The 72,089-nt window shown below is 37.4% G+C and overlaps 1 protein-coding gene and 1 pseudogene across 1 annotated transcript; one reads left to right on the top strand and one right to left on the bottom strand.

Moving 5' to 3' along the window:
* The first annotated feature begins 14,481 nt into the window (after positions 1-14,481).
* LOC147384418 (uncharacterized) lies at positions 14,482-14,934 on the top strand. Its single transcript, XM_086424933.1, has one exon. The coding sequence runs from the start codon at positions 14,482-14,484 to the stop codon at positions 14,932-14,934; it is 453 nt and encodes a 150-aa protein (XP_086281059.1).
* A 1,626-nt stretch (positions 14,935-16,560) lies between these two features.
* Positions 16,561-43,507, bottom strand: LOC147384419 (NADPH-dependent aldehyde reductase-like protein, chloroplastic pseudogene; annotated as a pseudogene).
* Between the last annotated feature and the right edge of the window lie 28,582 nt (positions 43,508-72,089).

Here is a 72,089-nt window from a genome sequence, read left to right on the forward strand (position 1 = left end):
TATATATATATATATTTCATTTGTGTTGTTCAAAATCTATATATGTTGTTCAATCTTTTGGGCGATATAATATAAAATAGCAAACAACTTGCTGAATTTCTTGTTGTCACAACGATTTTGAATTCTTGCTGAAATTTGCTTACCTTATGTTCATAGCTTACCTTATGTTCATAATGAATTTTTGTTGATGAAAGTTTGTTAATTTTTTTTCTTGGCTGAAAAATTTAGCTTTCTAAAAAAAAAAAAAAACGTTTTGCTAAGTTCTTGTTTTTCTGTTTTGTGCATCCAAGAATTCAACAAAAAAAAATATTTCAAACAAACGACTCTACCATTAACGTTGCTGTGTTCATCACCATTAACGTCGCTGTTTTTTTTTTTTTCACCATTGATGTTGTTGTGTGTTTTTCATTTGAGAACATTCTTTGCTGGTTTTTCATTTGTTTCTCATAATAAATAATGAGAAATCGTTTTGCTGTAACGATTTGTAGTTTCGTTGAACGATTTGTCATTTCTTGCTGATCCTTTTGCTTAAAATTCAGAAAAAAAAACAACAACATTCTATTGTTGACGTTGCTACTTTCATTATGTTCTGCGTGTTGTTCTTTAATGGTCTCTCAATAGAACATTCTCCAAAGAACCAACGTCTATTACTGTATTTTGCTGGTTTTTCAATGCAACACCTTTCAAGGAACAAATATCAATTGGTATCACTTGCTGATCTTTAAGTTCTTTAATGGTCTTTCATTGAATTCAGACACTTTTGGGTGATAAAATATAAAAACGACAGCAATTTGCTGATTTTTTTTTTCTTGCTGTCCATAAACGCTTTCTTGCTGAAATTCCACCACAGGACCTTAAATTTTGATTTGAGTTTGTTCTTTAAAAAAGAATTTCAATATATATATATATATATATATTTGTTGAGTTATTGTTTGCTGAATTTGTTATTTCTTCAATGTATTACACACAAAAACACTTATTGTTTTTGCTGACTTTTCTACTATAACGTGTCTATATATACATATATATATATATATTTGCTTCTCGACCTTACTTACTAAATTGAATTCTTGGTTCATTTTAAAATTGTTCTATCTTCAAAGAAAGAAAGAAAGAAACAAAGGATGGCTATTCGCTGTTTGTAATTGCTGAAAATTAATAAATTGGAGCTGTTAACTTCAAACGGCCATAACTTTTGATTCGGGTATCGAAACGACTATTAGTGCATATCAAATCGAAGCTCTTTTCGAGATCTACAAGTTAAATAGGCATAGCCTTGTTCCACACCATTTCGACCTCCAATTTCATCATTTTCATCACTTTCCAAGACTTACAAGATTGTTGTATTCTTTTGTTATTTTCGTTTATTTAAACTAACAGGGTTTCTACCATGAGTAAGGAAGGTGGAGAACCGCATGAGACCGACCTAAAATTATTCATCAAGGCCGTTCATGACCAATTTAAATTGTTGAATTCAAGGTTGGACAATATGGAATCCTCTAATGAATCTAAACCATATCGAAGACATGAGTTCGACGGAGAAGAAGATATTCATTCTGAAGCGGAGAGAGTACATTATCGACGGGATAAGAAAGTAGATTTCAAAGAAGATAACAATTTAGGTAGCATAAAGATGACGATTCCGACCTTTCACAGAAAGAATGATCCTGAGTTATATTTGGAGTGGGAAAGAAAGGTTGACCACGTTTTTTACTGTCATAATTATTCCGAAGATAAAAAAATAAAACTAGCTGCCGTGGAATTTACAAACTATGCTAGTATATGGTGGGATCAGTTGGTGATCAATAGGCGTAGAAATGGTGAGAGACCTATTCGATCATGGGATGAGATGAAGTCAGTGATGCATAAAAGATTTATTCCTAGCCATTACTATCGAGATTTGTATATCAAATTGCAAGGGTTGGTTCAAGGTTCCTTGAGTATAGAGGATTATTATAAAGAAATGGAGATTGCCATGATTAGAGCGAGCATAGAGGAAGATAGAGAAGCAACCATGGCTAGATTCATTTCCGGATTGAACAAAGAAATTGTTGATGTGGTTGAGTTGCACCATTATGTGGAGATGGAAGAGTTACTGCACAAAGCAATTAAAGTGGAAAAGCAAATCACATCTCGAAGGTTTAGATCTGGATCATCTTCTAATAATCCGTGGAGACCAAATTGGAAGGACAACAAAATTCCTTTCAAACCAAAAGAAAACACAAAGCCGAAGCCTTTGGTTTCTATTCCTAAAGATAGACCTGAAACAAAGCCTCTTATTAAGTCACGTCAGATTAAGTGTTTTAGGTGCCAAGGGTTTGGACACATTGCTTCTGAATGCCCAAACAAAAGGGTTATGGTTGTATTGTCAAACGGAGATATCGAAAGTGCTAGTTCAAGTGACAACGAGATGCCTCCATTAGAGGATTGTTCTGATGTTGAAGTAGAAGAGCCTGTGCATGGTGATTTACTCGTCACCAGGAGAGCTTTGAGTATACAGCCTAAGGATGAAGGAGATGAGGAGCAACGTGAGCATATTTTTCACACAAGATGCCACGTGAAGGATAAAGTCTGTACATTGATTATTGATAGTGGGAGTTGTACCAATGTTGCTAGTACCTTGTTGGTAGAGAAGTTGAATTTGAAATGGCAGAAACATCCTAAACCTTATAAGCTGCAATGGTTGAATGATTGTGGAGAAGTGAAGGTAAACAAGCAAGTTCAGGTTCCTTTCTCAATAGGCAAGTATGTGGATGAGGTTATTTGTGATGTGGCACCGATGTATGCTGGTCATATATTGCTCGATCGACCGTGGCAATTTGATAGGAGAGTGTCGCATGATGGGTATAAAAATTATTACTCTTTTGTAATGACCAATCGAAAAATTATATTGGCTCCTCTCAAACCTTTTCAAGCTTATGAGGACCAGGTTAAGATAGCAAGTGAGTGCAAAAAGAGAGAGAAACAAAGGTGTGAGCAAAAAGGAGAGCAAAGTGAGCAACCTGGAGAGAAGAATAAAGTACTGAGTGTACTTGCTGACAAATGTGATGTTAAAAGTGTAATGATAGCAAGGCCACAAGTTTTAGTTCTTATGTACAAAGATGTTTATTTTTCTACTGACGATCTTAACTCATCTTTGCCTAGTGTTGTTTTGTCTTTACTACAGGATTTTGATGATCTTTTTTCCGAGGAGATTCCACACGGTTTACCTCCTTTAAGAGGAATTGAGCACCAATTAGACTTCATACCTGGTTCTACTATACCAAATAGACCTACTTATAGAGCTAATCCCGAGGAAACAAAGGAGATCCAGAGGCAAGTGGATGAACTGTTGCAGAAGGGATTTGTAAGGGAAAGTCTCAGCCTATGTTCGGTTCCTGTTCTCTTAGTACCAAAGAAAGATGGAACATGGAGCATGTGTGTGGATTGTCGAGCTATTAATAAGATAACGGTAAAATATAGGCATCCTATCCCTAGGTTAGATGATATGTTTGATGAATTGCATGGTTCTCATTTGTTTTCTAAAATTGATCTAAAGAATGGGTATTATCAGATTCGCATGTAAGAGGGAGATGAATGGAAAACTGCATTTAAAACTAGATATGGGTTGTATGAATGGTTAGTAATGCCATTCGGTTTAACTAACGCACCTAGTACATTCATGAGATTAATGAACCATGTCTTGCGTGCTTTCATGGGAAAATTTGTGGTAGTCTACTTTGATGATATTTTAGTCTATAGCAAAAATGTTGATGACCATGTGAAGCATTTGCATGCTGTATTTAGTGTGTTAAGAGAACACCAATTATATGTTAATCTTAAAAAATGCCCATTTTGTATGGAATCTGTTGTGTTTCTTGGATTTGTTATTAGTTCGCAGGGAATTAGTGTTGATGAGGAAAAGGTAAGGGCAATAAAGGAGTGGCCTACACCTAAGAATGCGAACGAGGTAAGAAGTTTCCATGGTTTAACAAGTTTTTATCGAAGGTTTGTTAAGGATTTTAGTACTATTGCTGCACCTTTGAATGAACTTGTTAAAAAGAATGTTATTTTTAATTGGGTTAATGTGCATGATCAGGCTTTCCAAACTTTGAAAGATAAGTTAACTAATGCACCTATGTTGTGTTTGCCAAATTTTGATAAAGCTTTTGAAATAGAGTGTGATGCATCTGGAATTGGAGTAGGAGCTGTTTTGATGAAGGGTTCTAAGCCAATAGTTTATTTTAGTGAAAAGCTAAGTGGCGCAGCATTGAATTATCCTACTTATGAAAAAGAGCTTTATGCACTAGTGAGAACTCTTCGAATATGGCAACATTATTTATGGCCAAGGGAATTTATCATTCATTCTGATCATGAGAGCTTGAAATTCCTGAAGACCCAAGGTAAGCTTAATAAAAGACATGCTAAATGGTTGGAGTTTATAGAAACATTTCCTTATGTAATTAAATATAAACGTGGGAAGGAAAATGTTGTGGCCGATGCATTATCAAGAAGGTACGTATTACTTACTTCATTGCAAACTAAACTACTTGGTTTTGAATTAATTAAAGATTTGTATGCCAATGATTCTGATTTCAGCCAAGTATGGACTGCATGTGCTAAGTGTGCGTCTGGTGACTTTTATAGGCATGAAGGATTTCTTTTCAAGAAAGATAAATTGTGCGTGCCTAATTGTTCTATTCGTGAATTACTTGTAAGGGAAAGTCATGGGGGAGGTTTAATGGGTCATTTTGGTGTCCTAAAAACTTTAGATATCTTACGTGAGCATTTTTATTGACCCCATATAAAGCATGATGTTCAATCTATTTGTGACAAGTGCATTACATGTAAGCAAGCAAAGTCTAAAATTCGACCGCATGGCTTGTATACCCCTTTGCTTGTACCTAATCAGCCTTGGATTGATATTTCTATGGATTTTATTTTAGGATTGTCAAGGACTCAAAATGGTAAAGATAGTATATTTGTTGTTGTTGATAGGTTTAGTAAGATGGCCCATTTTATTGCATGTACTAAAACTAATGACGCAACACATATTGCTGATTTGTTCTTCAAGGAGGTAGTTCAATTGCATGGGCTACCTAAATCAATTGTTAGTGACAGAGATGTTAAGTTCCTTAGTTATTTTTGGCGTACTTTATGGAGTAAGTTAGGAACTAAGCTTCTATTTTCTACTGTTGCACATCCTCAAACGGATGGCCAAACTGAAGTAGTTAATAGGACACTCACTACCTTGTTGCGTGCTATCATTCAAAAAAATTTAAAACAATGGGAGAAGTGTTTACCACATATTGCGTTCGCATATAATAGGACTATTCATTCAACTACTTCATTTTCTCCATTTGAAATTTCTTATGGTTTTAATCCTTTAACACCTGTGGATATTTTACCTTTGCCTACTAATGAACATGCTAATCTTGATAGTAACAAAAAGGCAGATTTTGTGAAAGATTTACATGCCAAAGTTCGAGCTAACATTGACAGGAAGAATAAGCAGCATGCTAAGCAAACCAATAAGGGTCGCTTGAAAGTTATTTTCCATCCTGGAGATTGGGTTTGGGTGCACTTGCGTAAGGAGCGGTTTCCTACCCAAAGGAAATCAAAATTGCTGCCTCGAGGAGACGGTCCATTTCAAGTCTTGGAACGGATCAATGATAACGCCTACAAAGTTGATTTGCTAAGCAATTATGGTAATGTTAGTGCAACTTTTAATATTGCTGATTTATCCTTGTTTAATGTAGGTGATTCGAGGACGAATCTTTTCGAAAAGGGGGAGAATAATGGAGATCGAGTTGCTGTTTCCAAGTTTTCTCAAGAACCATTGTAAGGAATTGGCGGTCCGATGACTAGGGCAAGGACAAAACGGATGGAAGAGGCATTGCAAGGCTTGATTGTGGAAGTCCAATACAAAGAGGCCATTCTAGAAGATTCTAAGGCTAAATTCGGAGATATCAAAGTTTCATCAAGGATGGTCAACTATCTTTTTATGCAAAGGATCAATTTGGAAGATCAATTTGAATGCAAGGGTTAATTGGGAATTTTTATGTTCTAATTGTCCTTAGTTTGAATTCTTTATTTCCTAAGGACTAATTAGAATTTCTTTATTTTTCCAAGGACTAATTAGAATTAATCTTGATCTAATTTGTCTATAAAAAGACTCCTCATTTTGTAATTGGGACACAATTGATAATTTACATCTTATGAGATTTTGAAGTTTATTAAAAAAAACTTGAGTTTTGTTTCATGTTTTCTTTATGGGTTCTTTATGAGTTTTTATTCGAGTTCTTGAAGAAAAGACATGACTCTTCGACTTATCAAGGAAGTGATCAATCCTTGTGGTGTCATTAGATTGAGGTTTCAAGGACTTAGTTTCCTTGGGGTTTTAGTCCGATCAACATTTTAATTTGTTTTAAAACAATCTAGAACGTTCGAAGCCTTCGAATAAAAGGGTTTCAAAGAAAATAAAATTAATATGTACATATATCTATTTTGTGAACTGTTAAAGAGTTTACAAATACCTGAAGAGATGGTTCATCATATCATCCAGGGTGATATATTATCCTAGGATGTATGGTAGGGACAATTAAACTCATGCATGGTATGAGATACTTATGAGAATGGGATCACAAATAAAATTTAGGTTTATTACCTTTTATTTTTTTAGTGAACGTGTAATGTAAATGTGTTTGTACACAAGTGGGGATGTATAATGGGAATCACATGCATACTTGATAGGCATAGACGAAGATTGCTAGTCAATGATTACTAACAATGTATAATAGACAACATCTTGACAGTTCAAGAAGAAACCTATGTATTATGGTCCTGTCAAATGGCCAACCTGAGCTAGATAATGGTTACTCAAGTGTGGTAAGTTATAACGACTAGTCATAAAATCAGGAACTAATGATGTGATTTCACACCGATAAAGTAGTGGAATACGATGTCTCGATTGGTAGCTACCCAGTCGTAGAATCCCAACTTTCTAATTCCACTACTCTACCATTGTGTATTATGTATCTGTTGCATTATTTTGAATTATAATATGAAAATCATATTTATTATTTTAAGTTTATCAATTATAATTGTATAAAAAAGAAAATGGTATAGTATGTATATTGTTGATTGATGAATCTCTAGTTATATGTATTAGTTAATCATAAGTTATTCTGTAAAACTCTCCATGTATGTAAATAATTTAGATTGTTTACTTGTTCATGCTAGGAAAAGTTATTAGTAAGAATAGTATTACCCTTTTTTTCTTATTTTTTTAGTTTCAAATCTGGCATTTGGAAGGTGGGTGTAAAGCAAAGCTAGTGAGGATCATCTGGTAGATCAAAAAAATAACCAGAGTCCATTACCTAGTAAATATTGGGGCTATACCTTCTAGCTGCGTCAATCCATCCAGCTTATATCATAGGTTTTTGTTGAGCATTAGGATTCTATTAATAAAAAGAGACTATAAAATTTTTGTATATTATTTATTTCTTTCACACTCTGATCTATCCATGTTAGTAGATGTAGATAGATTTCTACTATTTTTCTATTTATATATATACAAGGTATTATTGATATTTTTTGTCAAGTGAAATAGGTATTTGAGTGTATTGGAATGCTAACATAAACAGAGGAAATCATACCAAAATTTTGAGGTGCCACCCAGTGCATCGGGATCTAACATGAGATCTTATGTTAGTGTTTCGGGAGTGCCACATTTCCCAATTCCTTCTCCTTATTTTCTAGTCATTTCATCTCTTTTACTTGGCATGCTCAACATAGAATTACACAAGTTTAGGATTGCTAACTTTATACTTAATTTAGCAAGTACGTATGCATAGGTTCTCCACGCATTTTGGTAATCTAGAGACCTCACAACACTAGAAAAATATAATCTTGATATTTAGAAACAATCACATTGGAATTAAAAGAAGTCGCTTGCCAAAAATTCATAGAAATTGACAAATGACGAAAATACCCCTCGTGGGTCTTATACCTTCAAAATGTCTCGAAAGTATTCAGAATGTGATTTTAAGTCTAATGATATCAAAATCGATGAAAACGAAGATGTTTACGAAGAATTATAAAAATAATCAAAATATCTCTTGACGTTCAATTTTTTAGAAATCTCGATTTCTACAAAAACGTGATTGAAAAAAAATTTCTGACAATATTCACGTATTTTGAGAAAATTTAGAGACCCCATACTTGAGAGAATCGAAAGCTACCACATTCAATGATTATCCAATTGAAATTGAAAATCAATCATAAAAGTCAAATCGACCATTAAATTAAACCATCAATTGTAAATTTTAACCAATCAATGCAACTTTTAAATCTAAGCAATCTCAATTAATCAATAAATCAAATAAAAAATTAAACTTAATTAAATCAATCAAATTGAAATTTTAATTTAATGAACAACATCTAATCAATTAATAATTGACCAATCAACAAAAAATTAAAATCATAAATGAAAAAAATTTGGCCAATCTATATTAGAGAGGTAGGTGTAATGAAATTAATGAGAAGCATGGGATCACTCCCTACTCTCTTGCATACTAAAACAATGGACCTTCCCCATAAATTCAGCCAAGAGAAAAGATAGAAAAAAAGGAGGAACAGAAAAGTAGAAAGAGAAATAAAAGGAAATAACAAAATCTACAAAAAGAGAAGGTTCTCTAACGTTGAAAAGAGGATGACATAGATAGAGATAAAAAGGGGAGACAAAGGGTTTTTAGAAGGAAAATAAAAGAAAAGAAGAGGAGGAAAGAGAGAAACACTCACATTTTTCCATCACCTTCTTCAGCCATTAGAGCTACCTCACTGCCACGTTCCTCTTCTTCCAAGAACAATAGCTCAGCATCACCACCCTCTTCTTGTTCTTAGCCTCACATTTTTCTCTTTCTTCTTCTTCTCAGCCTCATCCCCATTACCATATTTTCTTTATGTATGAGGAACCTGTGGGGGAAATTCTTAAGCATGGACACGTGGCTCAAGTGAAGGTCGGAATTAATGATTTTAAGCTCAGATAAACTACAACTTTTGCTCGATTGATTAAACTCGTCGGATGCACGGATGTTTGACTCAGAACTGAGCCACCGACTAATTAAGTAGTCCAGACAATGACAGTATAGGTCGGAAAGACGGATCTGATAGATGTGCCAGTGATGGACAGCTCTAACAACCCACATCATGTCAGATCAACTCTGATTATTCCAGAAGTGGTAGGGCTGTTGCAACAACCCCTACAGCTGACATGTCAAGGGGTGAACTAACTGCCATAGGTCACCTCAAAGGATGGCACAGAAAAATGATTAGGGGCAATACTTATAAAAAGAAGAGAACTATAGGAAAAGGGAGGTTCGAATCGTTCTTCTCTCAGAAAACTAAATTACACTAATCAATTTGTCTAACTTGATCATCGGAGTGGGTTGATTTGCAGGTTCGCCCGAGCTAGGAGAGAGGAACGGTGTAGAGTGAATTCTTGTATCTATAATTTGGCGCCGTCCGTGTGAAAATTACAGGGAAAAAAATGACCAGAATGGGAAGAGCTAGAGGCAAGACACGCGGAGAGCCATCAAATCCCCTACCAGCAGATTCACCTCCAAACGCGCAAGACCCAATGCTTGCAATGTACAACTTACTCACGGAAATGAGGGAGGAAATGCGGAGGGGGTTGGAAAAACAGAATGATGAGATAACAAACATAAGAAGGGAGAATGAGGAACTCAGACAGAGGTTGGGCGAGCATGCGGAAATCGAAGAAGGCCCAGGTGCGGGGGAACGTAGGGAGCAAACCGCCCGAACAACGCGGATGGAGGTAGATTGGGCTGAAGATTCAACGGCAATAAGAACGCAGCAAGGAAGCTCAGAAGTTAAAGAAACAATGACGAGGAAAGAAGTGGAGGAGATGTTAAGAAGGAGGGATGAGGAACTCGTACATGGGAAGGATCCCGCGCAAAAAGTACGGAACGCCATCCGGGAGCTCAAGGGGACGCCGTTCTCACCAAGGATAATGAGTTCGGAACCACCAAGAGTGTTCCATATACCAAAGTTTGAAACTTATGATGGAACGAGGGATCCTATGGACCATATTATGCATTACAAAAGCCAGATGGTGCTGTACCAGGGCGATGATTCGTTACTTTGCAAATTGTTTCCGTCAACTCTGAGGCACGGGGCCATGATGTGGTTCCAGGCTTTACCAGCTACGTCCATTATGAACTTTTCTGAGCTAGAGGAAACGTTCGTTGGACAGTTTGTACATTTGCGAAGGAAGAAGGTCGAAGTTAACACTCTGTTTAACCATTGACAGGAGATCGGGGAGAGTATCCGGTCATTCGTAACTTATTTATAAACGAAGGCATTGGATGTAGAAGGCATGGACGAGGCAATCGCTTGCGCGGCGTATATCGCTGCGGTCATCTCGGGAATATGGTTGCATGAGTCATTGATCAAGTCTGACCCAACCTGTTTGGAAGATTTGTATTTAAAGGTGGAGAAGTATATCCTCGTAGAGGAATCCGTAAAGGGCAGGAGACGAAGCGCTCAGACAGTGGCCAATAGCGAAGGGGGGACTGAAGCGACAAAGGCACCAACTCACCTCGGAGGGGAAGGGCGCAGGAAAAGACGGAGAGAACCAAGCGAGCAATCAAGGTGGAAGAGAGACCGGGTGTATACGCCGCTCAATGAAAAGTTATCTGTGATACTGAGACACATAAAAAAAGAACCCGATTTCATACAACCACCCCAGGGGTATAAGGAAAAGCCCGGGAAACCTTACTACGAGTACCATGAGGCTGAGGACCACCCCACCGAGGATTGTTACAGGTTACGTCATATCATCCAAGATATGGTCAAGGCAGGGAAGCTGAAGAAGTATGTCTTGTCGGGAAGAGAGAAAAGAAGGGAAACCCCAGAGAGAGATGAACGGAAGCGCGGACCTAGGTAGCCGACAAAGGGTGGGCGCCGAGATCCGGAAGAACGCAGGATAGTTCCTAGTATCACAGGGGTGTTGGGAGCCGATGTGCCGTCTAGACAGGTGATTCAGGAGAGAGTAAAAAGGATCCGACATATGGTTGATGTCAACCATGTAACATCTGGGGTGCGGGTAGTAGAAAATTTAGATAATGGAGCGGATTCTTGGACGATTGTTTTTACGGAGGACGACCTGAGAGGAATTGCAAAGCCCATCAAGACGCCCTCATGATCGCACTCCCAGTAGGAAACGTCGAGCTCCGAAGGATATTGGTGGACTTGGAAAGTGTAGTGGATATCCTTTTCTTAAGCGCAACAAAAAGGATGGGGATTTCTGATAGTTTGGAACCATCACTAACCCTTGTTTATGGGTTCAATGTAGCTCTGAGCAGTTCGGTGGAAGAAATCACACTCTCGATCACTGCAGGCTCAATAGTGGTAATGACAAGATTCGTGGTAATAGATGCGGATTCAGCTTACAACACGATCCTCGGGCGGAGGTGGATACACGAGATGAGGGCGGTCCCTTCAACCTATCATCAGGTTATTCGATTCCTAAGCAAAGAAGGAATGATGGAGATCAGGGGTGACCAGGAGATGGCGCAGCGGTGTTTTCACCTAATCCTGAAATAAGGACAAGGTGCCGAGGCCTTTCTTGAGAAAAAAATGAAGGAGCCACCAACCGAAGGAGAGGCATCGTAGCAATTATAAGAGGAGCCACGGCAAGAGCGGTTGGCAACAGTTGAGGAAGTTGAGGCCATGGACCTCGGTGATAGCGGAGGTCAGCTGGTTATTATTGGCACCACAATGTCGCAGGATGAAAGAGCAGCATTTGTCCAGCTTCTAAGGGCAAACAAGGACGTGTTCGCATGGTCAATGGAGGATATGCCCGGAATTGACCCCTTGGTAGCGTGCCATAGACTAAACATTAATGAAGACTTCCGACCTGTCCGACAAAAGCCTAGGAAGCTGTCTTCCCATCTGAGGCAGGGGGTAAATGAGGAGATTGAAAAGCTACTAAAGGCGAGATTTATCAGGGAAGTAGATTATCCAGAGTGGATAGCCAACATAGTCGTAGTATCGAAGAAGGACGGAAGAGTGAGAGTTTGCATTGACTGCACGAATCTCAATAAGGCATGTCCAAAAGATAGTTTCCCTTTGCCTAGGATCGATAGGTTGATCGATGCTACGGTAGGGCACGAGAGAATGTCGTTCATGGACGGGTACTCAGGGTATAACCAAATCCCTCTAGCCACGGAGGATCAAGAGAAAACGTCATTCATTATTGAGCAAGGGCTGTTCTGTTTTAATGTCATGCCCTTTGACTTGAGAAAGGCAGGGGCTACTTACCAGAGGCTTGTTACGAGAATGTTCGAAGGGTTGATCGAAAAAACTGTAGAGGTATATATCGACGACTTTTAAGTAAAAGGCAAGAAAGCAGAAGACCATTTGACAGACCTCAAGCAAACTTTTGACTGGCTGAGGAGCTTTCAAATGAAGCTGAATCCGAAGAAGTGTGTTTTCGCGGTCTCTTCTGGGAAATTCCTCGGGCACATTATCACCAGGAGAGGCATTGAGGCCAACCCAGACTAGATCCGGGCGTTGGTAGAGATGCCGAGCCCCAGTAACCAAAAACAAGTACAGAAATTAACAAGAAGAATAGTTGCGCTGAACATGTTTATTTCCAGAGTATTCGACAGATGTCGTCCACTCTTCAAGTTGTTGCAAAAAGAGAATAACTTCGCCTGGAGTGTGGAGTGTGAGGCAGCATTTAGCGACCTGAAAAAGTATTTGGGACAGTCACCGATCCTTAGCTCTCCGGAAGAAGGAGAGGAGTTTGGAATTTACATGGCGGCGAGTTCGTCATCGGTAAGTTCGGTTCTTTTCAAAGTTGACATGGGACGGGAGTACCCTATCTACTACGTCAGCAAAACACTGGGTCCATCAGAGGCGAGGTACTCGAAGACGGAGAAAATGGGATTGTCACTCGTCTACTCGGCACACAAGCCAGGCCTTATTTCCTTTTACACCGCGTCCGAGTTGTGACGGAAGCCCATTGAAAGAAATGATGCACAGGTCGGAAAAATCTCGGAGGATGGCAAGATGGGCGGTAATTCTCGGCGAATATGACTAACAGTTTGAGTCACAAACGGCACTAAAAGGGCAAGTGTTGGCAGACTTCCTCGCTGACTTCCCGGTCGAAGATCCGATCTGGGAAGAGTTGGAGAACGAAGACGAAGGGGCAGAAAAATTGGAGTTGTGAGACAAGCAAGCAGGCTGCAGGATGTTTGTCGATGGTTCGTCAAATTATTTTGGCTCGGGGGTTGGAATAGTGCTTGTAACACCGAGCAATGACAGACTGGAAAAGATTATCAAGCTCGGGTATGGGGCATCAAATAATGAGGCTGAGTACGAGGCAGTTATCCAGGGGCTGAGAATGGCGAGCGAATTAAAAGTCAGCCAAATAAAGTTATGTATTGATTCCCAACTTATTGCAAACCAGTGCAATGGGAAATTTGAAGCGAAGGATGAACGCATGTCGAAATATCTGGTCTCAGTAAAACGAGAAATTGAGAAATTCGACCAAGTGGAGATATGCCAAATACCCAGGGATGAAAACAGGCACGCAGATTCGTTGGCCTACATCACCTCAATGCTAGGGGAAGCAGAAAGACGGTCTCTACTGGTAGAATACCTGCCTAGAGCAAGCATAGAACATGGTGAAAGGGAATACGCACAGGTAGGACGAACCTCGGGATGGATAGAAGAGTTCACGTAGTATTTACACTCGAAGGTACTGCCAGCGGACAAGGCGGAAGCGAGAAAATTGCTGCGACAGGTCGGCAAATACACAATCGTTGGAGGGGAGCTCTATAGGATGTCGTTCGGGGGACCACTTCTCAAATGCCTTGCTAAGGAAGAATCCGAGCTCATAATGGCAGAAATTCATGAGGGAATCTGCGGCAATCATTCGGGGGGACGATCGCTTGCTAATAAGGTGGTCAACCAGGGCTATTTTTGGCCCAGGATGTAGGAAGATTGTAAGAAATACGTAAGGACCTGCGATCAATGCCAAAAACATGCCCCTGTGCATTTGCAGCCGGCCTGCGAGCTCTACCCTATGAAGTCACCTTGGCCGTTCTCAATATGGGGAATGGACATTGTTGAACCTCTGCCTCGAGGAAAAGGGGGTAAGCTCTTCATCCTTGTAGCAACTGATTATTTTACTAAATGGATCAAAGTTGTTCCTCTCACTCTGATTAGGGAAGAAGAAGTTATCAAATTCACTTGGAAACACATCATAACTCGGTTTGGAATCCCTTACGCATTAATCTCCGATAATGGAACACAGTTTAAGGGTAACTGCGTGGAGTCGTACTTCAGGGAGTCTGGAATCCGATCACTCCAGTCATCACCAAGGTATCCACAAGGAAACGGACAAGCTGAAGCATCCAACAAGACAATCCTCGGGAACTTAAAAAAGAAATTGGAGAAGCATAAAGGAAGATGGGTGGACGAGCTACACAGTGTCCTATGGCTTACTGGACTATAGAAAGAAAGGCAACAGGTTTCACCCCGTTCGCGCTAGCCTATGGGACCGAAGCCGTTATCCCGACTGAAATACAGGTTCGTACCACAAAAACACAAGTGGCTGAAACAAAACTGAACGATGAAAATGTTGCTCAAAATTTGGATTGGTTGGATGAGACACGAGAGAGGGTCATGGAAAGATTGGCGCGATACCAACAAGTATTAAAAAGGTCTTATGATCGGAAGGTCCGGCGTAGGGAATTCCAAGTCGGTGATATGGTGCTTCGAAAAGTGTTCTCCAACACCAAAGAAATCAATAGTGGAAAGCTTGGTTCTAACTGGGAAGGACCCTACATTGTAAGTAGAGTTGGAAAATCAGGCGCATACTACTTGAAAATATCGACGGGGGATGTAATTCAATCACCATAGAATGTATTCAACCTGAAGAAATATTATCAGTAAACAACCACCTTTGCGTCTATGCTTGCTGTCTAAGGAAAAGCCTCGGTCTCTCAACAAGAGTCGAGCCCAACTGAGGAGTTGGTACAGAATTAAAGCCTTGACCCCTCCATAGGAGCCGAGCCCAACTAAGGAGTTGGTACAGAATTAAAGTCTCGGCCCCCTCCACAGGAGCCAAGCCCAACTAAGGAGTTGGTACATAATTAAAGCCATGACCCCTCCACAAGAGCCAAGCCCAACTGAGGAGTTGGTCTAAGTTAAAGCCTTGACTCCTCCACAGGAACCGAGTCCAACTAAGGAGTTGGTACAGAATTAAAGCTTCGGTCCCTCAATAGGAGCGGAGCCTAACTGAGGAGTTGGTACAGAATTAAAGCCTTGGCCCCTCCACCGAAGCCAAGCCCAACTGAGGTGTTGATCTAAGTTAAAGCCTTGACCCCTCCACAGGAGCCGAGCCCAACTAAGGAGTTGGTACAGAATTAAAGCCTTGGCCCCACAACAGGAGTCGAGCCCAACTAAGGAGTTGGTGCAGAGTTAAAGCCTCGGCCCCTCAACAGGAGCCGAGCCCAACTGAGGAGTTGGTACAGAATTAAAGCCTTGGCCCCTTCACCGAAGCCAAGCCCAACTGAGGAGTTGGTCTAAGTTAAAGCCTTGACCCCTCCATGGGAGCCAAGCCCAACTGACGAGTTTAAAGGGTTAACCAAATAGAACAAAGGAAAAGAAACAAAGCTGAAGACATGAGAATCAAAAAAATATATACACTTTCATTAACACAAAAAGATTTACATGGATAGTTGTAAGTAGTGTATTACAACTGCTGCATTACAAGGCAAAACAAAAAAGGGGAAAAAGAAGAATTTCAGGCATCTACCCTAACTTCGGCCTTAGCATCATCGGGGGTTCGTTCCTCGATTGGTGCGGCGGGGACTTCTGGGATAGGCTCCGGAATAGCTTTAGGGATGGCTTCTGGTTTTTTCACCACTGTTTCGACTTTCCGCAGCCTCGCTTTAAGCTTGTTGTAAGCTTTCTCCCAGGCTTCCTCGGAGGAGTCGAGCTGGGCTTGAAGATAATTCAGCTGGTCTTGAAGGGCTCTCTTTTGCTCTATTTCCTTCGTCTTCACCAGTTACTCCATAGAGGAAATCTTCCCATCCGCTAGAGCAAGCTTGTCCTTATTTTGCTCCAGCTCGGAAAATGCGCTATCCAAGCTCGATTGGAGCTTTTGGGACTTGGCCGCAGCCGCATCCTTTTTAGCCTGAAGCTGAAGTATGTGACCTTCTGCAGCACGGAGTTCATGTGCAGAAGTGTCGCTGGCCTCACCAAGCTTGGCCACGGCGTGTTGGGCCTGGAAAGAAAAGAGAAAGTGTTAGCAGGATAAAAGCATATAAAAGAAATGAATCTCAGAAGGAGTGAAGAAATTTACCGCAGCTAGAGCCCGGAAAGTGTCGTTGGAGAATTTCGCCAGGTCGCTGGCGAAACTCTGACTAGTCTTCTCCACGTCCCGCGGCAATACAAACGCTTCAAAGACCGCCTTAGCAACGGTAGGATTGGACAAGGCCGAATCCTTGTCCGTGACGGGTTTCCTCCCAGCCATGGGGCGCGTCACCCATGGAGTAGGTGGGGGCAGGTTCCCCTAAGCTCGGAGCCAACCGAGGAGGCCTGGGATATCTCGGCAGGGTGGCTTCCTTTAGGGGCTGCAAGTGGAGGTGAAGGAAGGGCGGGAGTTGGGGAACGCGGCCCCGGACCCCTCCTCAACCTCTTGAGGAGGGGTTGGTAGTCTTCTTCTTCGTGGGCTGCTCCCCCCATAGTAAAAGTCCCCGTTGGTGTGCTCACTTCTAGGGCGGGATGAACCTTCGGGCCGTCATCCTCGGAGTCCGACCCCAATATCGGGGGTGGACGCTTGGACTGGAGCGCCATGTTTGAAAGACGGAGTGGAGGAGGTAAGAGCTCGGCAACGTAGTTGAAGAGCTCGGGGTTAGATAACAAATGCGTTATCACCACCGACTCTCCAGGAAATGTGTCCTTGCTCGGACCTGTGGACACAATCAAAGAGGGAGTTAGTTCCAAGGAATTAAGAGATACAGACCATAGAAAGCTAAATATAAAGGAGTAAGAGGGACTCACCGTGAGGGTTGAAGGAGTGGTGCGTCAAAGGGGGAAGCTCGTCCCCAGGAGCGCTTTCAGACAAACACAATACAAGATGGCTAAAAATGCAGCAGTTTGGCCAACATCCTATATGCCTTATACTAAAAAATTTGTGAAAACCAAAAGGAAGCGCAACAAGAAGGTGAACATGTGTGTAAAACATCCCTTGTACTCAGTCATATAATTTTTCTTATCTTTTATGTTGAATTTGTTCAACATCTTTGAGGCATTTGTTCAAAGTAATAACAAACTATCTAAACACAAGATGAGACTTACACTCTCTTAATTAAACCACCCAATGGTTCAACCCAAACAAATACTCCATACACAAAAATCTAAATAAAAAATTGTATGATACCACAACTTTGCTTTCATCTCCATGAACAATACAATAATAATATCCCAATCTTCTATTGATACAATGTTATACCAAGCACCCTTAATTAAATCACATAATTCACATATAAACAATCCCCATCACTAACTAGTTCATGAACACCAAGTAATGTAGCTAGATCAACTTGTGGTAATTCAATATCGATTAAATAAAACGTCACTTCTAATTGGAATTCAAGATTCAACTAGATAGCAATCTTACATGATTTTGAATATGAAAATTTGATAAATGGGAGATGTAAGTCTTCTTTTTAGATTTTAAACTTCACACATTAAAAGCATTCAACTGTTAATGCTTTTGAATTTTTAAACACCATATAATAATGCTCAAATATGAAAAGGTAGAAAACAGTGAACATTTGGCGTTAATCGATCTATACCTAATGATCGAAATAGAAAATCCTCAGCAGCAATAACACTTGTTGAAGAAGCAAATTTCAATTAGGTTTTGTGGAATCAAATACCCTATATATCTTGAATCAACTAAGAAAATAAAATAAAACACAAAGATAGATTTACCTTGATTTGATCGATGAAAAACCCTAGACCTCTTGTTCAAATTTGAAATTGTTGAACTGTAAAACCCCAAGTTCTCGATTTGTATCTCGAGAAAAATAAATATTAAAATTTTGAGAAAATCTTGAAAGTGGGACATAGGGGTAAAATTTTAAGATGTTTATGATCATTTTTAATGGAATCTAACCTCACCATTAGATTCAAAATGATTAAAAAAATATACTTTAACCTGTAAGCACGCTCAAATGTGAGTCCGAACACAAAAGTTGTAAAATCCTTGATTACCGAGTCAAACTAGGCTAAAATAGTGACTATTTACTAGAGTAAGAATTATTAAGATTCGATTACACCATTGGGTTCATGATGAAAAATTATTAAATATGAACTATTTATTTATCATTTTTGAAGATCAGAAAGTTGAATTATCGTCAAAAACGAAAATGACGTCAATTTTAGGGGTCACCTCAGACAAAAAAAGCAAATTTTTGTTAGAGATAGATTGTATAGAAATTGACCACACCATTAAATCCAGAACAAAAAATTAGGCGAAATAAAGTATCCATTTGTTAGTTTTGGTGTTCGAACAATCAAGTTATCATCGATCAAAACAATAGACAAAATATCGATTTTGTCCCAAGATATAAATAAATTTTTTAATTTTTCACTATTCACTTTCGTTTTAAATGACCCAAAATCAGCTAACCCATTTTTTTTTTAAATTTGTTTTTTCTTCGAACTTCCACCTCAGATCTCTCGCAAACGGCTCACCATCGACGACCGACGTAGAAGGGAGAAACGTCCGCAGCCGCGTTCTCTACAAAATCCACCCAACATCTTTCCATTTCACTTTCTCTTTCACCCCGTATTGTCAAAAATCAGCCGTATATATATACGGGGGTTTCGAAACTTCGACCTTAGATTTCGCCTGTTTCGGGGTCAAACCGTTTTCTGCCGCAGAAGGGAAAAAAAACGACGACGTTGAGATCTTTGAAACCACCAAGTTATATTCTAAAATCAGCCGTCTTGTACTTCAATTCATCTCGATTTTCGTGTCGTTTGTCTCGATTTCAGTGCATACACTTCGATCCTTTCGCATAGAGATTGTAAGGAACTCTCAATTTCTATTAGTAATCGTAGATTGTAAAAATTGGATTTAGGTTTTTATTACAAATTTGTGGTGAGTTTCCAAAAATATAGAATTTAATCGATTATTTCATAATCACATCAGAACTTGCAAATTTAATATATTTAATTGTATTTTTTAATAAATTATACGTGGGTATGATATTTCAACGGGTTATTTCTGTAAGTTGGGTTCTGTGCACCCTCGGACCCCATTTTGATTTAAGTGTTGTACCTTTCAATATTATTGATGAAAATGAATTTCATAATTGAAAAAATGATTTAATATTCAATGAATTCAATTTAGTTGATGAATATCAAAAAGTGGATATTTTATTTTAAAGATTGAAAACGATAAAAAAAAAATCGAAAAAAGGGTATGAAACAGTAAAATATCAAAGTCATACCCGAGGGATGATGTTTGCATTTTACATTGTTGTGTTGTGTGTGTAGGTTGGTGAACAGTATCCATGGATAATGTTACTGGTTTCATATTTATTTACTTTCTGTAAGCACGAGGCGCTATTTACTTTTCTATTTTGTTATTTATTTTAAGCCGATTGGCCACACTTACATGGTAGGAAACTGGATATCCATTCTCAACCTTATTTTTTTAATTTCTCTTTTATTTTCAAATGAAAATAATATACATACATATATATATATATATATATATATATTATATATATATATATATATATATATTATATATATATATATATATATATATATATATATATATATATATGTATATATATATATGTATATATATGTAGTAATTTTGTGAGCTATTAAAGAGTCTGTGAATGCCTGAAGAGATAGTGCATCATATCATTCGGAGTATTATACTATCTTAGAATGTACGGTAGATACTACCAAGCTCATACGTGGTATGGGATGCGTATAAGAGTAGAGTCACAACTGGAATCCGGGTAATTCCTCTCTATCTTTACCAGTGAACTTGTAATGTAAAGGTAGTTATATACGAATGGTTTGTATATTTGGGAATCTCATGTACGCCTAATAGGCATAGACGAAGATGATTAGTTAGTGATTACTAATAATCTATGGTAGTCGAACGTTCTAACACATCGAAAAAAAACCCATTGCTTACGGTCACGTCAAATGGCCAGCCTGAGTCAGATAAATAGTCAACCAAACATGGTAAATGCAGCGACCGACCACAAAATCAAGAAATAAAAGTCAATAAAGAATTGTAACATCATGTCCCGACTAAGAGCGATCTAGTCGTGAATCACAATTATCTAATTCCACTACTCCACCATGTGTATTATGTATATGTTGCTTTATTTTAATATATAAAATGAAATGCAAGTTTAATGTTTCCATTTGATCAATAAGATTTGTATAAAAAGAAAATGCTATAGTGAATAATGTTGGTTGATGTAATATCAGTTTTAAAATGTTTAGTTGCTCATCTTTGACTATATGTACTAGTTAATCGTAATTTCTTCTGTAAATTTTATATATTTTAAAATGATTTAGTATGTTTATTCGTTCATGTTAGGAGAGGTTATTGACAGAAATTGTTTGCTTCCCTACTAGATAACCATTGTTACTTACTCTTTCCTTATCTAATTTTTTAATTTTAGATCCAAAGCTTAACGAGGCAGAAAACGAGTGAGAATCATCTGGTGGGTCAAATATACAGTCAGAGTCCGTCACTTGGTAAGTATTAGGGCTATACCCCTAATGGTGTCAGATTCGTCTAGGAGTATTATAGTTTTTATATCGAACGTTAGGACTTTTGTTAGAGTGAGAAAATAGTTGTATAATTACGTATTTTGTTATCCTTCCGCACACTGATCTATCGTACATTATTAGATGTATGTATGCTTCCGCTATTGTTATATTTTGTATATATATATATATATATATATATGCAGGATTGTATATCATTTATTAGGTGCAGGTTGAACGCCTTGGAATGCTAACATAAATAGAGGAAACCATGCCGAAATTTCGAGGTGTCACATAGTACTTCAAGATCTAACATAGGGATTTGTGTTAGCGTTAGGCGGGACGCCACTGTAGACATCTCATTTTTGCACTTGCCTGATTAATCAATTCGTCAACCTGATTGCAACGGTTCCTAATGATGGATGATCATTCCAATGTTTTATTTATTACTAGATATATTTCAGAAATTCGGATGAGGTATCTCAAACTAACAAAATTATAGAAACCATGCTACGCTAGGAAAATATAACTCCAAAAACATAAAAATTATTATCTTACAGACAAAAAGAAGCTTCATGGTAAAAATCACTAAAAAATAACTAAATTATAAAAATACCCCTAACATTAAAACATCCTTAGAGCTTACATTACGCTTAGGAAAATCCATTCAAATACATAAAACAACAAATCGAAACCAAATAAATCATTTCGTCAATTTTTACAAAATTATTAAAATGCCCTTTATAAAGTTCACGACCATTTCGCACAAAAATTTTCATAAATGATATAAACCAATATTCCCATTGAATTCCTTACGAAAAATCGATTCTAAAACATCTTGGAACATCAAAAACCGACTTGAAACCCAAAAATTATCTTAAGGGGCAAAACGATAATTTTTCAATTAACAAAATTTAAAATTCCGAAATTAATAAATAAAACATTAAATAATGTAAAGTGAAACATTAATAAAATTAATTTAAAATTTTGACCCAAACAAATCGATCAATCAGACTCTCAGGTAAAATTATTGATGATTGCCCAAATATTTATTAAAGGACCCCTCCATTTGGGGGTCCAAAGAATTAAAGATAAAATAAATGGGGTTCTCCAAAAAATTAAAGTTAATCAAGTAAGACTAAAATCAATCTTAAAGTTAATTAAGTAAGACTAAAGTCAAGATATTAAAGTCAATCAAGTAAGACTAAAGTCAAAATCTTAAAGTCAATCAAATGAGACTAAAAGTCAAAACCATAATAGAGTTCTAATTAAATAATAATTCTATTTAAAATAATCTTAATTATTTAATAACTCTATTTAATAGAATTCTAATTAAATAATAACTCTACCTAAAACAATTATAATTAAACAATAACTCTCTCTAAAAGAATTATAATTAAACACTTACTCTATCAAAACAAGCACTCAAAAAAATCTATAAATAGGAGTCCCTACAACCTATTTTCGTATCAAAAAATAAATCCTAGAAAAAGTACGTCAAAAAGCATCCCTAGCCTCACATAAACCCTAATTTTGAAGTCTCAATTCCTTACCTAACATCCATACCCAAACTTTAACTCAAAAAACACTTAGAAATCCCTTCCAAAACACCCCAGAAAATTCACAAAAAAATTAGGAAAATTCAGAAAGAGATACTTTATTTTTGGAGGTCCGAAATGAATTCAGTGACAGAACGAAGCGATGAGTGTTGTATGAAGAACTATTCTACCAGATCTAAGGGAACAAGACCGTTATCTCTGTAAAGGTAAAGATTTAAATTTTTTTTTTATTAATTAGGTCTTTTTAGCAATGTAGTTCTATTTGGAAATAAGTAGAGACCGACATTGGCCGGATAGGGTTGGTACCTAACATCTTCTAACCCAGTAATGTGATACCCGAACTCAGTTATTTTTTAAGTAGATTAGTTGTTTTTATCCGTTTAAAGTTGATGTTCGATTCCTAGACCGCAATAGCTAGGTGGCAACTCCCAAGTCTCAAAGGTCAAAAGCGGATATGCGCACCCTACGGATAGAGGGCGCTTTCAGTGGCGATTCTACTAGGGATTATTGAGGATCAGACTTGAAAAGCCCGAAGTATGGGAACATTGCCAGTAGGACCTAGTTATTTATTTTATTTTTAGTTATTTATTTTTTTTATTTTGATTTTTATCATTCTTTTGGCTCTATTGGTGATTATTGATTGGGATGTTGAATATTTTTGTTTGGCACATCTTTGTTATGGTTCAATTTGGAGTCATTCAGAATGTGGCGCCCCGCCAAATGCTAACACAAATCCCCATGTCAGATCTCGAGGTATTAGGTGGCACTTTAAAATTTCGGCATGGTCTCTTCTGTTTATGTTAGCATTCCAAGGAGTTCAACCTGCACCTGATAAAAAGACATACAATCCTGCATATACATACATAATATAATAACTAGCAGAAGCCTGTATACGTCTAATATCATACGATCGATCAGAGTGCAGAAGAAGAAATTAATATATAAGATTATACAAAACTCCTCATTCTAACAAAAGTCCTAATGCTCAGGACAAAATCAATAAGATTACCGGGATGAACTGACACCACTAGGGGAGTATATCCCCAATACTCACCAAATAACAGACTCTGGTCGTCTATCTGACTTACCAGATAGTCCTTCCTCATGTTCTACACCTGCTCCGCTAAGCTCCGAATGTGAAATTAAAAAATGGAGAAGGAAAGGGTGAGTAACAATGGTTACCTAGTAAGGAAGAAAACAATTTATGCCAATAACCTCTCCTACCATAAACGAATAAGCATACTAAATCATTTTAACATATGCAAAGTTTTACAGAATAAACTATGATTAACTGGTACATAAAGCTAGGGATGAGCAACTAAATATTTTAAAGCTTACATTACATCTATTAGCAGTACGCACTATCCCTTCAGGCATTCACAGACTTTTTAACAGCTTACAAAATAGCTACTTATATATATTATTTTCATTTGAAAATAAAAGAGAAATTAAAAATACAAGGTTGAGAATGGATATCCAGTTTTCTACCATACAAGTGTGGCCACCCGACTTAAAATAAATAACATAGCGGAAAGGTAAATAACGTCTTGTGCTAATAGAAATTTAAATAAACATGCAATCAACAATATTATTCTTGGATATCTATTCACCAGACTACATACAACACAACAACGTAAAATGCAGACATCACCCCTCGGGTGTGACTTTGACATTTTACCGTTTCATACCCTTTTTTCGATTTTTACAGTTTTCAATTTCTTCAATAAAATATCAATTTTCTGATATTCATCAACTCAATATGAGTTCATTGAATATTAAATCACATTTTCCAACTATAGAATTTATTTCTATTAATAATATTGAAAAAGAATACAAATTTTATATCAAAACGGGGTCCGAACAGTGCACAAGTCCCAATTTATGGAAATAACACATTAAAATACCCTACTCACTTATAATTTGTTAAAAATACAATTAAACATATCAAACATGTAATTTCTGGTATGAATTTTTGAAATAACAAAAGAATTCTATATTTTGGAAATACATCAAAAAAATTTCGATAAAATTCTAAATGCAATTTTCACAATCTACAATTACTAATAGAAATTGAGAGTTCCTTACTATCATTAGACGAAAGGATCGAAGCACGTGCACGGAAATCGAGACGATCATCACGGAAATCGAGATGGACCGAACTTCGAAACAGTTGATTTTTGAAACTAGCTCAGTGGTTTCAAAGATCTTGATGTGGTCGTTCTTTCTCCCTTCTGCGACGGAGGACGATTTGACCCCGAAACTGATGAAATTCGAGGTCAAAGTTTTGAAATTTCCATATATTAATACGATTGATTTTTGACGATATCGGGTGAAATAGAAAGTGAAATGAAAAAAAATTGTGTGGGTTTTGTAGATATCGAGGCTGCGAACGTTTCTCCCTTCTGTGTCGATCGTCGACGACGAACCGTTTGCGAAAGATCTGAGGTGGAAAATCGAATAAAAAAATGAATTTTTCGTTTATATATGTTGCAGCTGTTTGGACGAATTAGGGAAGATGAGAGAAAAAAAATTAAAAAAATTTATTTATATAAAATTTGGGATGAAATCGATATTTCGTTTATTGTTTCGATTGTCGATAACTTGACCGTTCGAACTCCAAAACTGACAAATGAATACTTTATTTCGCTTAATTTTTCGTTCCGAATCTAATGGTATAGTCAATTTCTACAAAGTATGTCTTTATCAAAAGTTTACATTTTTGGCCTGAGGTGACCCCTAAACTTGATGTCATTTTCGTTTTTGACGATAATTCAACTTTGTGGTCTCCAAAAATGACAAATAAATAGTTCATGTTCAATAATTTTTTATTACGAATCTAATGGTGTAATCAAATCTTAAAAATTCTTGTTCTAGCAAAAGATCATTATTTTAGCTTGATCCGACTCGGTAATCGAGGATTTGCAACTTTTTTATTCGGATTCGCACTTGAGCGTGCTTACAGGCTAAACTATGTTTTTCAATCATTTTGAATCTAATTGTGAGGTCAGATTCCATTAAAAATGATAAGAAACATCCTAAAATTTTACCCTTAAGGCTCACTTTCAAGATTTTCTTAAAATGATCTGTATTATCCTTTATTAGTATCTTTTGGTTCAATTTTAGATACTTTATTTTGACACTTTTTTTTTATTGTTCAATTAAGGGTCACTTTTTTATTATCCCTAAATAATGAAAGATTCAAATTGACATATGAATTAAGGATGGGATAATATTAGCGGTAAAAGTTTGGATATCATATTCTTAGATGCTTAATTTTGTGATCCCAATTAAATGGTTGGAGACTCTAAAATAATTTAAGATTTCTCAAAAGAAAATAATGAGGCAAAATAGATTGATGTTGTTGGGCATACGATTGATAAGATATGGGGTGATGTTAGTTTTTTTATTATAAAAAAAAATAAAAAAAAAATAAAAAAAAACCTTTTAAAAAAATAATAATAAAAATAAAATGTTAAAAACAAAGAAAACGTTTTTTTATTTAATTTTAAAAATAAATAACAAACGTTAAAAAAATCATTTAAAAAAAACACGTTTTTAAAAAAATAAAAAAATTAAAAAAAAAATGTTAAAAAAATAAAAACGTTTAAAAAATTAAAAAATTAAAAAATTAAAAAAAACGTTAAAAAAAACAACAAAAAAAAAATGTTAAAAAAATTAAAATAATAAAAACGTAAAAAAAAAAATTTTTTTAAAAAAATCACGTTTTTAAAAAAATTAAAAAATGTTAAAAACAAATTAAAAAAAAACATTTTAAAAAATTTAAAAAAAAGTTTAAAAAAAATTAAAAAAAAAAACGTAAAAAAATTAAAACAACGTTAAAAAATGAAAAAAAAACGTTTTAAAAAAATAAAAAAGATGTTTAACAAAAAACATTAAAAAATGAAAAAAAGAAAAAAAGTTTAAAAGAGAAAAACTTAAAAAATAAATTGAAAATTAAAAATATTAAATAAAAAATTTTAAAATTAAAAAAAAAATGTAAAAAGAAACCTTTAAAAAAAATAAAAAAACATTTTAAAAAAATAAAAAAAAAAACATTTTAAAAAAATTATTAAAAAAATAAAATACGTTTTTGAAAAAAATATCAGAAAAAAAAAGTTTAAAAAAAATTAAAAAAAAACGTTTAGAAAAAAATATACAAAAAAACGTGTTAAAATAAATAAAAAAATAAATAAAAACATTAAAAAGAAAAGTTAAAACTCCTAATTTCTACAATTATCAATCTACCCTTAATTCAATATTCATAGAATCTTAAATTATTTTGAATCGCCAAAAGGGACTCTTGATTGGACCATGATAAAAAATAAAAAAATTCTTCTCCTTGCTTATTCCAATGTTGGATCATATTGATTATTTTTGTGATCTAAATTTTTGCCTATCTAACATACTATGATCTTGACATACATATCCTTACTATACATGCGTTGATTCGATCTTTATGTTAGGAATATTGTGTGTATTTCTTGATTAATAATTGGAATTCATACTCTTGTGATTGGTTCTGGCCCATAGGCCCATTTATCAAAGAAAAAGCCCCAAGCACACCCCACCCTACTTTGCACACACGACTAGAACGTTTATATTATTGCATTCCACATTGCATGTCCTTTATAGCTAACGTGGCACTAGTGCGTGGCCCGGTCTCCTCGGAGATGTGACATCATTAATGAAAATCACAACTCCAGTCACGTACCTTAGGGTATCAAACTGGGGCATCAGTACCATCTAATCAGGTGAATCTGAAAGGTATATCGATGCCCCTAGGCTGGAGCGACCTGAGCCTTTGACCTATTGTGAGCCACACAGTCACATGTCCCGTTTGCCAACGTAGTACTAGTACGTAGTCGATCCCCTCGTGGGATGCCAAATCATTTATGAAAACTATAACTCTTGACTTGTACTCATAGGTATATCAAAGATGATCCACGTACACTAATTGTAGTGCTTAGTTAAAACTAGTGCCTAAGTGAAATCATGCCCCGCTGTACCCTACTGTACGAGGGGGATAGACTACGTCTATTCTAGACGAAAGGTATTTAAGTAGGTCCTTGTTCAGCATTGTGCGCCACCTCTCAACTGGGGATTAAGCTGATTGTTTTTATTTCAAAGAAGTGGGTTAGAGTTTTAGATTATCACCTATACAGTATATCAAACCAAGTCACCACATATCGTCTGATTGAGTACGCTCGAGAGTATATAAGTACATTTGGACAAGGATGGCTAAATAAATTGCATTGCACGTAGTAAACCTAGAGTCTAGAAGGCTTCCTATAGGTCACGACCTGAACTGACTATAGGTATTCTTGGGTTGCTCTATTTAATCTAATAAACAAGTAAATGGGTGAACTGATTTAGACTATTCAAACTAAACCCACTATATCGGCCTGACCCAATCGGTAAAATGTATCGATCAATTTGAACCAATTAAATGAGTTGGCCCAATTGACAAATGGATCAAACTGATCAATACCAAATCAATTGGACTAATTAGTTTCACTTTTAAAGATCTAGATCACTTTATATAAAAAAGATTCGATCTTATGGTCAAATTATTTTGTCTGATCAAAGGCTCAATCCTAATCAGGGGTAGACTCATTTCTAACGTTTCTCACCTTCTTGGTTACTACAGACTTATAATGCATTTGGATTTAATATTTCTCACCGGACTTGGCCTAATTTCAAAATTTTAATCATGTAGTTAAGAGTCAAACTTTTAGAATCGATGGTTAATCTTAGGTGCCCCTAAACGTTTTAAACCCTCATTTGTGTCATTTTGGGTCCGTTAAAAAAGTCGTCTAGTCAAAGTAGCAATGTCAAGTCCAAGTAGTCAATCCACTTAGAAGGATTTTATCGCTTAGTAGATAATTGTTCCTGAGTATTATTTGAGTTTCAATCCAGTTTTCATCAATCTTTAAATCCAGTTAGTTATTTTAGGTACGTTAGTCTTTCTTCAACTTTTCAATTTTAATCGAGTTTGTCAGTTTATGTTTTTCAATTTCAATAAAATAAAGAAGCTTTTGATTATCTTGTGTGCAATAATGATGTGAACATAAAATCTAACATGAGAAATGACTTAAAGCTCACTAATCAAATTTAATAAATATTGGAATTAAAGAGTACACTCAAGAAGTGCAAATTGGTACTACATTATCCTTACAGGAATATGAGAAAATAATAAATTTACTTAAGAAATTCAACAACGTTCCTACATGGTCTCATGAGGATAGATTGTACCAAAATAGATCAAGCCATAAAGTCGAGGGTGAACTTCAAAATCAAAGATTATCGATCAAGAATGATGTAGGTCAAACCAGTACAAATGTGGTAAGACCCATAAGAAGGTATCCATTATGTTTTTCACTCAGAGAAAATAATTATCATTCACAAAAGAACATGAGATTTTCTTCAAAATTTGGAAATGGTTGAACGAGTCAATGTCAAATACAAAGAACTCAATCACACTGAAGATTACTCATTCTCACAAGAAAATTGAAGAAGACCTTACTCGACAGAGTAATCTAGATATCGAATTCTTGAAATTTTGACCAAGTCAAGCAACATTCACCAAAGGAGGCCTCCTTTGGCCAAACCATTTTCTTATCTTACCAAGAAGAAGATAACATTCTTTAGACTCTCGCAACCTTTAAAAAAAAAATCAATAGCATATTTTTTAAAAAAAAAATCAAAAGAAAAAGAAATATTTAGGGTACGTAGGCAACCTGAGAAGTTACTTCAGACCCGGTCATGCAAAAAAAATAATTATTTTCTTAGGAAAAGTGTCATTTAAAAGGAAAATCCCCTATTGAAAGGTTCAAAAGAAAAGAATGTCAAACTAGGGGCATTAGAAAAAAGAATAAAAAAAATTGATAAAAGAAAAGAATGCCAAACTAGGGGCATTAGAAAAAAAAATCAAAAGAATTGATAAAAAATGCTAAACTAGGGGTATTTAGAAAAAAAAATCAAAATAATTGATAGAAAAGATAGAATATCAAACTAAGGGTATTTTATGAAGTTGAGCCTTATATCTTTTCTTTCTAATCATATCCTAAGCCCACCTATTAAGTTCTCTTGAATGCTAATTGACTCGGTTAAGGTACAGGGAACCAAGAAACTGTCGAGTTGAATATTCAAGATCATCGAGAAAAAAAGAAAAACCCGCTAAGTCAAAAATCCAAAAGGGTGACTTAGGCAAAAGTTAGGGCATAACCATAAAAAAGAAAGCCTGCTAGGTTGAAAACCTGAAAAGGTGACCTAGGCAAAAATCAAGTCATCTTTAAAAAAAGAAAAGAAAAATCCGCTAGGTTGAAAACCTGGAAAGGCAACTTAAGCAAAAATTAAGAGATCATCAAATGGGAGGAAAGGTCCTATCAAGAAGAAAATTTTAGAAGGAAGCTTGTGTAGAAATTAGAAAATGCATAATCATTCATGCCACAACATTCGATGAAGACAATGTTGAAGTCGAAAAAATCAAAAGTCATCTTGAACATTGTAAGATATTTAGGAGTATGTTTACTTGTTCAAGTATTCGTCAAAGGAAAATGTAAAATCATCAACCACTTTGAAGAGGAAGATCTTCTATTATAATATTTATCAAGATTTTTTAAGTCCAGCTCAAGCATTTTTCAAAAAAAATTCGAAAGAAAATGATCAATCCTTTATTGCACATATGATAATCTTAAGAGTCTTAAATTTAAGAGAATGTCAGTTCTTCTATCTGTCATACATCAGAGTCCATATTTTTTAAACGTAATCCATTCCATCAATCTCGTAGTCAAGTTCCAGTTAAAGCCAACCTTGAAACTAAGGGCATTTTTGAAAGTCATTTAATTCCAAAGTTTTGTTTTTAATCACATGATAAAAATGAAAATCTTACTTAAAAGTCCGATGAAGTTCAATGATAATTATGAATTCAGATGCATGATAAGCCAATAAAGGCTCGATATTTTAAACTTTCAACTTTTTTGAATCATAAAATGAATTAATAGGATTGCTTAAGTTCCTATAAATCTAAGTCCGAGAAACAAGACTCTAACTTTTTTTGAATCATAGAATGAATTAATAGGATTGTTTAAGTTCTTATAAATCCAAACCTGAGAAACGTGACATAGTGAGTTCGAGTTCGAGAAACGAGACTTTAAGTTTTTTTGAATCATAGAATGAATTAATAGGATTGTTGAAGTTCCAATAAATCTAAGCCCGAGAAACGTGGCTTAGTAAGTTCGAGTCCGAGAAGCGAGATTCCAATTTTTTGAATCATAGAATGAGTAGGTTTTTTGAAGTGCCTACAAACCTAAGTTTGAGTCTAAGAAATGAGACTCCAACTTTTTGAATCATAGAATAAGTAGGCTTTTTGAAGTGCATATAAACTTAAGTTCGAGTCCAAGAAACGAGACTTTAACGTTTTGAATCATAGAATGAGTAGGCTTTTTGAAGTGCCTACAAACCTAAATTCGAGTCCGAGAAACGAGACTCCAACTTTTTGCATCATAGAATGAGTAGACTTTTTGAAGTGCCTACAAGCCTAAGTTCGAGTCCGAGAAAAGAGACTCAAACTTTTTGAATTATAGAATGAGTAGGCTTTTTGAAGTGCCTATAAACCTAAGTTTGAATCTGAGAAACGAGATTCCAACTTTTTGAATCATAAAATGAGTAGGCTTTTTGAAGTGCCTACAAACCTAAGTGCGAGTCCGAGAAACGAGACTCTAAGTTTTTGAATCATAGAATGAGTAGATTTTTTGAAGTGTCTACAAACCTAGGTTCGAGTCTGAGAAGCGAGATTCCAACTTTTTAAATCATAGAATGAATAGGTTTTTTTGAAGTGCCTACTATCCAATTACTATTCAACCCACTATCCAATTATCCTACCCAAGCCCATTACCATTACTATTCAACCCATTACCCAACCCAAGCCTAATCATTCAACTCATTACCCAACTCTCAACCCAAGCCCAACATCACAACCAATCACCCAACATCATCAAGGTGGGACACATGTCACCACGTCAACTCACCTACCTCATCAAATTATCCACTCTCATCACATTTCTCTAAAAAATCATATCAATCCATCACCCTCCCCCTAACCTACAAATCTTCATTCTCTCAAATCAAACACCTCCCCCTAACCTACTCTCATCATTCCACCCCTATTATTTTAAATTAAACACTCATTTCCTCTCATCAACTCATCCAAAACTCTAATCTCTATACATTTTGATACATGTAATCATTTCCCTCACCATCCAAAAAACCTAATTAATTACCCTTTTATACAATCCATTCTCTTAAACCAAATACCACTCCCATTTCATCTCACCAATAAATTATCGTCTTACATAATCCCATCCTCTCAACCACTCTCATTCATTTCATTTCACCTAACACTGAACCCAAATGGGTTGAAAGATCCAACCCATTTGGGTTACAAATTACCCATTTAACCCCCCTTCCCTAAATACCCTTCAATCTCCTTCAAATTACACACACCCCTCTCTTAAATCCCATACCATTCTACTATTTCTTATCATTTCACCCAATTCTACCCTTAAAAATAAATTTCAAATTCTACAAGACCCCTCATTCTCAACTCTCACCACTTAATGAAAATTTAAGAAAAAAATATTTTCTCAATCCTCAACCCTTTACTCACTCTCAATTCTCTTAAATTTCCAACTCAACTCAATTATCCACATTCTCAAGTAAGCAAAGATCAAGTCAAGGACTCATCCTTTAAAGGTAAACCTAAGACCAAGGTAGGACATGGACTAAAAGAGGAGAAAAACATTTCCCTCTCCTTTCCAACTTCCCCTCTTCTACTTCTCTTCCTTTTCTACACTTATGCACACACCACAAAAGACTTGAACCATCAAAGGGCCCCTTTTTAATAAGAGTACCCTCAATGGTTTAAACTAACATCGAAGTCCCTTGGGGGCACAAAATCGGATTTATTTAACTTTTTTTCTTTTCTTTTCAAAATCGACCGAATCCGAGGTTCCCACCAATGGTAGAGGGAGTAGGGTGCCTAACACTTTCCCTACTCCCTAATATGGACCCTCTTACCTGGAATCAAAAGTTGGACTAAACGAACCATATTCCCTTACGAGAGTCATCAAATGCCAAAATGACACATTTTTCAAAAAATGCAATCTAGGTGACTATTCACACCCTTTTACCAAAAAAAGAATGGTGGCAACTCCAAAATCCCTCAAAGTGGTTGATATATTAAAAAATGAATAAATCTCATGTCCACAAGATTATAGGAAGATATTACCTTGAAGTGTTTAATGTTCGGCAACAATAGAATTTTTATTAATCTTTTAATGGACATAACATTGTTTTCCTTGATTAATTTATATCAGGCAATAATAACTATGTACATCTATGTGGTAATCGGATCCTCCTCTAGGATTTCAACCCAAAGTTCAAAAGCTACAATTTTTGTGACTATTTTTAGCTACTGAGTACTGATTTCTTATGGATAGAGAGAGAAGTTTGAACAAATCATAATTTTCAAATTGAATGTAATAGAAAATTATTACCTAAAAAAATGGTTGAGGTGTGCAAAAAGCACTGTCCTAAAACGAAATTCACTCCTACTACGGTAGCATAGTCTATAGGCATTCGTTCTGCAAGATACAACAACCCATGTATCCAAAAAGGTACTCTAAATTGGAATATAACTTCGAACTCGATGATGTTGTGTGCTCTCACAATGAAGAATAAAAATGTACTGGTAGTCAAAAATAAAATAGCAGGGAAATCAAGTATATTAAATCGATTAAACCTCAGAAATAAATAAAAAGAATGTGACTGTTTAGAACAATTACAAACCTCTTCGAATGTTTTGGTTCCAAAACAGACATAATGTACTGGTTCAGAAAAACACATTGGTTCAAAATAAAATGTCTAGAATTTTTAAATAAAATTGGGCTTTGATAATTAAAGTAAAAAAATGGGCCTTTGCACGCACCCACGTGAGTTGTAAATTGGAGATTTTGTACCCCTTATGTGCACACACGCATTAAGATTTTTGGACCGGTGGATCCAAGTCCCAATTGGAACCTTTGGTCTTCCTCTTGGGCCCCCGTGTGGGCACGTGAACCCGCCCACTACTTCTATAAACTTTAAAACTATTAGAAGCACAACTATTTAAGAATTGCAAATCAATTCTTCTCCTAGTTGATGTGGGACTAAAGTTACTCAAGGCAAAACAAAACTTTCAACTAAACTTAAAATAAAGTAAAAGCATAAAGCATAAAACAAATATGGGATTGTATTACCCTATGGTTAAAAGATTGTTTTACAAAAGGTTAAAACTTATTGAATATTACATGGTTTTTAAAATTCAACTAAATTCTAACAACTATAATGAAAACTAAGGAAGTCATTGATAGTCAACAATCACTACTACCAGAAAATAACCAATTGGCCCTACTTTTGTTGACAAAAATTTGAGAGGATAATATTCATGGTATAAGGCATGAATTTAGTAATAGGGAAGAACTTCATAATGCGTTGAGGCAATAAATGATGGCTCATAATTTTGTTATGACCTTCATCAAGAATGACTCAATTCATATAACTATGAAGCAAAAATTCGATGGGTATCCATGGAGGTAACATGAATCAAGGGTTCGAGTTATTCAAAAGTTCATAATAAAGATAATAACAAATCGACATACATGTGGGGTTGGAATTGCTTCTAAGATGGGTCACCCTAATGCAAGCTAGAAATTAGTCTGAAAGTTGGTTATAAACTAAATGAAATGCAGTCCACAATATATAGCACATGTGACATGTTCAAGGACATAAGGAAACATAATCATTTCTGTCTTCAGTACATAAAATGTTTGAGTGTAAAGGAGATTGTAATGAATGAATTGCATGAAAAATACAAGAAGGCATATAAATTTTACCTTGGTCTGTGAAAATGTACAAGAGATAAACCTTGAGAGCATTGCAATGTATGAGACCGGGTTCGAACGTCAATTTCTTCAATGGTTTATATCATTCCATGCGAATAAGATTGGTTTTGATAACTACTGTCAGTTACTCATATTCTTGGATGGAATCTACTTGACTTGTAAAGCCAATAGATGTTTACTAGTTGTTACTATTATTGATGGCAGTAATCATATATTTTCAATTTCTTTTGTAGTTGTGGGAAATGAGAACAATGAAAGTTGGACATCGTTTTTCATGTAATTAAACTTCGTGGTGTCCGAGTCATGAAGATTGACTATTGTATCAGACTGTGATAAGGGTTTAAATAATGCAATTTCAAATGTACTCCCAAATGCATTTCATGCTTATTACGTGCGACATCTAGAGCATAATTTGAAAGATCATCTTAGGGAGTACTGACTCCTATAAAAGCTGAAATTGCATGTTCAGTATGGCCCTTTGCTTATGTATCAGACAAGAATACTTACATGGATAACCTCAACAATGGTGGATGGTATTGTTTCAAAGTTAATGGTTAAGATGTGTCCCAATTGTACCAACCCACCTCGAAGAGAGCTCACCAAAGTGTGTTTCAAATCAAATTACCAATAAAAGGGTTGGAGTCTCGTTTCTCGGACTCGAACTTAGGTTTTTAGGCACTTCAAAAAGCTTACTCATTCTATGATTCAACAAGTTGGAGTCTCGTTTCTCGGATTCAAACTTAGGTTTGTAGGTACTTCAAAAAACCTACTCATTCTATGATTCAAAAAGTTAGAGTCTCGTTCCTCGGACTCGAACTTAGGTTTCTAGGCACTTCAAAAAGCCTATTCATTCTATGATTCAACAAGTTGGAATCTCGTTTCTCGAACTCGAACTTAGGTTTGTAGGCACTTCAAAAAACCTACTCATTTTATGATTTAAAAAATTGGAGTCTCGTTTCTCGGACTCAAATTTACTAAGCCACGTTTCTTGGACTTAGATTTATAGGAACTTAAGCAATCCTATTAATTCATTTTATAATTCAAAATCGAGCTCAAAACTTGAAAGATCGGGTCTTTATTGGCTTATCATGCATCTGGATTTAGAATTATCATTGGACTTAATCGGATTTCTAAGTAAGATTTTTCTTTTTATCATGTGATTAAGAACAAAACTTTAGAATCAAATGACTTTCAAAAATGCCCCGAGTTTCAAGGTTGGCTTTAAATGGAACTTGACTACGAGACTGATAGAATAGATTACGCTTGAAAAATATGGACTCTGATGTATGACAGATAGAAGGATTGACATTCCTTTAAATTTAAGACTCTTAAGGTTATCATATGTGCAATAATGGATTGATCACTTTCTTTTGAATTTCTTTTGAAAAATGCTTGAACTGGACTTAACAAAATCTTGATAAATATTAGAATAAAAGATCTTTCTCTTTAAAGTGGTTGATGATTCTACATCTTCAATTAGCGAACACCTGAGCAAGTAAACATACTCTTGAAGATCCTACAATGTTTAAGATGACTTCTGATTTTTTTCGACTCCAACATTGTCTTCGTCGGATGTGAGCTCTTGGCTGAAAATTGAATATTGTGACTTAAATGGTTATGTATTTTCTAGTTTCTGTACAAGCTTCCTTCTAAATTTTTCTTCTTGATGGGACCTTTCTTCCCATTTGATGATGCCCTAATTTTTACCTAGATTGTCTCTTCAGGTTTTCAATCTAGCGGGCTTTATTTTTTTCCTGATGATGTCTTGATTTTTGCCTAGGTCGCCTTTTCAGGTTTTCAACCTAGTAGTATTTCTTTTTTTTATGGATGTCTTAAATTTTGCCTAAGTCGCATTTTCAGATTTTCAATTTAGTGGGCTTCTCTTTTTTTCTTGATGATCTTGAATAACTAACTCGACAACTTCTTGGTTCCCTGCACCCTAACCGAGTTAATTAGCATTCAGGAGGACTTAATAGGTGAGCTTAGGATATGATTTAGAAAGAAAAGATATAAAGCTCAACTTCTCAAAATGCCCCTAGTTTGATATTCTCTCTTTTCTGTCAATTATTTTGATTTTTTCTAAATGCCCCTAGTTTGGCATTCTTTTCAATTCTTTTGATTTTTTTTTCTAATGCCCTTAGTTTGACATTCTTTTCTTTTGAACCTTTAAATAGGGGATTTTCCTTTTAAATGACACTTTTCTTAAGATAATACACTTATTCTTTGCGTGATCGGACTTGAAGTAACTTCTCAGGTTGCCTACGTATCCCAAATAGTTCATTTTCTTTTGGGATCAGGTCAAAACGTAGTTCATACTTAGACTCCATCCCAAGGTTGGTCGGTGTGATTTAAAAAGAAGAGGCTATTAATTTTCTTTCAAGGCTGCGAGGGGTTAAAGAAATTTTTTTTATTGGTTAGACAAGAAAATGGTTCGGCCAAGGAAGGCATCCTTTGATGAATGCTGCTCGACTTGGTCAAAGTTTTCGGAATTCGATATCTGGATTGCTTTGTCGAGTAAAGTATTTTTTTGAGAATGAATATTTTTCAGTCTTCTTTTGTGGAATCAAGTTTTCTAACTATTCGACTTTTCTAAAATTTCAAGAAAATCTTTTATTCTTTTATGAATGAAAACTCTCCTCTTTTGAGTGAAAAATATGGTAGATCCACTTGTAGGTCTTAGCGTCTTTGTCAATGCTTTCAGCTATATCATTTTTGACCAATAATCTTTGACTTTGAAATCACTCTTGACTTTATGTCTTGATCTATGTTTTTGTGCGATCCATCCATATATCCTTATGAGACTATGAAAGAACGTTGTTGAATTTCTCAAGTAAATTTATTATTCTCTCATGTTCTTCTAAGGAAAATGTAATACCCATTTACACTTTTTAAGTGTACTCTTTAATTCAAATATTTATCGAGTTTGATTAGTGAGCTCTCAATCCTCATATTAGATATTATGGTCAAATCATTATTACACACATGATAATCAAGAGCTTCTATATTTTATTGGAATTGAAAAACATAGACTGACAAACTCGACTAAAACTTGAAAGTTGAAGAAAGACTAACGTAACTGAAACAACTAACTAGATTTAAAAACTGACAAAAATTGGATTGAAACTCAAAGAAAACTCAGGGACAATTATCTACAAAGAGATGATGGTTTAGAATGTTTAAGAGCCCTTAAGATTAACCATCGATTCTGAAGGTTTGATTCTCAACCACATAATTAAAATTTTAATATAAATTAGCCCTTTCGGTGAGAAATATCGAATCCAAATATACTATAAGTCTATAGTGACCAAGAATGTGAAAAAGATTAGTCACGGGTCTACCCTTGATCGGGATTGAATATTTGATCAGACAAATTAATTTGGTCTTAAAATCGAATCTTCCTATACAAAGTGGTCTGGATCTTAAAAAGTGAAACCAATTAGTCCAACTAATTTGGTATTAATCAGTTTGGTTCATTTGTCAATTGGGCCAACTGGTTTAAGTAATTCAAATTAATCGATACATTTCACCGATTGGGTTGGACCGATATTACGGGTTTTTTTTATTGTTTTGGATTGGTTCGCCCACTTACCTGTTGGTTGGATTGAATAAAGCAACCCGGGAACACCCATAGTCAGTTCGGGTCGTGACTTATATAGGAAGGCTTCTAGAATCTAGCTTTACTACGTGCAATGAAATTTATTTTGCCACCCTTGCCTAAGTGCACCTATATACCTCTCAAGCGTACTCAATCAGACGGTACGTGATTACTTGGTTTGATATACCGTATAGGTGATAATCTAAAACTTCAACTCACTTCTCTGAAGCCAAGAATAACTAGTTTGATCCCCAGTTGAAAGGTGGCGCACGATGCTGAGAAAGGGCCCATTTAAATACCTCTCGTTTAGGACAGACGTAGTCTATCTCCCCGTACAATAGGGTATAGTGGGGTAGGATCTCGCTTAGGCATTGGTTTTGACCAAGAAGTGCAATTGATGTACTTAGATTATTTTATATACGTACGGGTATGAGTCAAGAGTTGTAGCTTTCATAAATGGTTTGGCCTCTCACGAGGGGACCGACCACTTACTAGTACTACTTTGGCAATCAGGACACTCACAATAGGTCACAGGCTCAGGTCGCTCCAGTTTGGGTGCATCGATATACCTTTCAGAGTCACCTGATCAGACGGTACTGATGTCCCAGTTTGATATACCCTAAGGTACGTGACTGGAGTTGTGATTTTCATGAATGACGTCGCATATCTGAAGAGATCGGACCACACATTAGTGCCATGTTGGCTATATGGGACGTGTAAGCGTGCAAAACAGTAAACGTGCATGTGGTGTGTACAAAACGGGGTGGGGTGTACCTGGGGCCTTTTCAAACAAAGGGGCCCATGGGCCTGATCATACTATCACAATATGGATCTCACATTAATATTAATCAAAGTACACAATTCATAGCATCGAGATCAAAATTAAAACAAGCATATCCAAAATATATTAGTAGAGATCATAACATATTAGATGGGTAAACAATAGGTAATGTAAAAAGGGATCAAGATGATCAATCAATCAGGATAACACCAAATAATATCAATCACCAATCAAACAAAGGAATAAGAACAACCAACAACTTTTTTTTTTTTTTTTTAATTTTTTAATTTTGGAACTTAGGTTATCTCGACTAACACATTAAGATTCAAAATCACTAAGGGTCATTAGGCCACGTGGCTCCCTCATTGATAATCTAATTCCATGGCATTTACAATTTTGATTAGAACAGATTTGGATCTGAAAATAAAATTCACCATATTTTTGGATCTAAAGTTTTGAAAATGGGTGACATTGAAATTTCAAATTTAAAAATCAAAGTTCGAAATTAAAATTTTTCTCTTTTTTTTTTGTTTCTTTTTTTGAAAACTTTCCTTTAAAATTTTTCAGAATTTCATCTGCCACAAGCATGCAACGTTAGATCATCTTTTTGAAGCGCCACGTGGTGAAATCAATGACTCTTAGTAAGAAATGAATCATACTAAGTTAGTAAAACTAACCCATTTAAAAAAAAATATTTCATGTTGCTGCCATTCAAAAGACAATCAGTTTTTTTTATGCAACTTGTAGCACACAAAACGCTAAACTCATTTTTTTCATTATCATGTTGTTGCCACAACATGCTACCAACACTAACAGCTCAACTTTTTTTCATTTTTTCATTTATATGTTGCTGCCAGCAACATGCTACCAACACTAACAACTCAACTTTTTTTCATTTTTTCATTTATATGTTGCTGCCAGCACCTCAACTCACACATCCGTTTTTTCTTTTTTTCTTTTTCTGTCAACAATTCAAACTATGAATACCACAACACTAGTTTTTTTTTTTTAATCTTTTCTTTATAATCTTAATTCTTGGAAGTGGATTCGAGAAAGATCAACTTTCTGCGTGAGTGCTTTAGTTCAATTCAACAATGACGTATTAAAGAGTGAAATTTTAATGTGACCATCTGTTCAAGCTCCAATTTGAATGTAAGTTTTTTTATTCACGTACTCTGTACCCCTAATCAGATCAATCAAAAGTCCTTTCATTGATGAAATCGAATCCAATAAAGAAATCCTCACAAACAAAATCTGAGTATAAGTTGAAAGAAACCTCAAATCGTTTATAGATCGAATAAAACAAACACTTGATTTGAGTCCGAAATCATGGATGATTATGTAAATTTGTTCCAGATTCGAAGAACCAAGAGATAAGGATCCCACTTGCCCAGAACATTTACAGATTTTGAACCCAAATTGAGAGACAGAGAGAGAGAGGGGTTGGAGAGAGAGAGAGAGAGAGAAAGGCACGTTGCTGCCCCTTTCTCTATACAAGTGGAGAAGGAGATAAAATAAAGAAAAAAATATGTTTTGCTAACAGCACACCAGCACAATGTGCTGTTTTTATTTTTTTATTGTTTTTTTCGATTTTTTTTATTATTTTTCTTTCTTTTTAAATTCCTTTGCTTGCTGTCACATGCTTACAGAAAAAAAAAATATTTTTTTTTAAAGAAAAATAATCTCGTTATTTTTTACAGGTCCATACATGGTAAAAACAATCTCGTTATCCAAAAAATGGATCGACACACCTAACATAGAAGAAAAACTTGGAAAAAAGTAAAAGATTCCTTTTTTTTTTGTTTTTTTTAAATAAATTCTTTTGCTTGCTATCAATGGACAGCACCACTCGTCCATAAAAAAAACTGATAAAAAATATAATAAACAAACAATTTTTTTTTTAACAAAGGAAAAAAAATTCAAGTAACAGATCAAGCATACTCCTAAAAGACAAATAATAAAAAATAAAACAAAGTAAAAAAAAATAAAAAAATAAAAAATTTCTATGGTCCGATAATCGTTGTTCCATCCTCAATTAGATCATTCCTTTGAAATTTAGCATTACTTATAGTCACCCTAAGTGACTCTCGATTGAACCATAAAAACAAGTATGCCAAAACAAAATACTCAAAGTCCAAATAACTAATCGATGATTGAGCCATAAAAAATAAATAAATAAATAAACAAATAAAATAAACCGAACTAAAAAAAATAAATAAAAAAATTAGGTCATCCTGGCAATGTTCACATACTTGGGATTTTTCAATTTTGATCCTCAAAGTCCCCAATGGAGTCGCCACTGAAAGCGCCCTAGATTCGCGGGGTGCGCGGATCCGCTTTTGACCTTCGAGGTTTGGGAGTCGCTACCTAGTTATTACGGTCTAGGAACCGAATATCGACTGTAAACAGATAAAAACAACTAATCTACTAAAAATAACTGAATTCGAGGATCAAATTACGGGGTTGGAAGGTGTTAGGCACCAACCCCGCCCGACAAACGCCGGTCTCTACTAATTCTCAAATAAACTACATTGCTAAAAGACCTAAATAAAAAAAATAAAAAAATATACCTTTTTGAAGACAACGGTCTTGTTCCCTCAGATTTGGTAGAATAACTTCTTGTACAATATTCCTCACTTCGTTCTGTTGTCATATCTGATTTCGGATCTCCAAGTTGAGGTATCTTCTTCTTGGATCTGTGAGTTTTCTTTAGATTTATTTATGGATTTCTACATGTTTTTTTAAGGACTTCGAGGTATTTTTCAAGCTAAAATCAAAGTATAGGTGTTAGGTAAGGAGTTGGGGCTTCAAAATTAAGGTTTATGGGAGGCTAGGAAAGCTTTTTGACCTACTTCTCTTAGGGTTTTTTATTTGATATGAAAATAGGGTGTGAAGGCTCCTATTTATAAAGTTTTTTAGAAGAATTAGGGTTTGATTAGAGTTTCTTTTAGGATTTTAATTAGGGTTTTGACTTTAATCTTATGAGATTGACTTAGTCTTTAAGGTTTTGACTTTAGTCTTATGAGATTGATTTGATTAGTTTAGATTAGGGTTTTGACTTTAGTCTTATGAGATTGACTTGATTAGTTTAGATTAGAATTTTGACTTTAGTCTTATGAGATTGACTTTAATACTTGGACTTTAGTCTTTCTTGGTTGACTTTTAGTCTTTACTTGATTGACTTTAAGATTGAATTTAGTCTTACTTGATTTACTTTAATTTTTTGGAGAACCCCCTTTATTATATCTTTAATTCTTTGGGCCCCTAGATGGAGGGGTCCTTGAATAAATATCCTAACAACCATCAATAATTTTGCCTGAAACTTTGATTGATCGATTTTTTGATTCAAAATTTTAAATTAATGTTTCACTTTACATTATTTAATATTTTATTTATTAATTTTAAAATTTTTAATTATTAAAATTGTGAAATTACCGTTTTGCTCTCGGAGAGGATTTTTTGCATTTTAAGTTGTTTTTCAATGTTCCAGGATGTTTTGGAATAATTTTTCGTAAGGAATTAAATGGGAATATTGATTTTTATCATTTATGAAATTTTTGTGCGAAATAGTTGCGAACTTTGTGAGGGACATTTTTGTAATTTTGTCGAATTTTGCGAAAATTGGCGAAGTGATTTATTTGATTTCAATTTGTTATTTTATATGTTTGAAAGGGTTTTCCTATGCGTAGTGTAGGCTTTAGGGATTTGAGGTTTAGAGGTATTTTGGTAATTTGATTATTTTTTAGTGATTTTTATTGTAAAGCTTTTTTTTGTCTGCAAGATGATGATTTCTATGTTTCTGGGGTCATATTTTCCTAGCGTAGTGTGGTGTCTACAGTTTTGTCAGTTCGAGATATCTCATCTGGATTTTTGAAACATATCTGATAATAAAATAAAGCATTGGAATAAACATCCATCATTGGGAACCGTTGCAATCGGGTTGACAAGTTGATTAATCAGGCGAGTGCAAAAATGGGGTGTCTACATGTGGATTACTTGTGCATTGATCCATTCACCTTCATGCCTAGCTACAAGCTCGACAAGTGGGGCAACATCTTTTGTCTCACCAAGTCGGCCTAACGGGGATGCATCAACCAATTTCTTCATTATTTCCTCTGTTTTACAAGCTAAGAACATAATGGTCACTTTAGGTCTCGATGCAATACAATTAGCAGTTATTCTTGTACCCTTAAGTTCCTTAGCCAGAATCTTTGTCATTGTCTCTACAGCCGCCTTTGAAGCTGCGTAAGCCCCATATCTTGGATATAACCCACCAACCTAGATGAAGAGAACGATATGATCCATCCACCACCACCACGTGTCAATCGATTAGTGGCCTCGCCTCTTGGCAACATAAGAACGTACCCTTGGTATTGACATTAAATGTCTTATCCCAGTTTTCTACCGTTGTATTGGCTATTGTTGGGTACTTAGAATCTAGGACCCCGGCACAATTTACTAGTATGTGAATTTCCGATCCAAAAACTTGTTCGGCTTGGTCGAAGAGGGATTTGACCTGAATTGGGTCTAAGATATCAGCTCGGAATGGGATTGCGTGGGGGTGAGAGTAGGATGATGATGAATTAATTTGGGAAGCAAGGAGATCAACTTCGGAAGAACTAGATGTGTAATTGAGGACAAGTTTTGCACCGAGGGACGCAAGGTGAAGTGATATGGTGCGGCCAATGCCACGTGAGGCACCAGTTATAATTGCAACGCGGCCATAGAGGGAAGAGGCAAGTGATGGGTGCCTGTTTGCTTCAGTCATGGAGAAAAGTAATAAAATGTATGAAATATGAATGTGCTTTGGCACATTGGAAGGGTGGTTGGATCATAGTTTTATATACACAATTACAAATTGTGAAAGAAATGATTCCAAGAAATAGTCAATTATCAGGTAAAATACACAATTACTAATGTATTTTGCAGTCAAAGAGGTATCTTGGGATATGTTTAGGTTTTAATTGAGAAGCTGAATTACTTTTGTACCCCTGCTTAAAACGGTGGGATGACAGAGGTTTTAGATTTAGACCATAGTAGTTTTTCTCTATGATTTTCAGGATCTTAAACCACCCATTATTAAGAGTTTCAAGTGTTTCATTATAATAATAGAACGCATAGGAGAATATTTCTTGAGAGCTGCTATTACACATTAACTTTTGCTAACGCCACCCTAATTGTGTGCAATTTTAACACAGGAATTAATGTGACATAAGCAAAAAAGTTGGTGTGGCAATAGCATCTCTCTATTTTTATAGTTTGGGTGCAATGCAATTACTACTTGTCTCTACATAGTCTCAAAGTAGTCGCTTCCTAAAGGAAATTAGGGGTGTAATTATTGTCATCTCAAGATTATTAATTTAAGGAAAATGTTATTGGAAGATTAATTTGAGTTTGACGCGAGCTTCTAATTGGAAAGTTTGACATACCTAACCCAATCATCAAGCGATGCTCCACACCACACCACATCGTTTTCACAATTCTAAGGGTGCGATTGATTGTGCTTCAAAACACAAATTTACCGGCGTTTGCGTTAAAACGCGGGATTTTTTTTTTGAGTGTTTGATACAGCGTTAAAACGCTGCGTTTTGAAAATTTTAACGCAATTTTGTAATATTTACCGCTGTTTTGAAAAGCAGATGTGAGGAGCTTCACGGAATAGCGTTAAAACGCGATGATGTGAAAAGACTATTATGCCCTTCGACTTTTTTAACATTTACATCACTGTCCGTGATTTAACCTCGTTCACACGTCACCCTTCGATTTCACAGTTGACTGATCTCATTGAAGACGACGACCAGCCGACCGATCTCATCGACGACGACGACCATAGAATCACCGATCTAACCCTTTGACGACGACGACGACGCCGGTTTCTTTGTTCAAATGAAACCCATCGACGACGATGACGACGCTAGCTTCGGTCAAACGAAACCCACCGGCTTGAAAAACCCACCGTCGATCGACACCATTCATCTCTGTGAGCTCTTTCTCTCTATCTCATCGATTTCACTATCTCTTTGTTGACGAAATTGCATATTAACAGAAACTATTCTGTTAGGGTTGTAATTTTTTATTTTATTTTTATTAAAATAAATTTTTGTTAGAAATATTTGTGAATGATTGTTGTTGATTAACGCCTCTTAGAAATTTTTTTGTTAGAAATTGCATCGATTAACGCCTTTTAGAAATTTTTGTTGGAAACAAGCAATATTTGTTAGAATAGGATCCAAACATTTGGGATATTGAAATTGCTTGGGCCTTTACAACGTTGGGATTTCAGCTTTGGGGAGGATTTTCTTACATATGACCTTGGAAATTTCTCCCCAATTCAATGAGAGTAGTAGCTCACCTTAGAAAAAATTTCAGCTTTAATTTCAAAGCTTTTCTATTATTCTTTCTGCTCATGATGCCTACGCCTATGTTTCTGTCATCCAATGACTAAGTGCCATGTCGACTAATACCACTATCTTTTAACCAATGAGATCATGCCATGTGGACTATTGTAACTTTGTCATACATTCGTGGCTCATCCTACATTAGGAATCGAACTTATCTAATATTCTGATCCAACATTTATGGATTCTTTTATTCCAATACAATCCAACTGCAACAAGGATTGGAATATAATTAAACTTGAGGCTGCAAATGCTCCTTGTAAAGAGATTTCATTTTATAATATTTTTAATTATTAAAATATATTGACTTTTTAATTTTTTTACTAATAATATGAAGTAGTGTTCATCTGCCAACTAGATCATTTATTAGCTAATGTGTCTTAATTAGTGAAAGGGATGAAGCTATATTATATTACAAACTCCCTGAGTCTTCTCCAAAAACTCGGCAGAGTTGATTAGATCATCCTAAAGTCGACAAAAGAGTTATGTGCTGAACTTTAATTTTTTTTGGTGAATTACCATTTTGTGAGTTGAAAATGAATTATTTATGATTTCAGCTAACTGTTCATTTTAATTATCAAAACATGAATGGTCCTGACTAACCACAGTTTAAGTTGTTGGAGAAGACTTAAGGAGTTTGTAATATAACATACCTTCATCCCTTTCACTAATTAAGACACATTAGCTAATAAATGATCTACAGTTTAACTACCTAGAAGACCCCGAAATGGGATATGATTTCTAGATCTATGAAAAAGTTGGTTGGGATTAAGACGTCGTACATTGTTGGAGGTAATTAGATTACCTAGGAGAATAAGTTCCAATTTATGTTTGCTTGATTTAGTACATATAATTGTAAGGTTGGTTTGGATTATGACATTATCCATTGTTGGGGGTAATTTTTGATTACCTAGGAGAACAAATTCCCATTTATGGTTGCTTGATTTCACACAGTTATAGAGAAAAAGCATATGCTGCATGTGGGCTAGTTTTGTTGAGGACACTGTTTACTCAATTATTAATTGGCCTCCATATGGACCTAGATTATGACAAGTTGCAATTCATAGACCATATGAATCATGTGTTTAAAAAACACATGACCATGTTACGACGATGTGTCCCTTTCAAAGTTCAAATATAAAAGTAAAGAACTAAAGCTTTAGCTTTACGCAACTGTAATTCTGAATCTATAACCTTTAGTTTACTAGCGCATTGTGAATTGCAAGGAAGTAGACCAACTCCATATTGATTTTTTGAGATTTCCTTGGGATCACAACCGGTGTTGCAATATGCTGTCTGAACATCTTTACATAGCCACTCTTTTTTGAGGTTTTGACATCCACAACGAACATTAACCTTACAAGAGGGAGTTGACAAGGGAATAAAATAAAAATTAGATAAATAAAAAAGTAGAATTGTTGTTATAGTTGTTAAAATGTTTAGAATAGGATCCAAACTCTGTTATTTGAATCTTGTATTGATACACATTGATTTGTTCTAAACATTAGTACTGTTATCCAAACTCTGTTAGAAACAAGCAATTTTTGTTAGAAATTGCATCTATTTGGAAAAATAACTTGGTTTTACTTATTTTAAATGTCGATGAGAGTTATATAAATTTTTTATTTTTCAAAACTAATCTAAAGGGGGTTAAGAGATCATTTTCAAACTATGGCCACTAGTTATACCCAAAAATAAGCTTACTTTCTGGATTGAAGAGCAAGAAGCTTTACTAGTAATCAGCAAAATCCTAATATGGATTGAGAATTCTCAAGTATATATCTTTCTCCTTCCATATGTTAAAAAAAAAATTATGATTGATTACATGTTTAATTTGAGTGAGTTGTTCTAAGTTCTCCTTCTTTAAATTTTAGATTTTCTTACATTTATTGTATGTATCGTTCATGCACTAGTAGAGCTAGACCAATTTCCTGTGTATTGGATCCAAACCACAAGTGGGTTTTCCTTATAATATATATGTCTTCTCTAGAGTCCAACGTTGTTGGATAATATTGAAGTATCTTTTACACTTCATATCATGTATGTTTTGTTATTACAGATCTTGAATCGTGAGGTATTTCTAATATGTTCCCTCAAGTTTGACTCCCCAGTACTGACAATGTTGAGCTTGTCATGCAAAGGAATCAAACAGAAAAAATATATATATATAACCCCTTTGAGAACTCATAAGAGGATTGAATCCGTCATGGAAGTCCATACTGAGAACTTGGTTGAATCCTTTTATAATAAGACTGGTTTTGTTATAGAAGGATGAGCTCTTCCAACCCCCAAAGGATAAGGCATAGATGATGTATGAACTCTTCTAACCCCTTGGGATAAGGCTTTGAATCTGTTCTTTGAATCTTGTATTGATACACATTGATTTGTATATTTAGTGTAATTATATATTTATAGGGGTATTTTAGTAATTTTTGATGCATTCTGCATACATTATGTTGGATTGTGTATTATGCAGGTATTTTGTTTATCAGGAAAATTTTATATGTCTATTTTTAAGAGGAGATGCTGCCGAAATTTCTATAGAATTATAAATTTTTTTTATAATTTTTATAGATTTATAAAACATTTTAAAATTAAAATAATTATTTTTTTAATTTTTTATATAATTTATTATATTTATATATATTTAGTGTAATTATATATGTATAGGGTATTATGGTAATTTTTATGCATTCTGGTTGCATTATCAACCTTAAGGGCATTCTGGTCATTTTACCCTATTACAGTAGATTTTAGAAGCTGTATCAAACAGTCCACAGTCAGATTCTAGTCAACAGCACAATAGTTTTAAAAAGCTCTATCAAACAAGTTTTTTCAGTTTTTCAGATTCTGACAACAGATTCAGACAGCAGATTCTAACAGCAGAAGCTGACAGCAGTTTTAAGAAGCAGAATCAATCAGCACCTAAACTTAGTTGTCCAGCAGCTTGGCTAAAGATTACTCTCCCCAAACGGGTTTAGAATATTGAATGAATTGTCTTGAGTTACGTCTATTTTCAAACTGTTAAATTTTAATCCATCTTAGATTAAAATGAGTTTGAAAAATGAGTTCCATCAAGAGCTACAGTACCTTGTGAGATATTATTTCCATAGCAACTTATATTTAGAGTGCTACTATTGACACCCAAACATTTACTTATTACACAGCAATTAAAAATAAAGAAAATAAGTAAATGATTAAGAATAAATAAAAGTTGGGAATGCTAATAGAAGTTCTTTCTTATTTCTTTTCTCGATTATTATTATTATTTTGTTTTTGGTTAAGATTTTATATGAGCCTAACCATAATCATAAACAACTATTGAAATTATTTGAACGGGTGTTGTAATGTTGAGATAATAATTTGAATAAAATCTTTTTCACGTTTGAATGGTATGTTTTAATATTTAATTGGTCGTAATAAATAATTTATAAATCTCTATTTAATTTAGGGTGTCAATAGCAACTCTCTCTATTTATAAAATGGGATGAATCTCTATTTTTTCATTCATCGAATATGACAAAATTTCAAGTTCAGTTCATTATTCATTCTAACTTCTAAAACAAGCATCCATAATTTTTATAATCTACGAACTTATGAGTTCGTCATTTTTAATATCTATAAATTCGTATATATATCACTAAATTCATTGATTATAAAAATAATGAAATCACTTGAAATGTATGTTTTGGAAATTAAAATGAACAATATACCAAACCCTTGGAATTTTTACATAACTTGTGCATGTCTTGGGAAAAATCCCTACAAGATGTCAATTAATGTTGTAGACACTTCAATTTGAACGGGCCCTCACTCGAAAGGGCCCAAAAATAACAATGCTCCAATAAAGAATTGGCCAACGTGCCTCGATGGCCCGAATCATCGAAACGTGACATTTTTGCCAAAATACAAGCCTCTAACACTTCTCAATGGGTTAGTAGGTCCACCGAAAGGATTCGGCTATCTCCCTTCTACCCTGATCCACTCAACACACTGATTTTCGACAAAAGGGGCCAACGGGCCTCTAAGGCTCAAAACGCTAAAAACGACATTTTGGATTGAACCGAGGTCCCTAAGACCACCCAATGGTCTAAGGGGCCCACAAGAAGGGGTGTGAGCCATCCCACATGTGTTCAACATCACCGTTCCACGCTTACATCCAAAAAATCGATGAAATCCTTCAAACAGGCCCAAGAAGCCCGATTTGCCAACACGTGGCACTTTTGATCAAATCAATAAAATATAAAAATCCTAAATAGATAAATCCAAAAAGTGAGACTTGGGATACCTATCCTTCATCTACCCTTCACCGCTCCACCTCCGAAACCCCAAACACCCTAAACCTATCTAAGGCCCACAAACCTTCAACCCCTTTTCCAAATTAATTTCCCATCTTAAAACCAATCCAAAATCAAGCCCATGTTACCTAAACCCTAAAACCTATCTACCCTCAAAATCCAACCCAAAGCAAGCCTTACTCAATCTAAAATAATCTATAAACCAAAGCCCAACACTAAAAGCCCACAAACATCATTCTATCCATATCCAATTACCCAACCCACAACCTTAATCCATCAACTACTACCCACATCAACCAATCACAATTCTCATACCAAAAGATGACACATGTCATCACTACCTTTCACTTCCCTCATCTAATCACCTACCTCCATCACCATTCTCTAAAAATCAACCAAACACATCACTTTCTCTCCAAAATCAACTCAACCCATACCCTACCCTAACCTAACCTATCCTCACTCTCTAACCACCAACATCAAAACCCATACTCAACACACCCTAACACACCATCACTCTTAACATCAACAACCACCCACATCACAACTTGTAGACACTCGAATTTGAGCTTGCCCTCGACGCAAAATGCCCCAAAAAATTGAAAAATTGGAGAGGGTTCTAAAGCCCAAACCTACAAAAAACTCGATGCATCTTCCATTAATAAATGTCCAATGCCACTCACGTGGACCATGAACCCAAGCACCTCATCCTTAAAACCAACCAGATATAAGCCCTAAACCCATCTTTATTCTACACTTCCCAACCCAATCCAAATCCATCACCTAAGCCCATTGGGTCCCTACTCCAATCCACATCAACTCAACCCAATACTATGCTACCTAAGCCCAACCATTCCACTTAAACCCAAGTCCACTACTGTTACTATTCAATCCCCTAACCAATTACCTACCTAAGCCCAACCAACACCCTAAAATCCTACCCAATCCACTACTACATCCCAAAGCCCCATTCACTACCCAAACCCAATCCAACCCATCATCATCACATCAAACCAATCATCAATTCAAACCCAAAAGATGACACATGCCATCATCCCCTTTCACCTCCCTCATCTAATGAACCAACCATATCACTTCTCTCCAAAAATCAACTCAACTCATACCCTACATATCCTAACCTATTCTCCATCCTCTAACACCATCAACCACCCACATCACAACCCATATCCCCCACACCTCAACCATCACTTTTCCTTAAAACACTCTCACAAAATCACTTCAACCCATACCTCCCACCATCACCCCCATACTCTTCTCTCTAATCAACCAACCACCATCACCAATCAACCAATCTCTTCATCTCTCCATTTGCCACATGTCATCATCACTTCAATTCTCTCAAAATCTAACCAATCAACCTCTTACACTACCCATCCTCCCAAATCCAACACCTTACCTCTTCTATCATCTCAATACTCATTCTCCAAACAACTCCCTTACATCCCCCATTCCTCCCATCAACCATCACTCATCTCACCCCACCAAACACTCTACCCAAATGGATTTAGGTAAGATCCAAACCTTTTGGGTTAAAACACAACCCATTTTCCTCATTACAAAATTATCCTTACTTCCATCTCAAATTTCATACCCTTCTTTTCTCAAACCCATGCCATTATCCCTTATTCTAATTCCTCACCTTATTATACCCTTAAAATACCTCTCCAACCTCTATAAAAATCCCTTCATTCTCCCCTCACAACAACTAATGAAAATTTGACAAAAATCCTTTAAAAAAAATAACTCTCTTCTCACTACTCTCAACCCCCAACTTGCCTTACTACTCTTAACCATCAACTCTCCACTCTCAACTCAACTCAATCTTCTACAACCTCAAGCAAGTCCAAGTCAACTCAAAGGAATACATCTTTGAAGATCAACTCAAGGACAAGGTGGGTTTGACAAAAGGAACACCCCCCTTAATTCCCCTCTTCTACTCCCCCTTCTCTACACATTTGCACACACCACGATGACTTAAGTCCTTCAAGGGTCCCTTTTTCAATAAGGGTGCCCTCAATGGATTAAATCAACATCAAAGCCCCTCATGCTTGAGGGCACACATCAAATCATTTTCAATTTTATTTTCCTTTATTTTAAAAATAGACCGAATCCGAGGTTACCATATTACGTGGATGGAATAGGGTGCCTAACACCTTTCCTACTCTATAAATGGACCCCCTGACCTTGAATCAAAGGTTGGGCCACGTGCATTATCCAACGAGAGTCATCAAAAATGTCAAAATGACATATTTTTCAAAAGATACGACTTCGGGTGACCATTCACACCCATTTTAGAATTTGAATGGTGTTGACTCCAAAACACCCCAAAGTGGAGAAATATTTTAAAAATATTGAAAATCCTGTGTCCACAACTTGGCAACTCTACTGGGGATGCAAGACTAGTGGGTCCGGTCCTCTTTCTATTCGGTCATTATTTCTAAAACAAAAAAAAATGTGTTTTCATCTCTTTGTATTTGTGCTTACCTTCTAACATTTTTCATGTCTCTTTTTTATTTTTTTTATTGAGGAATGCTTGTAATATTTACTTATTTCGTGCTTTGTATATTTGTTTTATTTTGTTGGACAAGGGATGTAAGGATGGATACGTTTCAAAAAATGCACGCACATGCACATGCGATTCATAGCCCTATGCATAAGCTACCCCCTCTCCTCTTTAAATTTCTAGCCCCGGATGCCGGTACTTTCAAGCTCCCGAGATCGTTATTTTGGGTGGCTGGGAGGAGAACATCCACCCCATTCACCAGCCTAAGACATATACACTTCGGTTTACATCGAGGTTTGAAGAGTGAGTAGCCGAAAAAATGACCTACAAACCGCATGCATCGAAGCGTAATTAATAGACAAAGGACACTAAGGCTTGCAAAACCAATTCTGTATCCATCCCATGTTCATATGTGATGTAATTTTTTTAAGCCCACGAAGGCAAGTTGTATAGATTTTAGGATTTTTATTTTGTTCTCGTTTATATGTCCCCCTAGGTAAAAGGGGGAAATCTGTTTTTTTTATTATCATGTGCATCATCAAAAAACAAAAGTGACATTTTTGTGGCCCAAGCCAAAAAACAGAGGCTATGTGCCTCAAAATCTAGAAATTCTGGGTTAAAAGGGGATGAGGACAAAAAACAGAGCAAGTTTGGAAAGCCAGAAAAGGTTCTGGTCCGTGTTTGAAGCACGGACTCAAGAAACATGTTCTGGTCCGTGTTTGAAACACGGACCAGTGCAAAAAAAAAAAACAAATTTTTAAGGTTCTGGTCCGTGTTTGAAGCATGGAATCAAGAAAGATGTTTTGGTTCGTGTTTGAAGCACGGACTTAAGAAAATGGTAAAGTCCGTGTTTGAAGCACGGACCGGTGCAAAAAAAACAATGGAAGTTCTGGTCTGTATTTGAAGCACGGACCAGCCAAAAAATGGTAGGTCCATATTTGAAAAACAGACCCAAAAAAAAAAAAAAAAAAATTTTGCTCATTTTGTTCCTTACGTCAGTCTTGACAACTTTTCTTCTCGAAGTTTTTTATTTTATTTTGAGTTTTAAAGCTTGGAAATGATCAAATGAATCACTTTACTCAGGGCTTACTACTCATAATCGATCTTGCTCAAAACGGATTTTGCCCGACGTGGCTCACTATCGATTTTGATCGTAATCAAACCTATCATTCATTAAGTATTCACTTTAAAGTGGGTCAACGACCTAGATCCATGTCAAACTGGGTCCCCGACCTAGATCCATGTCAACTGGGTCCACGACCCAGATCCGTTTCCAACTAGGTTCCCGACCCAAATCCATGTCAAACTGGGTCCACGGCCCAGATCCATTTCCAACTGGATTCCCGACCCAGATCCATGTCAAACTGGGTCCACGGCCCAGATCCGTTTCCAACTAGGTTCCCGACCCAGATCCATGTCAAATTAGGTCCACGACCTAGATCCATTTTCAATTGGGTCCATGACCTAGATCCTTGTCAACTGGGTCAACGACCCAGATCCGTTTTCAACTGGGTCCCTGACCCAGATCCAATCAACTGGGTCCACGACCCAGATCCTTATCAATTGGGTCAACGACCCGGATCCAATCAAGCTGGGTCCACGATCCAAATCCATGTCAAACTGGGTCCACAACCCAGATCCATTTCAAACTAGGTCCACGACCCAGATCTAATCACACTGGGTTCACAACCTAGATCCATTTCAAACTGGGTCTATGACCCAGATCCACTTCAATTGGGTTCATGACCCAGACCCAAATCCATTTCAACTGGGTCCACGACCCAGATCCATATCCATTATACCTAGGTCCACGACCCAGACCCAGATCCATTTCAACAGGGTCCACGACCCAGATCCATATCCATTCTAACTAGGTCCACGACCCAGATCCATTCCAACTGGGTCCACGACCTAGATCCATTCCAGCTGGGTCCACGACTCAGATCCATATCCATTCTAACTAGGTCCACGACCCATATCCAGATCCGTTTCAACGGGATTTACAATCTAGATACGTTTCATTTAGGTCTAAGGTCCAGATACATATCCAATTTCGAATCAAGTTCCTGATCTAACAAGACTAACAACAGATCAATCAACTCAAATGATTTCAATCTTTTTCAAAAAAAAAAAAATAGATTTAAAAAAAAAGTACCAATTACAGTTCTTGATCAAAGTCGGTGCCTAGAAAGATCTTACCCTGTTGATACGAGGGGGATAGACTACGCCTATTCAGGGAACAAGGTGATTTAAGAGTGTCATTGTGCACCGCCTTTTTCTTGAAGATTTGCCTGGCCGACGATGATTTTAGAGAACTGAATTGGGGGCTGCCAAAAACATGGGTTGTTCTAACTATATTTATCTCATGAAATTATCTTTTTCAAAATGCTCTCCCGACTCCGTGTTGATGCCAGCTCCGCGCTGATGAAATTATATTTTTCAAAATATTTTATCGACTCCGTGTCGATGCCAGCTCCGTGCTGATGTAATGTTCTCTCAAACTATTTTATCGACTCCGTGTCAATGCCAGCTCCTTGCTGATGTAATCTCTTTTCAAACTGTCCTTCCGACTCCGTATCAATGCCAGCTCCGTGCTGATGAAATTACCTATTTCAAAATGTTTTACCGACTCCGTGTCGATGCCAGCTCCGTGTTGATGTAATTTCTTTTCAAAATATTCTACCGACTCCGCGTCGATGCCAGCTCCGTGCTGATCTAATTTCATTTCAAAATGATTTATCGACTCTATGTCGATGCCAGCTCCGTGCTGACGCAACTTCTTTTCAAAATACATTATCGACTCCGCGTCGATGCCAGCTCTGTGCTGATGCAACTTCTTTTCAAAATGCTTTCCCGACTCCGTGTCAATGCCAGCTCCGTGCTGATGTAATCTCCTTACCGGCTCCGTGTCGATGCCAGCTCCATGCTGATGTAATTTCTTTTCAAACTATTTTACCGACCCCGTGTCGATGCCAACTTCGTGCTGATGTAATTCTTTTATCTCAAAAATAATCCAGCTCCGCGCTGACAAACTATGTTTTCAAGCTCACCTAACTAAATTTCCCTTTTTGAGTATCATCCCATAATAATTACCGAACCTAATAAAACATCATGTATTTTCCTTTTTTGTAAGTAAGATAGAAACACTTAGTCTTCTATACCCACAGGTGGCCAAACGAAAAAAATACAAACATCCTGAGAAGCCTCCGTACTTTCTCTGATCATCTGCATCAATTATGTGTAACTCAGATGAACCACAGCCTGCTACAAATGAACTGGCCGAAGCCAATGCGATGATAGCAAAGTTAATATAAACAACGAAGAGACAGGAACAAATGTTAATGGCCATTTTGAGTGGTACCAACTTTTTACAAGCCGCCCAGCACCAGGCATCCAGGTCGAACCCCGAGCTACCCGAGCTACCTCGATCAGATCAACAAACCACCCCACCTCCTACTGTGCCGATATATCATGGTCCTCCACTCTATATACCACAGAATCAACTGTCTCCGGTGGTTATCCTAGATGATGAGTGTGACTTTAGGGCTCCCGAAGCTAAGAGTGCTACTGACGATAAAATGGCCCGATAGATTGAATCTCTCCAAGAGGAAATACGATAGATGAAGGGCACAAATACTCTGGGAGGAACAAGGATCAGGAACCTATGCTTCTATCCCAACACATAGCTGCCGGCTAAGTTTAAATGCCCAGAATTCGAGAAATATAATGGTGTTGGGTGTCCTCTCTCGCACCTCAAATTGTATTGTGGCTCAATGTGCTAATATGGCGAGGATGATAGATTGCTGGTACAACTATTCCAAAGAAGCCTAACAGGACTGGCCCTCAAATGGTTCTCAGGATTAGACCATACCCTCATCAAGAGTTGGCAGGATTTGGCTGAAATGTTCTGGCACAATTATCGATTCAATACAGATGTGGGTCTGGATCGCAATGATACGGCTAAGATGACGAGGAAACACAAAGAAACAGTAAAAGAGTATGTCCAGAGATGGTGGGAGTCCGCTTCACAAGTACGGCCTGCAATGACTGAACAAGAAATGAATACTACGTTTATCTCAACACTGGGGCATGCCTTTTACACTCATTTGGTTGGATACACTACAAGCACCTTCTCAAATTTAGTTCAAGTAGCAGACCAGGTCGAAGACGGGATCCGAACTGGTCTAATATTCCACTTTACAACCTTGAGTGCAACAGCGGGAACATCTGCACAGAAGAAATCAGTGCCTTTTGTAAAGAAGAAAGAGGAAACCCAAGTTAATAATGTACAACCCAGCCAACCTATCATTATTCAGGCACCAGCTCAAAGGCCACATGCACCCCAGGCCCCTTGGGCACTAGTACATCGAGCTGCTTAGGCTCCAACGTCGCATAATCCCTTCCGGACAGTCCCTCCACAAATACAGCAGGCACCACTATATGGGTAAAACCAGCAGGCACCACTATATGGGCAGAACCAACAGGCATGACCCAACAGAGTAAATAGAGTGTTTACCAGGTTACCCATGACACTATCTAAGTTACTGCTAATCTTGCTTAGGGGTAGTATCTCGTAAAACGTCCGCCAAATCTTGAGGCTGCCAAGGGGCCAGGGTACAACCCCAATTTGCTCTGTGAATTTCATATGGGTGCATCGGGGCACTTTACAGATCAATGCTGGCAACTCAAACATCAGGTACAGAACTTGATTGATAAGAAGACTTAAGCCAGAATGGACACTCAAAGTCAAAGACGAAGTGATTAAACAGTTCCAAGTAGGATTTCTCGCAGTCTCCACGTACCCCGAATAACTAGCCAATGTCGTTCCGGTACCGAAGAAGGACGGGAAAGTACGAATGTGCGTCGACTATCGGGATCTGAACAAAGTTAGTCCTAAGGATGATTTTCCACTACCTCACATCGACACTCTAGTCGATAGCACAACGGGGCATGGTATGTTCTCATTTATGGATGGTTTCTCTGGATACAATCAGATAAAAATGACAGAAGAAGACCAAGAGAAGACAGCATTCATTACGCCCTAAGGTACTTTTCATTACAAAGTCATGCCATTTGGACTTAAAAACGCAGGGGCAACCTATCAACCCGCAATGACGGTTTTATTCCACGACATGATCCATAAATAAATGGAAGTCTACATAGATGATATGATCGCTAAATCAGGCATAGAAGAAGATCATCTGGTAAACCTCAAGAAATTGTTCGACAGACTAAGAAAATATATAGCTTAAGGCTCAATCCAGCAAAGTGTGTATTCGGAGCAATGTCAGGCAAATTACTAGGTTTCATCGTCAGTAAAAGAGGTATTGAGATAGATCCAGCAAAGATCAAATACATTCTTGAAATAAAAGCACCGGTATCAGAAGAGGGTGTCCGAGCGTTTCTGGGTAGAATATAGTATATCAGTAGATTCATTGCGCAACTCACGCCTATTTGCGAACCAGTATTTAAGCCACTCAGAAAAGATATGCCGAAAGCATGGAATGAAGACTGTTAAGAAGCCTTCGATAAGATAAAAAAATATTTGCTCAATCCACCAGTCTTGGTTCCCCCTACGCTAGGACGACCCTTACTGATGTACATCTCAGCGCAAGAAACGTCTATGGGCTGTGTATTGGGACAACACGATGAGTCAGGCAGAAAAGAGCAAGTCATTTACTATCTCAATAAAAAGTTCACTGATTATGAGGTAAAGTATTCGGCACTCAAGAAGACTTGCTGCGCATTGGTCTGGGCATCTCAACGACTACGCCATTACCTCCTCAGCTACTCGACTATGCTCATTGCTCGAATGGACCCTCTCAAGTATCTCTTCTCAAAACTAGCACTGACAGGTCGTACTGCAAAATGACAATTACGACTATCTGAGTTTGACATCACCTATGTCACTCAAAAGGTCATCAAAGGGCAGGCCATTGCCGACCACTTAGTTGAGCATCCACTGCCTGATTATGAGCCATTGAAGACAAACTTTCCTAACGAAGCCATATTACTCACTGAGATTGAGGACGGTGACGAAGAAACAGGCTGGAAAATGTACTTCGACAGAGCAGCAAATCAAAAAGGGAATGGAATAGAGGTAGTCTTGATCAAACCAGATGGGTCGTACGCGCCAATTGCAATCAGACTGAAGTTCCAATGTTCTAACAACGAGGCTGAATATGAAGCGTGCATAGCAGGGTTGAAAGTAGCACTAGATCTCGAGGTAGATGAGATCGATGTTTTCGGAGATTCAAGCCTAGTAGCCTACCAGACAACCGGAGAATGGAAGACTCGAGAGCAAAGATTGATCCCTTACTATGAGTATCTAGAGGAACTAAGCTCATGCTTCGATAGAATCTCATTCACTTATATGCCGAGAGCCAAGAATCAATTTGCTGATGCACTAGCAACGCTCGCTTCTATGATCAGTATCTCAGAGGACTTAGTCATTGATCCTATTGAGATCGGGCTTCAAGATGAGCTAGCTTACTGTCTACCCGTCGAAGTTGAAGAATCTGAAGAAAAATCATGGTATTCAAACATCAAAGCCTATCTCGAAAATCGAACTCTCCCATCAGACGCAACGTCTAACGATCGAAGGACTATCCAGAAGCTAGCAGGCTAATTCTTCCTGAGCAATGGCATTTTGTACAAGAAATCACATCATGAAGTCTTACTCCGATGTGTGGCAGAACTAGAAGTAAAACGACTAATCGAAACCATGCATGGTGGAGTCTGCGGACCCCACATGAATGGTCACATGCTTGCTAAGAAGATCATGAGAATGGGATATTACTGGACTTCCATGGAAAGTGATTGTTACCAACACGTCCGTAAATGTCATCTCTACTAGATCTATGCCAACAAGATCAACGCGCCACCTTCGGAATTGCACAATATGACTATTCCTTGGCCCTTCTCACTCTGGGGCATGGACGTCATTGGACAGATTTTGCCAAAAGCTTCAAATGGGCACCGCTTCATTCTAGTCGCTATCGATTACTTTACAAAATGGGTAGAAGCAGCTTCTTATGCCAATGTCACAAAAAGCAATGTTCTGAAGTTTGTTAAAAACAACATTATCTGCAGATATGGGTTTCCCAACGGGTTAGTGACAGACAACGCCAAAAACTTCAAAAATAAGGATATGATCAAAATGTGCGAGGACTTCCAGATCACTCATTACAACTCTGTACCGTATAGGCCCAAAATGAACGAAGCAGTTGAGGCTGCAAACAAAAACATAAAAAGATTCATCGAGAAAATGGCAGTCACCTACAAGGATTAGCACGACATGTTACCTTTTGCCCTTCACGCTTATCGGACTTCATTTCGAACCTCAACTGGGGCAACTCCGTACTCATTGGTGTATGAAATGGAAGCAGTCTTACCCGTTGAGGTTGAGATTCCCTCCCTCTGAATCTTAAAAGAAGCAGAGTTGGATGAAACAGAATGGGTTCAAGCTCGATTTGATCAACTAAATCTGATAGAAGAGAAGCGCCTTGCTGCTATTTGCCACGGACAGATCTATCAGAAATGAATAGCTCGAGCCTACAACAAGAAAGTCAAACCCCGAAATTTCTCACCAGGAGACCTTGTTTTGAAAAAGATTTTACCGATACAAGAAGATGCAAGGGGAAAATTCAAACCAAACTACGAGGGACCATTCATTGTGTAGAAGGTGATGACGGGAGGAGCTTTGATCCTTACAGAGATGGACGGACAAGTCTTCCCACAACCGATCAATACTGACACTGTTAAGAAATATTACGCTTAAGATTTGACCCTGAGATGACGAAAGGCCATCCTTGCTATCCCAAACAAACTATCACACCCTAGTCAACCCTTTTGAGCCATCATATTCATTTCTTAACCTAAAACTAGGGCAAGTCACCTTTACAAAAAAAAAAAAAAAAAAAAAAAAAAAAAAAAAAGAAAATCAAAATGTCAAAGCATCAAAATACTCTTGGCCCGCATGAGGATAAACTGTGAACGACTAAAATACCAAAAAAAAAATTCAAAAATTCAAAAAACTCGGACACTTGATCTGAGCTCGACACAAATCTCCAGCCTAAACAAGTTCGAGAGATGCTGGGAGGAGACATAGATCACCTTTTCGAAACAAAAATAGGCGAACCCCATGTCTAGCCCACTTCAGATAAGTTTAGACCTTAACTTTTTTTGTATCTTTCCACTACACACAGCCTTAGCCAACCCTTCGTCCTATCAAAAGTCCTTTCAGATCAGGGAATGTTCTGAGGCATCATAATGATGGTGGCAGCACTAATGATCTGGTAACTTGATCTGGTCCTCAAGTCTTATTAATTGTTGGAAGACTCGAGAGGGGAATCCAGATCGGATATTAAAAAAAAAGAGTACTTGAAGTGTAAAGTAGGTAATCTCGCAGTTCAACTTGAGTTGCTGAGCCACGAATAGTCGTCAGCAAACTCGAGAAGGGAATCTAGATCTGTTACTCAAGAAAGAGTGCCACTACAAGAGTAGAGTCGCTGATCTCGCAACTCAACTTGAGTCACCAAGCCACAAAGACACAGAAGCTCTAAACAAGAGTTGTAACAAAAAAATTCAAAAAATACAAGCATAGTCTAAAAGGACATAGTGAAAACCTGAAAGGGCGCTATGAGTAAAAAAATCAGACTATGGTAAGATCAAAGCCATCGGCACGATGAAAATCCAAAAAGGCATCGATACGCAAAAATGTGAAAATCGGGTCTAGTGAAAACCGTAACTGGCACCAGGGGCAATAAGGAAAAACAAAAAAAAAATACAAAAAAAATAAAAAAAAACAAAATGAAGAACTCTTGGCCAGCATGAGTACAAACTGTGAACGGTGAAAATTTTCCAAAATCTCAAATCCCCTGCTCAATGGATATTCACCCAATATTGGGACACTGGGGATGACTCTACAAGGAGCCTAAGAACTATTGACATCTATATCCTCAATAGTTGGCAAAAGCACAAATATCATCGAGATAACGAAGGTTTTTCGAAAATCTTCATATTTTGGATCTACAATATCTATTCGACAAAGACAAATCACCAAAAAATTCAAATATTTTCAAAACTACTATTTTGACCAATGATGAAAAGTCTAGGACTTATTCAAACATCATGTTTTCAAAGCAATAGATACACCTGAGGCCAAGTAAGTAAAAAAACCTATTTTCCTTTCATTTCAATAAGTTTCACATTACGTTTTGTAAACGAAAAGAAAATACAAAAAAATGATGCCAATCACACATCTCGACGAGAAATGAAGAAGGAATCAAGTCTCTCTTCCAAGGCACGAATGCGGGTAGCTTGCCCCATCATTACCACCTCAGCATCTAAAGCATCACGGCTCACCAGGTAGGATGCAAAGGCATCAAAACAGGGACCCTGGGCAAGCCTTTCCCGAAGGTCATCAATCTCTACTCTCAGAATCGAAGACTCTTCATTCCTCAAAGACTTGAGTCGAGCTATTTGGTTCTTCAAATCAGTATCAGATTGCAACCAAATCTTCTCAATTCACTTATGAGACATCTTCATCTCCACCAGTCGATCACGGTGGTCAAAAGAACGAGAACCAGAAGACGTCCCTGGAACTGAAGGCGTGGCACAAGTTCTCTCAGCGATCTGTTGTTGTATCCAAAGCTGATAATTCAGGAAAGAATAGTCGGGGAACACAGGGCGGTCAAGAGTCAGCACGTTCTTCCAAGCCCTCTTTAGTAAATCACGCAATCGCCATGAGGGTGAAGAAGGAGAAAAAGGCCCCACCAACTCCCTAAAGTCTCCATGAATCACTATGCCTTGTTCTTCACCAAATTGCCGCAACACACGTAGAGGGATGTAGTGAGTAACCCCAGTAAATCCTATCAGTATGGCAAAACAACTCTGGGAAAAGGAAAGGACTAGTGGAGTCGAAGGCTAGAAGGTGCCTAACCAACGTATTTCTTCATCCGGTATGCCTTGCAAGCCTTTAAACCAACCCAACTTGCCACCAGAATGGACATGAAGTTTTCTTTTGTTCATCAAAACCACTAAATCAGCGTGGACGTTGAAAGGACGACTAATGGGTGTAGTCAAAGCCAAATGATCGAAGAACCAAAGCTGCACAAAAAGGGAAGTCAACTCTAATCACAACGCTTCAAAATTTAAAGGCTTCAATCGTGATGTTTACAAATTTGAAAAAAAAAAAAAAAAAAGACATTACCTGCAACAATGGAGCACACCCATGATACACTCGCTCTCTCCCGCTCGAACAAGTCGTGAGAGACAAATAGGTTTTCCCTAGAAGCATAGGAGCCAATCTAAAACCTTGTCGAACTTGGTCGAGTACGCTTATCAAAGCTAGATTCACATACTCATCGTTCCGAGGGAACAAGAGTTGGTTCACTACCACCAAGGTCAAAATGTCAAAACGAGATTGGGAATTCGTGTCCCCAAGCCATCGAAGCAAAAATTCTTTAGAAACCTTGAGAAGGTTTGAGTTTCCATCAATCCGTTCTAGTTGTTGCTTTGTGACCCCAAAGAATCCCGATGCTTCTTTCCTATAACTTTCACGCAAGGGTGGTACGACCATCCGTGTTGATTGGCAAAGTCCAAGTATGCGTTCAAACTCTTCAATTGTAGGAGTCATTTCTTTGTCTCCAAAATGAAACAAATTGAGTTCCGGGACCCAAAATCCCATAAGAGCCTCTATCAAGTCCCACATGATAGTGACCTTCAACAAAGAGAGAGAGAACCCAAGCTTGTTGGAATCCCACCTAATTTTCTCCTCATGGGTCATAGAATTAGGCCATTGATGTAAAAATGGGTCTATAACGACGTACCTTTTGAGATCGGGAAGGTTGAAGTTACCTTCAAGAGCGGGGAGATGAGCTTCCAACCGCAAGATCAAAGTTGGTGGAACCCTCCAAAGCATGAGTGGGCTCCATTGATGCCCTAGTGGGGGTGAAATTTCTAAACTCGTGAAAGAGAATGACCAAATAAGGTTCTGAGTGTTAAAAAGCAAAATAGAAGGTTCTGGTCCATACATGGAGTACGGACTGAGCAATTCTATTTGAGTCCGTGCTTCATGTACGGATCGGAAAAAATTTCAAACAGTCCGTACATGAAGCACGGACCGTTCAAAATTAGTGCAGTCCGTGCTTCATACACGGACCAGTACATTCGAGATTGTTAAACTGATGCACCACAAACCATGAGTAATTCGATGTTACCACTTCCAAGCCTTGGTTGCTCAAATAAAGATTACAGTCACACTCCTTCGGGGTCTCAAAAATCCTGGTCATACCAGGAGGACCATCATGGGCCCAAATACCTCGAAACGCGCACGTAGACCTTTGAGAGGCCAAAAATACTGTGAAAACCTTGCGTGGTTCCCTTGCACTCTCACGAGGCCTATAGAGGCTCAACAAAATCTAATCGCACGTATCTCGAGATTTTGAAAGGACCTAAACCTAGGGACAAGCCAATTGAGAGTCCTAAGGACTCGCATGCTCAAACACTATAAAAGTCTGATTAGGTCACAAGAGATTCCCTCCCAACAAATCCAAATTGAAGTAAACACTAGTATATATATAATCAAAAAGAGTTATACAATGAGCACAAAATACAAAAAAATATATATATACATGTGTTTCAAATGTTCATAAATGCATCCTAAGATCTATCATCATTTGGTCCAGGAGCATCTCCGGCAGCAGAATCAACACCAGATAGATCTACGTCCCTCAAACCAGAGAAGACAGAGCCGGTACCCGAAGAGGCAGGCAGGTCATGCATCCCTAAGCCCATATCAGAAGTCTCTGAAAAGTCTACAGTAAAAGCTGGGGGTCGGGTAGAAGGTCCAGCGCCGTCCGAAGCTTGAAAAGATAAACAGATGCACTCAAATGACAGGAAAATATGCAAGCAGGCTAATGAAAGAAGATAACTGAAATTAAAGGTACCTGAGAGGGAGGAGGTGGATGAGCAGATGTGCTGGCCCCATCATGGTGTCGATGATAGACCTGAAACATCACAAGAAAACAAAGCAATCAGACTACAGTAATAAAAATATTGAATTGAAAGAGATAAAGGAAAAGAAAAACGTATCATCTCAACCTGGGAACGAGACTCTCTCATAGCCAGCCTCATCTCTAGCTCATGAATACGCTCGGCCTGAGCTGCCACTTCTGCCTGAGCCGCTCTCCACCGAGCCTCCATCTTAGCACAACGGGCCGCCTGGGCCTCGATCACACTGTACCCCTCCCGAAGTCGACGCAGATCATCAATCTGAGAAGAAAGTAGAAAATTAGACTTGAACAGATATGGAGAATCAAAAGACGAAAGGAAAAGAAATGTCAGAACTTATAGTGTCATCATGCTCCCGGATGAAGACTCCACCAATCTCAGTAATCCCAGCATGCATGGGCATAGCAGGCATCAGGCAACCAATGGAGGCGGTCCTAAACCAACAGATATAATCACCCTCCACTAGAAGCCCTCGCGCTGGTACCCCACCGACCTGGGCCAACTACACCTCAGTCAACAGATCCATAGAAGAAGGCGTCACCGGAGTTTCTGGGATACTGAGAGATCGATCATGCTGAAAGAATAGTCGCTCCCCAAAGTAATACACATAGAGGAGACGACCAACGAAGTAGGGATAGATCTCCCGTCGCATGTCTCGATCGAAGGCTGTCCACACCTCTTGGCGCTCCTGGACCGACTGAGGAAGGTCCGGAAAGGTGACTGAAAATATCTGCACAACAAAGAAAAGGGAAACAATGAGATTCTAAAATGTTGGAAAGAAACTCTAGTACTACAAATCAAAATAAGATAATTAAAAAGAGAGGAAGAAGGACCAACCTTGATCCAAGAAGGAAACCCCAAAGAAATATCACAAGCAAAATAGTCTCCACGCACCCAACGAGTTTCCTCAACCACCCAAAATCGTAAGAGAACAGCAAGAAGGATAGAAGATGAAAAAGCAGAGAAGAAAACGGAGCGAAATAGCCAAGTGAAACGTCTTGGCGTGACTTTTCGATTTTAAAAACGTTCTAGTCCGTGCATGAAGCACGGACTGAGTCGACTTCGCGAAGTCCGTGCTTCATGAACGGACCCAAAATTTTAAAACAAAGTCCGTACTTGAAACACGGACTGGATAAGGTTTAATCAGTCTGTGCTTCAAGAACGGACCACCACAAAAAAATAAAAATAAATAAAAATAAATAAATAAATCAAAAAAAAAAATTCAAAAAAATTAAAATGGTATTCTTACAAAAGCCAAAATCAATTGCTTAAAGACTCGTTTGAAAATACCTAAGTCAAAGTTTTTCTCAAATCATCACAAATCCAAGACCTCACATGAGCTCTGCGCCACGAGATCGAGGAAATCAACCGGCACCCTGTCAGACCTCGTGCTTGGGTAGCCATCTCTCAACCATCAAATCAAATCGGTGTTTTTGAAAACTTGTCTGAGCAAAATCCTCGGACTCGCACCAATCATGGTTTCGTCTATTCTTCACATTTCTTTGCACGTAATTCCTGCAAAGAGGGGCAGCTGTAGACACTCGAATTTGAGCGGGCCCTCGACGCAAAATGCCCTAAAAAATCAAAAAATTGGAGAGGGCTATAAAGCCCAAACGTACAAAAAACTCGATGCATCTTCCATTAATAAATGTCCAATGCCACTCACGTGGACCATGGACCCAAGCACCTCATCCTTAAAACCAACCCGATATAAGCCCCAAACCCATCTTCATTCTTCACTTCCCAACCCAATCCAAATCCATCACCTAAGCCCATTGGGTTCCTACTCCAATCCACATCAACTCAACCCAATACTATGCTACCCAAGCCCAACCATTCCTCTTAAACCCAAGTCCACTACCGTTATTATTCAATCCCCTAACCAATTACCCACCTAAGCCCAACCAACAACCTAAAACCCTACCCAATCCACTACTAAAGCCCAAAGCCCCATTCACTACCCAAACCCAATCCAACCCATCATCATCACATCAAACCAATCACGAATTCAAACCCAAAAGATGACACATGCCATCATCCCCTTTCACCTCCCTCATCTAATCAATCAACCATATTACTTCTCTCCAAAAATCAACTCAACCCATACCCTACATACCCGAACCTATTCTCCATCCTCTAACACCATCAACCACCCACATCACAACCCATATCTCCCACACCTCAACCATTACTTTTCCTTAAAACACTCCCACAAAATCACCTCAACCCATACCTCCCACCATCACCCCCATACTCTTCTCTCTGATCAACCAACCACCATCATCAATCAACCAATCTCTTCATCTCTCCATTTGCCACATGTCATCATCCCTTCAATTCTTCCAAAATCTAACCAATCAACCTCTTACACTACCCATCCCCCCAAATCCTACACCTTCCCTCTTCAACCATCTTAACACTCATTCTCCAAACAACTCCCTTACACCCCCATTCCTCCAATCAACCATCACTCATCTCACCCCACCAAACACTCTACCCAAATGGATTTGGGTAAGATCCAAACCTTTTGGGTTAAAACACAACCCATTTTCCTCATTACAAAATTATCCTTATTTCAATCTCAAATTTCATACCCCTCTTTTCTCAAACCTATGCCATTATCCCTTATTCTAATTCCTCACCTTATTATACTCTTAAAATACCTCTCCAACCTCTATAAAAACCCCTTCATTCTCTCCTCACAAGAAAACGGTCGACCTCCTTAAACTCATTAGAAAAAGTGAGTACAATATAGTGGAGCAATTGAACAAGATGCCAGCTCAGATTAGCATCTTCGACCTTCTACTAAATTCAGAGCAACATCGGGAAGCACTACTTAAGGTTCTTAGTGGTGCACATGTGCCTGAGACCACCTCACCGGAAGAATTGGAGAAGACAGTTGGACAGAGTATAACCCCCAATCCTATTACTTTCATAGACAAAGAATTCATCAATGGAGGGTGTGGTCACATTGAACCATTGTACATCATGGTAATGTGCAAAGGCATGATGATAGCGAGGGTATTGATCGACAACGGTTTGGCTCTTAATGTCTGTCCTCTACAAACTCTGCACAAGTTAAACGTAGATTTGTCTCACCTTAAGCCAACTAGAAGGACCGTAAGGACCTTTGATAGCAGGAAAACTGAGTCGTTAGGAGAACTAGATCTCCCAGTCAGCATTGGATCATGCACGTTTGAAGTGACATTTGAAGTTCTGGACATACCCTCAGCATTCAATTTCCTTCTAGAAAGACCTTGGATCCATATCGCAAGGGCAGTTCTTTCTTCCTTGTACCAGCGAGTCAAATTCATCATGAGACAGAGGGTGATATCGGTTCTCATAGAAAATCTCATACCAGTCGATCTATCACCGGATGTACTATATATTAACATAGAAATGACCGAGGAAAACGAGGGGTATCACTCATTTCAGTTCACATATTCAGAGGGAGAAAAAGAAGACAAGGGCAGAGTTGTCAAAAACAAATCTGATGATCGGACGAGTGATAAAGAAGGCGGGATATCGTCTAAAACAAGTGTTAGAGCCTAAAGGAAAAGGCAGGACCACTCTGATCAATACCCAAAAACATACTCCCTACTTCGATCTCGGGTTCAGGCCTACGAAGAATGACATCTCTGACATGAATGATAAGAAGAGGGAACTTCGACTTGCACGAAGATAGAATCGTGAGCATAACGTATGGAACTTGGGCAATGTACCGCACATCAGCATCAGCTTCCCACAATCACAAAAAAGGCCAGATGATCTGTCAGATTCATTGTCAACAAACCACACAGGAGAACCAAGCGTTTTAAGTATCGAACCTGTTTAATGGCAAGAAGACTCATTCGTTGAGTCCCCACATTCCTTTACAGATGGCATGGACATCTTATTCGGAGGGGATTCCGAAGGACGTCAAAAAGAAGAAAGAGAGCCCGCTAAAGCGGAAGTCGCAATATGCAAAGAAAAAAAATCATTGTTCCCCTTTCAAATTGATTGGGATCTGTCAAAATTCCACCCACCCTACAAAGACCCAGACTTGACAACAGTCATCCAGAAGTGATAGTCATATCTAAACCGTCAAGGGAGCCATTCTCCCGACTTATCTGTCCTACAGAAGAAGGGCAAGTTTTCAAGACTTGGGAAGAATATCCAATAACTTACGAGGCAGCCATGGGGTCTAGAATCCCTACGGCCTCCAAAAAAAATGCCACTAGTAGAATGTCATATACCTGAGGACCATAATGAACCCTCGTCCTTGAAGCAGAAATGTTTTGGGGGCTCACCTCAGTTGCTAATGAATTTGCATGATTTTTCTCTATCTTGTTTCAGGAACACAGACAATCCACAAAATCCAAAAAAATCAAAAATCTTTAAAAATCCAAAAAAATCAAAAATATTTCAAAATTCAAAAAAATCGAAAATCTTTCAAAATTTAAAAACATCAAATATTTTTCAAAATTCAAACAAATCAAAAATCTTCAAAATACCTAAGGTTTTCAAAGAATTTTCTTAGTTGAATGAAGCTGGTGATAGAACAGAGTATGAAAGAGATGAATACGACTTTGACCTCAAGCTCGACTTTGATCTCATGGGGATTGAAGAAGAGTTAAAGGAAAAGGTTGAATATCCTCCAAAAGAAATCAAAGAACTCATAGAATGTCACGAGAAGGGTGTTCAGTCAAATATAGAGGATACAAACTCAGTGAACTTAGGCACTGAAGATGACCAACGGATTGTTAAAATCAGAGCCCTATTAATGATTGAGCAGAAAGAGGAGATGACAAAGTTCTTACAACAGTACCAAGATGTCTTCGCATGGTCCTATCAAGACATGCCCGGGTTTCACACAGATCTAGTCATCCACAAATTACCTATCAAATCAGGAAATAAGCCAGTTAAACAAAAATTACGAAGATTGAAACCAGAGTGGACACTCAAAGTCAAAGACGAAGTAATGAAGCAGTTCCAAGCAGGATTTCTCGCAGTATCCACCTACCTTGAGTGGCTCGCAAATGTCGCCCCTGTACCAAAGAAGGATGAGAAAGTACGCATGTATGTGGACTATCGTGATTTAAATAGAGCCAGTCCTAAAGATGACTTTCCATTACCACACATCGACACTCTAGTTGATAATACAGCTGGACACGGTATATTCTCCTTCATGGATGGCTTCTTAGGTTATAATCAGATAAAAATGACACAAGAGGACCAAGAGAAGACTGCGATCATCACATCTTGGGGCACCTTTCACTATAAGGTTATGCCATTTGGTCTCAAGAATAGTAGGGCAACTTACCAACGAGCCATGACGGCCTTATTTCATAACATGATCCACAAGGAGATAGAAGTATACGTAGACTACATGATAGCTAAATCCAATCTCATTGAGGATCATCTGGTAAACTTGAAAAAACTATTCGATCGATTAAAGAAGTACAGTTTAATACTTAATCCGACAAATTGTGTATTTGGGGCCACATCAAGAAAGTTATTGGGGTTCATTGTTAGTAGAAGAGACATCGAAATCGATCCAACTAAAACGAAATACATCATAAATATGGAGCCACCCAAATCAGATAAAGAGATCAGGGGATTCCTAAGGAGAATTCAGTACATTAGTCGGTTCATCATATAACTAACTCCGATCTGTGAGTTAGCATTCAAACTACTGAAGAAGAATGAGCCAAAAGAATGGAATGAAGACTGTCAGGAAGCCTTTGACAAGATTATGAGATACCTACTTAATCCACCAGTCTTAGTTCCACCTACACCAGGTCGACCTCTACTGATGTATCTTTCCGTTCAAGAAAATTCCATGGGCTGTGTACTAGGGCAACATGATGAAATAGGTCAAAAAGAGTGAGCCATCTATTACTTTAGCAAGAAGTTCACAAGTTACGAAGTGAACTATTCAACCCTGGAAAAGACGTGTTGTGCCCTCGTCTGGGCATCACAACGACTACGACACTACTTGCTTAGCTATTTGACTATACTCATTGCTCGAATGGATCTTTTAAAGTATCTCTTCGAGAAACCAGCACTAACGGGACGCACCATAAAATGGTAATTATTATTATCTGAGTTCGACATCACCTATGTCACTCAGAAAGCCATTAAAGGAAAAGTTATTGCTGACCACTTAGCGAAACACCCTCTACCCGACTATGAGCCACTAAAAACAAATTTTCCTGATGAAGTCATTTTGTTTGCTGAAGCCAAGAGCGACAATGAAGAATCTAGTTGGAAAATGTATTTCGATAGACCAGTAAATCAAAAGGAAAACGGAATTGGGACAGTCCTGGTTAAGCCAGAAGGAACGCATATCCCCATTGCAGTCAGATTAAGGTTTCAATGTTCCAATAACAAAGTCGAGTACGAAGTATGCATTGTGGGGTTGAAAGCAGCAGTCGACCTCGAAGTGGATGAACTAGATGTATTTGGAGACTCAAGTCTAGTAGTCTACCAAACAACGGAAGAATGGAAGACCCGAGAGCAGAGACTGATTCCGTATCATGAGTATCTCGAGGATCTAAGCTCAAACTTCGCTCGAATCTCATTTACTTATATGCCGAGGGCTAGGAACCAGTTTGCAGACGCATTGACTACTCTAGCCTCAATGATCAACATCTCCGAAGATACCATAGTCGACCCCCTTGAGATTGGTATTCAAGGTGAATCAGCATATTGTCTACCAATGAAGATTAAAGAGTCTGAGGAAAAACCCTGGTATGCAGACATCGAACTTTCCCACCTGATGTCACAGCAACCGAGTGAAAGACTATTCAGAGATTGGCAGGACAGTTCTTCTTGAGTAGTGGAGTCTTATACAAAAAGTCTCACCACGAGGTCCTCCTCAGGTGTGTAACAGAAGTAGAGGCTCAATGCTTAATTGAGACTGTGTACGGCGGAATCTGTAAACCTCACATGAATGGACATATGCTTGCAAAGAAAATAATGAGAATGGGTTACTACTGGATGACTATGGAGAGCGACGGGTACCAACATGTTCGAAAGTGTTATTTGTGTCAAATCTACGCCAACAAGATCAATGCGCCACCTTCAGAATTGCACAATATGACTTCTCCCTGGCCCTTCTCACTCTGGGGCATGGACGTCATCGGGCAGATCAGTCCTCAAGTTTCCAATGGGCATCGTTTCATCTTGATCGCCATCGACTACTTTACAAAATGGGTAGAAGCAGCATCTTACGCCAATGTTACAAGGGGAAATGTCTTGAAGTTTGTGAAGAACAACATCATATGTTGGTACGGCCTCCCAAGCGGGATAGTAACCGATAACGCCAAAAATCTTAAGAACAAAGACATGTCTAAGATGTGCAAGGATTTTCAGATCACCCATCACAACTCAGTCATTTATAGACCAAAGATGAATGGAGCAGTTAAAGTCGCCTATAAAAATATCAAGAAGATCATGGAGAAAATGACATTTACTTACAAAGATTGACACGAGATGTTACCTTTCGCTCTACATGCTTATCGAACGTCTATTCAAACCTCGACTGGGGTAATGCCTTATTCACTGGTCTACGGAATAGAAGCAGTTTTGCCCATTGAAGTTGAGATTCCTTCCCTTCGGATCTTAAAAGAAGTTGAATTCAATGAGGCAAAATGGATCCAAGCTCGATTCGACCAGTTGAATTTAATAGAGGAAAAACGACTTTCAACAATCTGTCATGGGCAAACTTATCAACGGAAAATAACACGTGCATATAACAAGAAGGCTCGACCTCGAGAATTTGCACCAGGAGACTTAGTTCTAAAGAAGATTTTACTGATACAAGAAGACGCGAGAGGAAAATTTTGCCCGAATTACGAGGGGCCATTCGTCATCCGAAAGGTACTGTCTGGAGGGACGCTAATCCTTACAGAGATGGATGGGAAAGTCTTTCCACAACCGATCAATGTTGATATCGTAAAAAAATATTACGCCTAAAGTCGTTCCTTGAAATGAAGAGAGGCCATCTTTCTACTACCTGAACAATTATCTACACTTAGTTAACCCTTTTTGAGCCATCACATTCATTTCTTAACCTAGGACTGGGACAAGTCACCACCATAAATATAAAAAAAAGCCAAAACAAAAATACTAAAGTATACTCCTGGCCCGCATGAG

The sequence above is a fragment of the Akebia trifoliata genome, chromosome 15 (genome assembly GCF_017979445.1).
Source record: "Akebia trifoliata isolate Shusen 1 chromosome 15, ASM1797944v1, whole genome shotgun sequence".
NCBI lineage: Eukaryota > Viridiplantae > Streptophyta > Magnoliopsida > Ranunculales > Lardizabalaceae > Akebia > Akebia trifoliata.

Bases quoted from the DNA above. Each gene is read 5' to 3' on its own strand.
- LOC147384418 (XM_086424933.1), top strand. From the start codon at position 14,482: ATGGGTGGACGAGCTACACAGTGTCCTATGGCTTACTGGACTATAGAA.